The sequence below is a fragment of the Anabrus simplex genome, chromosome X, assembly GCF_040414725.1.
Source record: "Anabrus simplex isolate iqAnaSimp1 chromosome X, ASM4041472v1, whole genome shotgun sequence".
NCBI lineage: Eukaryota > Metazoa > Arthropoda > Insecta > Orthoptera > Tettigoniidae > Anabrus > Anabrus simplex.
The window spans coordinates 135,518,011-135,590,099 of record NC_090279.1 but is presented as its reverse complement, the minus strand read 5'-3'; the positions used below and the strand labels follow the sequence as shown (position 1 = coordinate 135,590,099).

Sequence of the window (72,089 nt, the reverse complement as noted above, 5' to 3'; positions counted from 1 at the left end):
TAAACAAACTCTATGCTGAGAACAAAAAGTCATTTAGAAATGTAACGCTTCTAATTGGTTCAGACAACTTTTATCATTTGATTGATATGATTGAACATATGAAAACATTTCATACAATTTAGTGTTTATGCCTATGGCTGCGTCCTTCCAAATTCTGTGTGAGATAGCCCTAATTCCATCTCTGGTATTATATCATCTGGTATGGCTGGAAAACGTTTGGCATTTTATATTTTGTTCTCAGTCTCATCCTTCCTCTGACATAAGGAGTGAGCAAGAATAGTAACACCATTCTCAGTACAGCCTTTGGTTATAACAATCCTCTGCTGGTAGAAATCCTCCTTAAACAATAGTGAAATTCTGAAAGTAACTGTACTACTGGAAATTAATGAATTTAGATGCTCATTTGTTGGTGACTGTATTTGTAGATGTGTGTTATGAGCATACCTAATATTTCTTATTTTCCACAGGAAAATTTTGAACATGTATCAGAAGTGATAGCTCTGAAAGAAGAAGTAAAATCAGAGTTAACCGAGCCAGAGTCATCGCAGGAAGACTCTCTTGCGGTAATGTATATAATTTGATAATCCATCGTCAGATAATGGAAATGGGTAGAAAATAGCTCAACAGATACCAAGGTTTGATCCATCTTTTTAGTGCACATGATTGATAGTCCTACCGATAATATACTTTTTTATGAGATTGACTGTTTACATATCAAGTTTTCACTTTTCCTTCAAGTTGTTTCACGATCTTGCGTTATCGATTGTGCAGCAGTTAGGATTATTCCAAAGAACTCTACTCTATGTCATTTGGAAGCTGGTATTATTCCTACTAATACTTTTGAATTCGTTAATTAGTTTTGAACACAAAGTAGCTGAAAGGTACATTATTTTGTTACTGTTACAGAATATTTTACTAGTCGTTTCCAAATGAAACACCTTTGTTATCTTATTGATTATATTACTTATTGTTTTCTAAATAATACAGTAATTTATTGATACAAGTTGCAGGTGATATGCTTGTTTACTGTAATTGTTCGCTTGTATACTACACACATTGTAGCCATCTCTTGGCAAGTGAAAAATATTCTTTTTCTCCCTAATGTGGTCTGTGACGGTACTAGTCCAATGTGACTTATAATATTTGTACCGGGAGGTGCACCTCAACCCCGCACATTGAAAAGAAGCACCTTCGGGAACACTATCTATCGAACAAAATTTGAAACCCCTAATGCATAAAGTTGCAACATTGATCAGAAAATGTCACTACTGAATAACTGAGTATGTTATTTTAACATTTCCTAAACTGACTGGATTTTTTTGTTTTGTTTCGGTGTACATCAAAAAGTTTGATTTTTTCTCCATAGATGTCCCCACAAAAAGCTCCGGTCATGTACTCTGGTGCAAGGTGGAATAATTACTGATTTAAAGAAGTTTTGGGTTTATAAGTCTTTTCAACTAAATTTACTTTCATTTATTTTGATACTTCAATGTTTTGCAACACTTCCTTCTCATCTCGCCAGCTTTGAAATCTGGCCAATCACAAAGTTTCTGTATTTATTTTTCAGCCAATTATAAGCTTCTTGTAACTTTTTGAATATCAAATAAAATGAGAGGGTGTGGTCAGATTTTGCCCAGAGCCTTCTCGAACCCTCCCATCGGGTATAAATGCCGCGACTTTTTCTAGTTACCTTGTCTTATTCTCGTCAAATTTCTGAGTGTGTGTTAAGACAGGAGGCCTAATTCTTTGGCAGGCAGAACGTCAGCCCAGGTAATGGCCACCAGTTTTCTATATCTGTAGCTATCTCCTTAAACTCACAGGAGGGGAAGCTTCTAATGTTTAACTATGTAACCATCTGTTTTCAAAAATGTAAGCTTTCATTCTGCTAATGTAAAATTTCATACAGTCTTAAACTGTAAATTGGGGATAGAGAGTGTGTTACCCTCTCGAATTCCCCTTCAGTTTATCTTGAGGTGACTACGATCTTGTAACCTTTTTCTTCTGTAAATCACTCATTAACTTCTCTTTCGAGTCACCTCAGTTGTGTGGAATTAGCCACTGCATCATCGGGCCACAAGCCCAAGTAGGGTTTCAAAAGTTGGTTTTCAAGGAGTGCAAGTTTACGACTGCATACATTTTGAGTTTGGACCAGTAATATAACCTGTTGTTCTCTTCCATGAAGGCCCAGTAGTATGGGTACAATATACCGCTGTGTAAAGGAATTGTAGGTTGTGCCTAGAGATGCCAGAACTTGTATAGTTTTTTGTAATGTTTCCTTAAGTAGGCTGTAAGGAATTGGGAGCACAGCATCCTTGGCTGAATTTAAAGAGCATGTAAACTCTTGTCTGATATTGGTGCAATTTTCAGTCGGGCCTTTGGAAGGCCGTATGTGTAATGTTTGGAGCAAGGTGCTCTGGAACTGTGTCTTGGGAGATATCTCTCGTTATCTAACCAAACGCAACATTTGTGGTATTGTAAACTTGTAAATTGGAGCTGGAAGCTCGAAACTTTTAATTTCCAACCCTTGGATTTCTATTCTTGTTTGCTATTTTGTACCTGATATTTTTTCCTTGACCTAGTGAAGAATTTTGTTAAATTTGAGATCTGAAAAGAAATATAACCCTTGTTTTAAAGTTTAAATTAATCTTTGATATCGTAGATAGACTCATTAATGCTGACACCTTTCACCTCTCTGCGTTCCACAGATAATCTCGGAACAATATTACTTAAACATGCAATGAATAAAAAAGCCATTAAAGAGTTATCTTGCCTTTCTGTTTTATACATCGTAAGGGATAGTGTTTGTGAATAGACCTTGTAAGTTCACCATTACTCACCTGAACATTCGTTACATGAATAATTCATCATTACCAGGATGCACATTTGATCACTGTCATCGTCCACTTCATAGCATGCGTGTCATCTTCTTTTACTATGACTATGTTGCTATGGGGTATTTCATTGCCCATTTATTGAGATATTCATTTCACCATCCAGGAGTTCTGGGTTAGCTGCTGAAAATATAGCCATGTGGGCAAGGTTGTGATGAGGGAGGAAGTATAATCATGACCAGAGAGTGTAGTAATTGGCTCTCCTATAAGGAAAGGGGATGTAGTTAGGTAAGAAGTGTCAAAAGGTTCATCATTTAGCTTTGGTGAGTGGATGTATGTGTTTCAAGAATGGTACATTCTTTGTTGGTGATGCGATAAGAACCCATCCCTTGTCTGGGGCGTTAAATCAGACTCATGACAGCTGCTTCCTAGATTCCACCAAAGTGTGGTATTGCAGGAGGGATGAAATGCCACATCAGTCCCATGCCTGCAGTTGTGCGAAGAGTTGGTTTTCTGAGGGTTATTTTGCAGGAAGGCCTTGATTTCTTAGCTGCTCCGTGGAAGTTTGTGCCATTATTGCTGTAAATGCTTAGAGGTTGACCTCTATGAGAACTAAGTTGATAAAGTGCGGAGAGAAATGTTGTTGTGGTGAGATCGTGTATCATGTCTAAGTAGAGAGCCTTATTAGCTAGCAGTCTGGTCTTGTTCGATTTCACACAATTTTTTTATTAGATTTGGGCCAGCATAGTCTGTTCTAGTTTTAAGGAATGGGTATGTCGGGGTTAAAGGCACCATTTGTGTATTTCTCATTAATTATTCCTCTATGTAACACTTTGCATAGAGTAATCAGGATCCTAATTTTTATCCCCCCAGGCGTGAGATCACGGCTGATGATGCGTATGCAATGGGCGAAACATAAATTAGTATGACACGAGGTAACACCTGAGATGTGTATGAGTGTAGCTTCTTTCTGTTCCCCTTTCTGAAGTGATCCTAAACTTGTCTCTCAGAGTGTTGAGTGCCAGGATGAAGTAGTCCAAGGTATACTGCCATCATAATTATATTTGTGAGGTGATACATAATTTCTAATGTTTCCAGTCCGCTAGTATTGGAGTATTGTGCAGTCATCCACTGACAAGAAGATGGCCTTCTTGATCTATGATTGGATAGATAGTCTTTATATGAGTTGTTAGTTTCCTGCACAACATTAATATAATATTTGTGTAAAGGGTTCAACTCCGATACAAACAGTGGACTTTAATTTCACTCCATGGGTTGTTTACAACAATCTCAGATAATAATATGTTACAAATCTCATGACTGGTCCATATTGAATTGTACATTAATTCAACGAGGTTACAAAAGTTTATTGAAATCCTCGTATTCAATACACATTGGGTTCTTAAAATTAAGAATTTCATCTTGTCATACTAATTTAAGGGGACATGTTTCGCCCACTGCATGTGCATCATCAGCCGTGATCTCATGCCTAAGGGATTAAAATCACGATCCTGATTACTCTAGTCAAAGTGTTACATAGAGGACCATGTGTTATAAAAAGGAGGAAACTTATTCCCATGCCTGCAGTTGTGTGAAGAGTTGGTTTTCTGAAGGTTGTTTTACAGAAAGGTCTTGATTTCTTTAGCTACTCTGAAGAAGTTTGTGCCATTATCACTGTAAATGTTCAGCCTACAGCCAACAGCGCATAAGCTCAATGCTCTGCCCATCTCCTCTCCCCCGCCACACCCCCTTCCCTCAATACCACACAGATACAATACAAGAAGTGCAAGTGTCATTTGTTCTGACGCTACAAAGGCAACTAGTTCATACCAGAAAGGTTGACGGTGTAGGTAAATGTATACACAGTGTTTTTCACAAAATTTAACCATTTTTTCTCTGATCTTAAATATTGTTCTACCCTCCTCTCATTACTGATTCTTCATTACACATCCCTCAGTAGTCCATTTGAACATTGAAGCTGTAGCCAACTTCAAGCATGAGCGTCTCCACTTGACTAATTCGACAAAAGGAGGTTACCACATCAACTAGTAAAAACATACATAGCAACACACGATCATGAACCTTTCGTCACTTCAATGAAAATAAAAAGTGAGTGGCCTCCCCATGCAAATATGGGTTTGATGCTGCTTGTTGTTTAAAGGGGCCTAACAACGAAGGTCATTGGCCCAAATAAGGGTTTAACAGGGTGTCCACCTGCATGGAAAACCGCAAATCAGGGAATGTCAGAGAATTCGATTAATAGCGGGAAAACCAGGAAATGTAAGGGAATTCAGAAAATATCTGGAAATTAGTTCTTCGGCCAGATAAAATGGACGTACCTTATTTTTCCCTTAATAGAAGCACATTTTTTAATTTTTATAACAGTAATCTTGGGTAGGCTTATGTCTTTTATGCCAGGAATAAATTGTAAAGGAAACTGAATAAACATTCAAACAAAACCAAGTGTGATATTGAATGTGAAATAACCAATAGCTTCAGTAGCTATATGGGTAGCCAATAGCGCTCTGATCGGTCGATCCAATTTTCAATGTTTTGATTTGCTTACTATTGTATATTCTGTGTTGTTGCTGAATGGAGAGGCCTATATTGCATTTTCAGCTTTCTAATAGCTTAAATATATGGCTTCCACAGCGAAATATGCACATAGACAATGGATGACTCTGTTTGTTTACTATGTAATGACGTGTGCGATAGTCACTACCTCGTAAAATGTAAAAAGAGACAAAAAACACTGACTGAATGCAGGTAAGTGTGAAAATCACTTGAACTTAATACTCATTCAAGTGCTCATTGCTATTGCGATTATTATTATTATTATTATTATTATTATTATTATTATTATTATTATTATTATTATTATTATTATTATTATTATTATTATTATTACAATTATTACAATTATTAAATGTGCAGATGTAGGTAAATCTTGTGTAAATGCGTAATGCATCGTGACACCATTTGGGCCGCACCATGTTGAGTTTCTAACCTATCTGATGAAATGGTTCGTCACGGACGTGGGTGAGTGAGGCTCCTCAGTAATCAAGTGATTTGAAGGTGTTATACAGCAGTGGAAGTGATAAAAACTTGCAGCAGTGTTACGTTTGTATTTATGAATCGTACCAACACATTTTGTCGGTATTGTTCTTTTTCTTCCAAATTTGCATTGTAAACCAAATGGGCCGCTAAAACAACAGACTTAGAAGCCCAGCCACTACGAATGATGCCAACGTAGACCACCTCATGAAGTGCACGCTGGACGACTTTATTAACTCGGACAGCTTCCTTAAAAAAATTGTGCAGGCCATTTTGACCTGCATAACAGAAATGGTTATAAGAGAACTTGAAAAAAGTTTAATATTTAATGTTGCATTTTCAGAGTTAACTGAAAATCTTGATGAAAAGGAGGTGGAAATCCACAAAATGAAGGAGGATATGGACTCCAAGTGTTATTCATTGGAGCAATACAGCAGGAGGAATAATGTAAGATTTTCGGCATCCCAGAATGTTTGAACAAAAACTGAGGTGAACTAGTGCTCAGCGTGTGCAAAGCAGTAGGTGCATATGTTATACTTAATGATATTGATAGGTGTCACAGACTATGTCCTTGATCACCATGGAAAACAAGACCTATCCTATTCAAATTTGTGTCTTATCACTCATGGCAGAATGTCTTCACTAGGAAAAGGAAACTGAAAGGCTCATCCACAACAATCTGTGAAGATCTTACAGCTACCAGAATGTCCATCATGACGACAGCAATCCAGTGTTTTGGTCTTAGAAACACTTGGACTGACTCAGGAGACATCATAATCAAGAAGGCTGACGGGATGAAATCAAAAGTGTGCCAGTTAAAGGAACTTCCTATGGCATAAGCTTCTCTTGCAGTGCTATTTGATCACTTGACTATGTGAGTCCAAACCCATCGTTTACCGTAAGTCACAGCTGGGGAGCTAGCTTTTTTATTTTTTCAAGTAAATTTGTCTATCTATCTATCTATCCATTTACTGTATTTATCTATCTGTCTAAATATCTATTCACTTAATCTGTCTTCTCATCCTACCACCTGTCGATCTACATACTCTTTAATAAAATTTTCCTAACTCGTTCTCTTTTAAGTCAGGCCTCCATATTACGTGTACATAGCTCTAACGTCAACACTACGTATAGAAAGCTCCTACTTGAGTATTCTGTGTGCCTAATCTGCTGTTGCACATTATCACTATTATTATTACTGACAATTTAATTACCTAAAATATGTTAATTGCTGACCATTATTAGGGTGTAGTCACATGCTGTGTTTTAGTTTCATTTCCGCAATTGGCAATGCATACCACAAACAGCCATAATCCCTCTGACCATAGCAATATTTTCCCTTGCCACACTTCCGCTTCCCCACCTATCTCATCAACCTGTCTATCTGCTAGTCCATTCACCCTAATCTCCCCCTCCTTGAAGTTACAACTCACACTGTCCAGTCAGCCCTAAATAGACATAAAAGCACACTTCACTTATGTCACCTTAGTGCCAAGAGTTTAGTTTCTCAACTCATATAGATGAACTAAATATGTCATAGAAAGAAAGAGATCCACCTAATCAATACTAATTTATTAAAATTTTCTACTACAACAGGACCTATTTCGACTCTTCACACGTCATCCTCAGCTGTCATGTACATTCACATTATAATACATTTTTTTAATAGTTGTGCCTTGCCCATAAACATTTCATATTTGACATTAGGTAATATGTTTCAGAATGAATAATACTGTTTCTTATGTCTAAGTTTAGAAAACTATTATATATTAAAAAGTTACCACTTTTTGAACACATTAAAAGGATCACAACGTATGATAAAACTTTGCTATGTACATATGACCTTGAATTATATCATTAACGTTCAAGTTTTACGAGTAAAACGAGTTCCTAGAATGACTTTGTCATATTGTGTTGTTTTTAGTCTTAAGGTCTATATTACTTAATTTGACAAGGTATAAGCCTAATATAAAGTATATTATAAAAGCATATGCAGCTACATTTAAGCACATTTTATAGACCTTAAGACTAAAAATACAGCAGGCACAATTTACCAGTCGGTGTTGCGCAGAGATATCGATGTGGACCTTTCTTCAGAACATACTAATGCACATGTCCTATGAATATAGACTTCCTATCTCTAGTCTTTCAAGGTGTTCTGGATTTTATGGACGTGAGTGTATTTCAGTCATTCACAAAATTTACCAACATCATTAAGTAGATCAAAAGCGATAAGAATCTGCAACAGCAGATGTAATTGAAAATATTATTTCAAGAATGGAGTCCCTCTGGAAATGAAATTAATATTTAAAAAATTACTTAAAATTTTATGGTTGAAGTTGATTTATTCCTGGCTGGCAACGTCTCATGATTGGTCCGTTTACCACCCTTTATGGTTTGGTGGGATCTTCCCTTTAAGTTAGACATTCCGGAAGAAATATCCCTTGCAAGGTGCACCATGATGAAAGTAAAGATTCCTCTTGCAAGCAGCATGATGATTCCCCTTGTTCCTTGTCTTGCAGGCTTCTCGTAACAGTAGGCTTCCTCTCTCTCTCTCTATCTCTTACATAAACACACACACACACACTCTCTCTCTCTCTCTCTCTCACACACACACACTCTCTCTTTCTCACACACACACACACACACACACAAACACACACACTCTCTCTCTCTCTCTCTCTCTCTTTGTAACTGAAGCGGCACATTGATATGTGTTCCAACCATGCCTATTTAAATGTCAGTCGACACTTAACTTGTGGGTTCAGATGATTTATGCATACCACACGTGTTCTGGAATTAATATAGTCGTGGTTATGTCTTGTAGAAGACGAAATAAAGTGTTCCCTTTATGAGACATCACGACTAATAAACGTCTCTTGGAGAAGAATATCTTGTAGAATTGTAGTGGGAAAGCGAAGTGAAGTTGTGCTCTAAAGTAGAGCAGTATGAAATCAGCAGTGTAGGAGCTGAGTAAGTTGAGCGTCGATTACACACTGCTTTTATCAGTTCTTGGCCTAGAAAGTGTGATTAGTTGGAAACCAATCATAATTTTATTCACGTCTTCTTAAAGTATCTTGGTTCAAAACTGTTCTTGTGAAGAGTTCTGAAAACTTGCCGGGCGGTGTTAGCCTTGAAAATGTTAACTGTTCATATCTACCTCCTGACCAATAAAAGAAACTTTTAAAACCTACATGGCACTAGGCTGCATACACAAGGGCTAATCCCATACTAAAGAGGTGACTTGTATAAGAAGACTTTATTGCATAAGAAAGGAAGAAACGGTTGTGAAAACAAAGTCACCTCAAAACAATAGGAGTGGGAGCTCGAGAGGGTTTAGCATTCTCTATCCCAATTTATAGTTAAACAGACGAAGTTTTACCAAGTGTCTATTACATTTTAAAGATAGTTTACATGAGGAAAGTTTCGAACCTGCCCCGAGGGTTAAACTGCTGAGCTAGCGAGAAATTAAGTTATTAAATGGCCGTTACCTTATGGATGAACTGCTGCCCGAAGAAAGAGGCGCTTCCCGCCCCCTGCTACATAATCACACTAGGAGAGATGTTACTGAAGTGGCCCAGTAGGTTGGGTATTTATTACCCCTGTTCTTGGTATGCCTTGAGGGCAGTTTGAAGTATTGTTTGTTGGGGCCTTTGATAGGCTTGAACCTTGAGAGCGGGTTTGCTCTTTCTTAAAGTTGGATTTCTGTGTGCCTCGAGGAGTCTCAGCATGGTAAGCGGAAGCAAGTGCTCCTTGGCATGATTGGGGTTTTCTGCCCCTTTGTTTGAACTTGGTACATAGGTAAAGTTGGGCTCATAGCTCAAGGTTCATGAGTGTCGGGCTCGAAGCCCAAATTTTGTAACCAACTAAAATTGTACTTTCTTAATTTGTTGATCTGCTACTTGGTACCTGTTATAGTCTGTTATTTGTTTATCTGGAAAAGAAAATGTAACCTTTGTTAAAGTTTTAAATTAACTTTAATTTCGTAAGTTGAGACCTATTCCCTCCCGCACCTTCTTTCACCTCTAACTACCACGGATAACTCCGTAACAAGTTAACAACGGCCATGCAGCAATGAGCCTAAAGGCGAATTTCTCCAGTGTTATCAGATCCTGGCCTTCACCACAGCTGTTGTAAATGACCCACTGGCCGAATTAAATTAGGCTTTTGCAGCAATCTCAATTTTAACTCCAGTTATGCCATCTTTGGTTACAATATGTTGTAGGTGAAAGATTTCTTTCCACAGTATACACTGCTTTATAAATGATGCAGAAGTATTAAAAGTGTATTATTTCGATATATTGATGCGGAATTAGTAAAATTGGTTTGTAGAAATCTTGTGTGTGGTGTGAAAACTGCATTTTCAGTATAAAGTGTTGTGTAGAACTTTAAGGTGAAACTATCTGTAGACTTGTACAGTGCTTATGTAGTGTCATTCTGCATTATTAACAGTTAACTTCTCTGAGATGCCCAGCTATCTTTTAGCTGTTAATGTTAATACTATAATTGGTTTTACAGTAAAATAATGATAATCATTACATTTAATATTTCTTAATTGATATTTCACCCATGTGTCATTGAAATGTGTTTGATCCAACCCTGTCTCCTCACTTTTGGAGATAAATTGACCTGTGAGTATTTCTCTATGCCCAGATACCTTTGATCCATGATTCCCGTTTACAGCATATACCCTGTAATTGATTAGTATTTTCGTACACTTCTCTTCCAAATATTCCATGCGATAATTCTGGATGTCGGTTTATCTTCACATATATGTGTACTTTGTTTCTTAACATGGATAGATCTGTGTTGATGTAGGACAGTCAAAGTTCATAGAACTATTGTGATAAACCTTTTTTTGATTGATGTCTCTTTTTCTTTGTCCCTCAGTGAGAGACGTTGCTTGTTGTATCGTGTGGTACCAAATGTTCACATTGTTAAGAAATGTTAGTTGAAGTGAATTGTTTTACTGTAACTGAAGTGCTGTTAGGTTCAACTTGCATTAGCTTGATCACCTCAAGAATCATGTCTTTGGCTGTTCTTCTGTGTAAGGTCCTTTCATGGGGTTACTTCGGAATGCGTTGCAAGAATATAAGCATAAATATGGAAGCATTGTCTAACGTAATTACAATGCCGATAAGCTTGATAAGTCTCTTAAAGGGATTCTTGGTGAAGGGCATACAGAGAAGCTGCGAAGAAGTAAGGGCCACCTCGATCCTAGATCCGAAGAGCATACGTAGGCAGCCCATCTTGACTTCAAGGGAGGAAGGCATGCTCTGCATAGAATTTTGGGAATCTACTTTACTACTTTTGGACATGTATATGAAAACTTATGTCCAAATGTGCATGTACATCTGGGGAACTGTGAAAGCTGAATTTCTAAAATAAAAACTTACTTTTTAACGTATTGTTTGAAATTACATAATAATATACTCTCACAGTAAGTATAGGTAGAGAAGGAATTCAAGCAATTGCTTCCTTGTTGTACTGAATAACTGGGGCCACAATTGCTTCCTTCTCATTCCTCGCCATTTTTAGCTCATCATCGCCATATGACCTATCTGTGTCGGTGTGAAAGAGAAATGGTAGAAACCATCAAATAAACAATATGCCGTAGGTTATGTTCAATTAACCTTCATTAATATGGCTTAAATTTATGATTATTGTTACGGAGTTTTCCGTGGTAGTTAGAGGTGAAAGAAGGTGCGGGTGTGAAAGGGTCTCAAACTACGAAATTAAAGTTAATGTAAAATTTAACAAGGTTATATTTTCTTTTCAAGATTAAGTAATAACAAATAGAACAGGTACTTAGTAGCCGAAAACACAATGTGAAATGTACAATTACAGAGATTACAGAATTTGGGCTCCGAGAGCCAAACACACGATTCTTGGGCTAGAAGCCCAACCTTACGATATACAAAATTCAACAAAAGTGGCAGAAGACCCCAATCATGCCCTGGAGCACTAGCTCCTCTTTACACAGACAAGCCTCCTCGAGGCATACAAAAATCAAGTTCCAAAAAGAGCAATCTGCTCTCAAAATTTAAGTCAATCAAAGGCCACACCAAACTCGACCTTCAAGCTGTCCTCTGAGGACCTAAACACAGGGGTAAAAGACCCAACCTACTGAGGCCTATTAAGAGAGAAAAGAACAATAACATGGCCTCTAAAATACCAAGTTGAGAGGAGGTGAACTGCACTCCTAATACATTTTGTTTAAAACCTACTTTGGCTCTAGGCCGTTAATGCAAGGGCTAATCCCATACTAAAGAGGTGACTTATGAAAGGACCAAATTTACATTACGTTAAGGAAGAATTGGTTGTGAAAAAATAAGTTCACCTCAAAACCATATGAGTGGGATCTCGAGAGGGTTAAGCACTCCCTATCCCAATATGTAGCTTTAAAAGAGAATAGATGTAAAGAGTAGTTACATTTTAGGAAAAGGTTACATGGTGGAAACTCTTCGAACCCGCCCCGAGAGTTAAACTGCCGACCTAGCAAGAAAAGAAGTTATTAAGAGGCCATTACCTGGTGTTGAACTGCTGGTGAAGAAAGAGGCGCTTCCCGCCCCCTGCTATGTACTTTACACACGAAAGGATGGAACAGAAGTGGCCCGGAGACCCTAAAATCAGCAGTTTATATACTCTCGCGGAAGGTTCCAGGCGTTAGGGGAATGAGAACACCCTCCCAAAAAACTTTATTGGCTAACCGAGAAAACCCCTACACAAACGGAAGAAGAAACACATAATTGGTGGAAAAATTAATTGAAGAAATTCGGGATTGGCTAAATTCAAAACAAGGGGAAAGAGAGGGGTATACAGCCAACTCAAACAATAACAGAAAGAAATTTAACAAGAAACAAACTTTTGAAATAAAAATTTCTCCAAAAAACACTTCTTTCACTTCGCACTAGGGTGCACCATAGTTGATCTTCCGTAGTGTCCTCTAGAAGAGAAAGTTCACACTTCTTACTACAAGCAAAACAAAAATACGTCGAAAATGACACAGTTCAAAAACTCCAAAATTTCCACGTAGTGACATCTTTTGAGACACTTGAAAATTAACTCATTAGATAAAGTTCGGACTTCCTCCAGTAGAGGAGTTTCACGTGGCGCAAATTTTAAATTAGCGGCGTGGAGGTGTACCGCCCGGTACAATTATAACTGGCCATTGTTCTTTGACTGATAACTACATTCAAACTATTCACGTTTTTGTCTCTTTGATGAATCAAGGAAACTAAATTTTATGTACATAGTCAATGAATATTTACATTCTCATAAGTTCCATAAATTTATACTTTAGGAATATTTGTTGCTTCAGTTAAACTATTGTAGTTAGGATACATCTAAATTGGCTTAGAATTATTGTAGAATAATTATTTTATTAGTAAATATCATTCTTGCTTTATTATTACTTAATCTTTTCATTCTATTGTTCCTGTTAACATGTTGCAGTTTGGATAATGTAAGTCCGGTTTAGAATTGAAGTGTAGCTATGTAATTAGATTTTAAGTTGCTCGCTTTGGAAAGGCCAGAAATCTCATGACATCAAAGATGTCTATGAACTTATCTGCCAGGTTACATCCAGCAGGAATGGAGTTGATTTCATTGTGTGCACAAGCATGCAAGATTGAGTTGCTGAGGTTCAGTGCTATTCCGACAGCCTTATGTGAATTACATTCGACGTTGCATTCTCTCGAACTTGTGTTTTCTATGTCACAATCTGGCTGTGACGACCTGGATAGGGAAGAGCATTGGCAGGAACTACGAGGTCATGTTGCAGCGTATCCTGAAGATGAGTTTCCACTTCACTGTGATGACCTTAATGCGCATGATGGTCACTAAGAATTTTTATAGCTGCCGTGGTGGTAATACTTTCGGTACCTGATATGATGATGGAGTATATATTTGAGGTTTCACTTGTGGTGACTGCAGCAAGCAAATTGACCTTATAGTTGTTCAGCACCGTGATCTACGACGAAGAAAGGATGTGAATGTCATATCATCTGACTGTATTCCACCTCTGCTTAAGGTAGGCATAGCGGATTTAAGGACCTCTATGCCCATGAGAACATCAAGTGGTGGAAGCTTAAAGACTAGAAGGAGACCCCAGCAACAACATAAATTTTCCTCTTGTTGATCTTAATGCAATTGACAACATGTAGACACATTCTACAGATCTTTCACTGCAACCGTCACAGTAAACTTGGGTACGATATAACCTAGTTCCTCTTGTATTGAATATCTAACGTTCCTATGGATGATTGCAGTCCAAGAAGAGTTGTAAGATAAGACGAAGGCATACTGTATATAAATCTCAATCGAGACGCACTCACTGTAATGACCTGTGTACAAGGTGTCTGAGAACTATACTGACAGAGAAATCAGGGATGCTCTTCGTGGAATGTTGAGAATGATGGTGCAGTCAGATTCTCAGGGAAATGTTTCCTTTTGAGGAAATTAAAGTGACCTTGTTACTTCCGGTCATACAGTTCAGATTGAGATTTCTTAGCCACAGGTTCCTCAAAGACAATTCTTTCCCTGTATATAAATTGGCTTTCACAAAAGACTCCACAGAACACAGGGAAAGAATTGTCTTTGAGGAACCTGTGGCTAAGAAATCTGTCGCTCAATTGAGATATTGATTAGAGTATGTAGCTGATGAATGAATACTTAGTGTAGTAGCACTCTGTGTATAGAGAAAATGTGCTAAACTTAAAGCTAGTAATTACACAATAGTCGTCCTGACTTGTGTTGCATGCAAGCTCTTGGAATGCATTCTTTCTGATTGTTATACACATTTACGAAATTACCAACAGGCTCGATAGAAGGTAGTTCAGGTTTAGGAAATATTATTCCACTGAAGCTCATCTTGTGGATTCCAACATGATATAGCAGATATATTAGATTCAGTAAGTCAAATGTATCACGATTGACATATCTAAGGATTTTCTTAAGGTAGATCTCGGGAAACTACTGACCAAAAATTAGTGCGTTTGGGATAGATAAAACAATGGCTAAATGGGTGACTATAAAGATATGGCCAAATTATTAAACATTAAAAATTTGAGAATTGAACACATGAGATGTTACCAATTTTTAACTTCATGACATTAGTACTTGGTATGCACCCCCTTAGCTTTCATGAGCAACTTGATTAGACTGGGCATACCCTCAAACAGTATTTTACACTGACACTTTAAATCGTCATCATGACACCACATCTGACCGAGCTTCTCAATCAAGCCAATTTTTGTCGTTATTTTTCCTTGGACTTTTCTTTGCTATCGGCTAAGGATAATCTATGGGGTTCGTGTCTGGACTGTTTCTAGGCTGTGTGGCAAGGAGGCCCATCTTGCATAAAAATAAATTCACTTTGGCCAAACTACTCTTGCACCTGAGCTACCAAACGGGTTCTTAATACTATACTGTTCACGTCTGATAGTTCCTTCTACAATATATAATCGTCCACGGCCGTACCAAGAAAACACACTCCAGACCATCACTGAAGTTGGATGCCTCACTCAATCTGGATGGAATGCTTCTCCTTATCTTCTGACATATTGACTTGTCTCTTCTTCGACAGGAAATACCAATTTGTCACTAAAGCAAACCTGAAATAAATAAAACAAATAAGCCTAGCATTAAATGCAATAAGCTGTAAGGTTTAAAAGAAGAATTTCATACATTTACTGTGCTGTACGGTTACATCACTTAGATTGGTTTATAATGGAATAATGAATGATAATTTAGGAATTACAGTAATTGTCATGGACTTGCCTGTTTCCATTCATCAGATGACCAATTCTAGAGAGTCTAGGGACACTGGAACCTCTTTGCAGCCATAGCAGGGGTAAACTTCGCTTTGCCTTGAGGTCATCTTGCTTTCATTCCAGCATTAAACAGCTCTCACCTCAGAGTCCTGGCTAATACAAATGACCCATACTCTTCTAATTCCTTACGTAAATCCAAACTAGTAACCTTGCGGTTGTTTACTGACAAATTAATCAGTTTTGCTTCCTCCTTGGGTTGGTTTCTTCTTTTGCCCACAGTTTCCAACATGTTGTTGACATTTTGTCTTGGGCCAATGACCTTCGATGTTAGGCCCCTTAAAACAACAATCATCATCATCATCATCATCATCACATTTCGTCTCCCGTTATCTTCACATTTTAAAATTCTACCTACAGATTGCTGTGGTATTTGCAATCTAGAATCTATTTCTTGTTGTGAATGACGTTTCTCAAGAAGTAGCTCTCTGACAGTGCCTTTCTTGGCGAAAGGTCTCTTCGTCTTCCCATAACCTCAAAATTTGACAGTTCTCTAGAACCACTCTTAAGAAATACAACTGAACTCCTGAATAGTATCAATAATACATGTAATTTACAGAATGCACAGTCTTAACAATAGGTCACTTTATTTACTTCCAAACAGCAACAATATGCAGTTAATAAAGATAAACAACAGAACATGCCCACTAACACAAATGACGCAAAACCATGTGAATAATGAAATTACATTGTGGTTCTCACTGTAGCCACTGTATGAAAAAATACAATAGTGTGGACCAGGATATCCCAAGTGGAAACTTTGCCTCCAAACAAGTTCAAGGATTAGGCTATAAAGGTCGGTAGTTTACACAAATGTAGAAATATACCTTTTACCATTAAAATTTGGCCACGTCTGGCGTATTTCTACAAAATAGAACTCAGAGCGTAAGAGTAAGTGAAGCTTTATTTGATCCTGTAACAATTATGGGATTGGGTCCCACAGGGCATTATTATGAGACCTTTATTTTCTGATATATATAAACAATATGAATAATGAACTGAAATAAGTGATGAGGCTCTTTGTAATAAATAAGTTTCAGGATTATGAGTAACTGAAAAAGACCTTGACAATATTGTAAGATGGACATCGGGCAATGCTATATTTGTAAACGTGGTGAAAAGTCAGTTTCTTTGTTTCACAAATAGAAAGAGTCCTCTCCGGTTTTATTATTGTATTGATGGGTGAAATTTCTTCATGGGGATCTCTGTAAGTACCTAGCTATTCATAATAAGGATATAGCTTCATTATGGTAATCATTGCTGCCTCTGTGGATCAGCGGTAGAGTGTCGGCCTCCGGATCCCAAGATAGCGGGTTCAAACCCGGCAGAGGTAGTCGGATTTTTGAAGGGCGGAAAAAAGTCCATTCGACACTCCATGCCGTACGATGTCGGCATGTAAAAGATCTCTGGTGACACATTTGGTGTTTACCCGACAAAATTCATTAAATCTCAGCCATAGACGCCCAAGAGAGTTTCGGTTTACTCGGTCTGCCACCTAGTGGGGGCCTAGAGTAAAACGGAACGTCGAAATTGACGAGCAGACAGCCAGATGGCGTCAAATTGAAATGTCTGCACACGGTAGCTGAGGCCATACGATTAAATAAATAAATGGTAATCATTTAAACATATTGAAAATAAAATTTACAGATCTCTTAATATGATTATGAGTTTTTTGAGGGGTTGTAAAGGTGAGGGCATATAAATCTCCAGCAAAGCCACAATGAGAGTGTGAGACCATCGCCAGTATTACTTGAGCAGAGAACAGGAAATGATCCACAGAAATAGCTCCTTTTCTTGCAGGTGATTTCTAACAAAAGAGTTGTGTTAGAGAGATGTTGCAAAGTTTCAGCTGGGGAGACTTGGAGAAAGGAGACAAGTTGTTTGATTAAGCAGTATATTCTGAGATGTCATTGGAGAGATGTCTTGGAATGACATTAGTTGATGAATACATTTAAATCATGTTCTTTTAGTCTAGGAAAGTTGCAACATGAAGATAAGTTTGAATTCAAGGGGACAAATTTTGGCAAATGTTCACTTAGAGGAAGATGATTTAGTGATTGAAATAATTTGTTTCATATATTTCCACAAACTTTTTCTATTTAAACAACCAACAGCCCTAATTGCTGTGGTTTGATTGATTCATTGATTGATTCATTCATTGATTGGGACATTAACTGATTTATGCTTTTGGTCTTAATGTGATGTACAGAGGGGGATGATGGATATTTCTATGCTTCTGATATAAGCATTGTCCACTTGTTGGGAAAGTGGTGGGAGTACTGTGGGATTATGTGATATTACATTGAAGTGTTTTTGGAAAGAAAGTATATAGGAATATGGAAATGAACAATGAGGTGACAAGTCAAGTCATATGTAGGAAGATGGGAACAGGGGAGTATGAATATAAGACGATGAAGAAAATGGCTAATCATTGTGGAATTAGGGATCAACAGAAGGAGAAACAGAAGCAAGGAATGGTATTGGGCAATGATTTGGAGATACTGCTTACTATTATTTATTTTCCTAAAATTGTACATGTTCACATACACGTATGTGTACATATACTCTGCTGAATATTCACAAATATGTGGGTGATTTTAAATTTACAAATTTGCAATGTTCCTCCCTTTCTATGCTACTGTGTCTACTGCTGTCCAACGTGTGTTCCTTGTCATGTTCTTATATCTCATCAATTGTTTGAAAAGCATTGGCAAAAGGGACTCAGGTTAAAACACAGCAGGTCATTGTGCACGTTAGGTTCCAAAAAGGGTAAAAAATAAAATAAATAAGTAAATGCAATGTAAATTTTAACCTAATAGAATTTGTATAGTATTATTATTTGAAGTAGTTGCACAAGTGGTATGTGTGTTGACTACGTTTGTGAAACAGAAAATATTATGAGTAAGAGTTTGTAAATTCTATACATTTACTAAGGATGAGCTCTTTGCTTAATAGAAAAAAAATAGCAAAAATTGTATAATACTGTTTTTAGGAAATTGTCTTCTTCTGTGTTCTTTTAAAATTTAGTGCTTGATAATAATGTATTTTTGGGATTTTCATTTGATTGTTCCTATCCATTATATATTTTTTAAATGGGAGATAAATTAATTATACTCTTCTTGTGCCACTATGAAATTTATTTTCTCAGCTGTTTCTATTTTAGGCCTGTGTATTTTTATTTCCTTAATTCTTTATTCTACTTTCCTTATTTCTTACTGACAGCCTTCCGAAGATACTAAGGAGGAAATATTCATAGAGGAACAAACTGATGATCAGCTGTTGCCATACATCAAAGAAGAAACAAAGTACGTATACTATAAGTCCTATACAATATGGAATATGTTGTACCTATTGACTGTTGTGTTCAGTAGTGGTTGGTTTATCTCCAAAAGTGGCCATTTTCATCAGTTCAATCCTGTCTCTACAAGGTTACATTTAAACACTAATATCTGAAAATTCTATTGGTTAAAATTATCTAAAATATTCAGGAACTTTAAGATCATTTTTAATGTTCCATCATGTACTCGTAGTTTTATTCAATATATATCTACAAAAAGAATCTCTGGTAAAGCTAGATATTTTTGAAGTGTATTTGTTTACAATACCTTTAAGCAACCATGAAAAAGTGTTCTTTCTTTCACTTTCTCTGCATCATTTGTTCATCACATTCGTATCATCTGAAATGCTATATGAAACTATTGCTTCCAGATATTCTGAGTAATATTTTTATACGTTCATGCCAACAGTGACACACAGAAAAAGCAATATTTGTAGATTAAAAATTAAATCTACAAATTCGAAATTGTTAAGTTTTATGTACTTTGTAAACAATAAATATTTAAAACTAACATAATCAGTTTCATTAATCAATATAATGATGACTGAGTTCAATAATGTGATGACTCGAAGAATGTCATTTTGAAATTATTTGGTTAGATTCCTTTTCTCTGATCATTTCTGTTCTCTTATGTGTTAAGTCAGATTCCTCCATTTGTGGACGCCAAAGCAGATAATGTGTTGTAGAAATGAAACTTTGAGGTCAGTTATGCTACATCTTCGGTATCATAGTTTTCAAATAAAACTTGTGCATTGTTGTAAGCATTAAAAAATTGTGCTATTGAATTTATGTTCATTCCAGTGATGTGGTCACACTTTCTATTTCATTTTAGTGTTCATTGTCAGTCAGGTGCTTCTAGTGTGTTGATTGCAAACATACTTACACAATTAGTATTAACTAATAAAATGGACAGGTACAAGTGGAGTTTTCAATTTGTACAGGTTGCCTAAAACAATTCAGAATTCTTCAAGTAAGTGAATTTATTATCTCATAAAAGTAGATAAATAGGCGGTACATTATAGCTTCACGTCCGTAGGTTTACCCTCAAAGTGCCCTACTCGTGACCCCCGGGTGGTGCTAAGAAAGCAATAACTGTGGCTGCTGGACCTATCTTTTTAAAGATCCTCCAGCAATGGCAGAAGTATTTCATGGAAATGGCTCTTCTCAGAGCTACCAGACAAGACACATCGGACCTTTCATCCATGTTTTCGAGCTTAACGTAGAAAGCATCAGCAGAGCAAAATGTGACTACCTGTCCTAAGTTATCCTGAATAATAATATAGATGTTGTGGGTATACATGAAACCCATACAGCCAATGAAGAAGAGTTTCGGAAAAGGGGCCTCATTAGTGGTTACACAGCTCTTGGTGCAACATATCACAGTGCACATGGTATAGCTACTTATGTTCGTCATAATATCCAAGATGCCTCACTGCTCTTTCAAAACGAAGACGAAGACATCCATTGTGTTGCTGTGCGAGTGGCACATGTTACTATTTTTAACATTTATAAACCCCCAAACGCACAGTGGTCAGGTACCATACTCCCGACTGCTCAACACCCTGCAGTTTATATAGGCGACTTCAACAGACATCACGAACTATGGAAGTACTCGAATGACAATGAATGTGTAAAGAAACTCGTCGAAAAGACAGAAATGAATAATCTCCATCTGATTTTTGACCCAAAAGATCTTGGTACTTTCCAGTCAGCTGCATGAAATAGGGATTTCAATCCTGACTTGTGATTTGTTAGCTGCAATGATGCAGGACAGCCCTTACATACCAGTCGTAAAGTGTTAAGACTTTTTCCCCACAGTCAACATGGCCCCATTGTAGTGGACATTGGCATCAAAATTCCTGTTGTACGGTCAATACCACATGCTCGGAGGAAATTCAGAAAAGCAAATTGGTCAACATTTACCACTGAACTGGATAAATGTGTTCGGTGGATTCCTCCCAAGCACAATTAGAAGTGTTTCGTAGATGCAGTTATGATGGCGGCTAAGAAGAGTATGCCATAGAAAAGAATACATCCCTGGTTGGAATGTAGAGACTGATGCACTTTATAACGAATATTGGCATACTGGTGATGAAGACATAGCTGATGAACTTCTTTCCAGCAAGGATACTACCCGGAGAGAACGGTGGATTGAGACAGTGGAGAATATTGACCTAACTCATTCCAGTAGAAGATCTTGGGGGCACCGCAGAAAACTTGGAGGAAGGACACCTTTGGTGAAGCAACAGCCTGGAGTTACTCCGGATGAAGTAGCATCTCACATCGTCACAACTTCCCAAACTCCATCAGATAAGAAACATACCAAATACATACGGCGCCAGCTCCAAACTCTGGAATCAAGAAAAACCACGCACATCAAGGTATTCACAACCGCTTACGGTGCAAGACATCAATGCTGCTCTCAATGACGTTAAACCAAGTACAGCTCCAGATTTTGACGACATTCATCCAGAATTTCGCATTCATTTAGGGAAGAATGCAAGAAGTTGTCTGTTAAGGTTTTTTACCGACCTTCTACAGAACAGACAACTCCCGGCAGAATTCAAACGAACGAAAGTGATTTCCATCTTGAAAAAAGGTAAGCCTGCCAATGACCCAAGCAGTTATAGACCAGTTGCCATTCTTTTTGAGAGGCTATTCCACAACAGAATCAGCGCAACTATTTTTCAGCATATTACAGTTGATCAAGCTGGATTCAGGCCAAATCGCAGCTGCTGCGATCAAGTGCTTTCACTGACATTCCACATGGAAGCAGGTTTCCAGAAACAACTCAAGTCCTCAGCTGTATTCATTGATCTTACAGCAGCATTTGACGCAGTCTGGAGGGAAGGATTAATTTACAAGCTTCTCCGAATTGCACCCCGTAGGACCATCGTGCAGGTTATAAGCAATGTGCTCAATGACAGAAGATTTCAAGTGTGTATGAGTAGAGAAAGGAAGCTCAAAAATGGATTACCTCAGGGATCGGTACTGTCTCCCCTACTGTTCAATATGTATATCTCCGATCTCCCAGAAACATCATCGCAAACATTTTGTTATGCTGATATCATAACACTAGCCACTCAAAATCGATACCTTAGTGTGACAGAAGAAGTGCTACAAAGAGACCTGATTTCACTTGAAACGTACTTCAAGAAATGGCAACTGTGTCCTAACTCTAACAAAACAAAAGTGTCATGTTTTCACCTGAATAATCGCCAAGCTGGCATTAAACTTCACATACGTTTTTGTCACCAAGAACTTCGGCATAGCAGCTCTCCCAAATATTTGTGGATTACACTTGATCGCACACTATCTTACAAACAACATCTTATGAATCTGTCAAAAAAGCTCAAAACACGTAATATTATCCTTCATAAATTGTATGGCTCAAGTTAGTGTTCATCAGCAAAGACTTCATGATCTGCTTTGGGACTGGTTTTCTCGTGTGGTGAGTACTGTGCACCAGTTTGGCTGGATAGCCCATATACAAGACTAATTGGTACTCAACTGAATGTTAGCTTGCGGTTAATATCTGGTACTATCCAGTCCACATCCCTTTATTGGCTCCCAATTCTGTCAGGTATAATGCCACCTGTTTTAAAAAGATCAAATGCTCCCATCCGAGAGTTCAAGAAGATAGAAATGAAGCCTCAACTGCCTGTTTAGGATGATATTCCTGTTCTCAAGGTGACGAGGTTGGAGTCACAACATCCATCTTTGCATGATGCTGTCGCATTGGCTGATGGGAATTTTCACCCTTTAGAAGAATGAAGAAGTCGCTGGAAAGTTGCCATGGACAGTTCCTTACACAACATCTTTTCTGGTGAACATCATCTACCACATAAGATTTGGACCACTCTGAATTGGGTGAGAAGAAATCATGGACGACGCAGGGATGCCCTTTATAAGTGGAAATATATCTCATCACCAGACTGCGACGGTGGTGCATCTCGACAGATGATCCCCATATTGTAAGTGAATGTACACGACGTTCCTACACAGGTAGCATGAGTGACTTTTTGGAACCAACAGAGGAAGCCATATAGAAGATCACTCAACTGGACATTCTGCTATAAAACATGTTTCTTGTCGGTGTACATTTGTAAATGCTATATATTTGTATATATGTATCTAACTGGTTGCCCTATGCTAATAATAATAATAATAGGTAAATAATGTAGTAATATAATATTCTTTCAAAATTGTAATTATTGTCACTGACCTTACGAAGTACCACAAGTGTATGTCCTGTTTTAAAACATTTAATCCAGTAGTGTTTTTGAACTGTAATTGTGACATTGCTAATTAATTTTTTGCTGTCACACCTTTGTTGGTTACTGTGTGAAGTGATCTTTGATAATCCGTGGGAAATGATTGTATGGTCTCGGATTGGTGCTCTTAACCAAGCGCTTGTATCAGCAGGTCATGCGATGGCTAGTCATAGCCTAAGGTTTGACTTCAAACCAGATTTGTGATGGAAGCTACGAATTCTGTATGGTTTATTTGATTTTGTGAGTGGTTAGAGTCTTCTCGGCTCTTATGTGATGCACTGACTTGTTCCTACTGTACTTTCACAACTAGTGGCAAGAAATATCCATGTCGGTCCTCAGAACTACCAAGTACCAGCTCACACTCTCTGTTTCTTTGTAATTCATGTGTAACAGGACACAATAGGCTACGTTAGAGAACAATCTTGTATTATGACCACCAGTAAAAATGTTGCTTATGAATCCTTTTCACACACAAAGTCATATTTCTATTTTTGATGGAGTCTAAATTAGCTTTCTACTTTCTACACATATTTTGTGCAGAGACCAGCAAAGCGACATGCATTTTATATGTCTTCTTTTTTCTTGGCATATATGTCAGAGGACAGTCCATTGTCTACGTAGCTTAGTCCATTTTACATCATAGATTTTAGATGCTTCTGAAGGATTCAGTCGACCGGATCTTATCTGCTACTTCCCACTTTGTTTTATATCTCACCTCAGGCGCTATAGTTTCCTCACTCTCATTTCAGCAGTCTACAAATATCATGGCGCAACTTAAATGACTTCCTTTAAAATTTCTAAACTATTTGCCATGCCAGTTGGGTATTGAATTACATAAGAAAAGATTTTAAGATTCATAAAATTTCCTAATTGCTGACTTGTGGAAATACACGTATTTCTGAGATTACCAATTAGTGATGAGATCACTTTCCATTTGTGGAGACACACATCGTCCTGAGCTAAATAGTGATGAGGCTTACTTCCGTTTGTGTAGAGACACATGGTCCTGAACTAACCACTTAGTTATGTGGCTTCCTTCCAGCTTTAGAGCTTTGAGTGTCACATGGCCCTGAGCTGACCACTTTGTGCCACTCCTCCATGGTCTTCATATTTATAGGCGTGATCGGAGTGAAAATAACAAACTGATTAATATGATCGTCTGCTGTCTATGACGTATGTAAGCAAAAATATGAATTGCAAAATTCTATTCAGGCTAGAATACACTGACGGACTCCCCTCTTGTAGGCACTCGTATAATTTCACCGGATATTCAAACTGCCCTTCCCATTTAACACAGATATACCCATTTTTTATTTTTTGAGTTATAAGTTTATCTTCACAATGCACATATAGGAGTCACTTAAACACGAAATCCAGAAGCGTTCAGACGTTCAAACACTATTTTGTGAAAATAAGTTTTTATAGATATCGGACATAGGCATTAGGGGAGAAAATTTGAACATACAATAAACTAATTTGAATGTTAGGATGTGTAAAATATCCATTTTTGTAACAGAATATTCATCAGTCTGCATCTGTAGGCAGGGTCCGGTGTTGTGGTTCATTGACTCCAGTTAGTTCGGTCTCGGGCCATGTCTGCATGTAGTCTTCCAACTTTCAGGCCGTTGTGCACTTTATCAGTCTATGCTGTCTGGTTCGTCCCTAGCGCCTCTTTTCACCGACTTTCTGTGTAATACTCTGACTTTCCCAATGTATCGTCCTGTACACGCAACACATGACCAAACCAGCGCACACGCCTTTCCCCAATTTTCTTCTGGATCGCTGCAATGCCAAAACGTTTTCTAATAACATCATTTGTAATGTGATCTAGCCTAATTATGCCAGCCTTCCACCTAAGCAACTTCGTATCCATGATGCTTAGTTGGCGTTCTACCTCTAGAGCTGATCAGCATTCGTTGCCGTAGAAAACGACAGGATGGATATCGATAGGACAGATATCAGTTCGGTAGAACTTAGTTTAGAGATGGTCCTTCGTCCAAAGTTCGGAAGGTCGCCTGTTGTCATTCTCCACTTCAGTCAGGCTGTGTATATCCTTAAGTTGACTTCATCAGTAAGTCGGCCATAATCATAGATTGTGGATGCAATATACTTAAATATCTCTACTCGTGCAATATCTTCAACGTCAACATGCATGGTTCCAACTTCTCGACGATGTAATGCAATGTATTCTGTCTTTTTCTTGTTGGGGCGCGGGGCTTATTGCGCTAGTCGATTGTTCCAGTTTTCTGTTTGACGCTGCAGGTCTAGCTTATTCTCTTCAGCTAAATGATATCATTTGCTTAGAGAAGTGTCCATGGTATTGGACTGCGCAGGTTTGTGGTAATTATGTCCATCACAAGAATAAGCTGCAGTGGTGATAAGCCTGGGCCTTGATGGACTCCTACAGTTATGCGGAAGTCATCAGACGCTCCTGCGGCAGCTTGAACACAACTCATTTGTTCTTTGTAGAGCAATTATACCCTCTCAGCAAGGTGCTCTGGAATGCCATGTACTTGTTTGGCTGACTGATTAGGTCATGAAGTCCCCGATGGAAGGGCTTCTAAGGGTCCAGAAATTTGTGATGAAGCCTCTTATTCTTTTCACAGTGTTTCTCAAGTAATAGTCCGGCAGCATGGGTTTCTCCTATTGCGCCACAATTTTACACAAATCCAGCTTGGCTTGTTGTATGTTTGTCTAAATCGCTAATCCTTTTGTCGAAGATTTGTTCTAAGTCTCTCATTGCGAGGCTCAGAAGTATGTTCGGGCCGTGATTAGAAAAATTGGCAGGGCTTCCCTTATTTCTGAATTGATAATCCGTCGCTTGCTTTAGCCACACTGCTGCATCCCCCCATTGAGAGAAACAAAACTCTGCTGGAAGATAATCGGGACAGATGGCTTTCCCTGGTTTCATTTCCTTCAGCATAGTCTGGACTTTAGTGAAGTTATTTTGCTACGTTGGACCTTCAACAGCGGAGGTGATTAGGATTAGTAGATGCGGAACTTTCATGATTCAAATGTTGTCAAAATAGTTCCACCAGTGTACTCGCGCTTCCCGCCTGTCCAGTAGCAAATCGTCTGTACCTCATTGATGCCGTAAAAACGTTGGACTTCTGACGTTTTGCGATGGCTCGATTGGACTAGCCGTTAAAAATTCCGCTCGAATTCGCGCATGTCATGTTTCACATATAGACCTGGCTACCGGTTTGATTTTGTTACGGCAAATACCTCCTTCATTTTACGAGTGGCTGCCTTGTAGGCATTCCAACGAGCAAGAAACTCGTGGTACAGCTGCTTCTTCAACCGTACTGCATATTTAACATCTTCATTCCTTGGCCATATATCATGTTTAATCCTTCGTTGTCGTCGCCCTGACTTAATTGTTCCAGGAATAGAGCGAAAGGCGTCTTTCAGTTTAGTCCGGCTCACTTCAACTATGGTGATTTGTGGCTCTGTAACTTTTACAACGACGTTAGTCTCCTTCTTCAGGGGCAACCATTTGATCCCAATTTGTCTATTTCCTGTGAAGTATTGGGCTCTTGGTGACTTTATCCACAGCTTAGATGACTGGTCGTTGTTGCATCGCAAGGATTTAATAAGGGACAACTGTTATCTCTAGAACATCTTCGAGATTTCACCCTCTCACAAGGATGTAGTCAATGCGAATTGGATGGGAGCCACTGTAGTACAGAGTAGATGAATATCACTCTTTTTGAACCGTGTGTTTGCGATGATCAGTTTCTGCATAATCACGAATTTGTTGGGCATCGTCGTTCTTTTCTCCATATCCATGAACGCCATGGACTGTTTGTTCTTCTTTCCTCGGTCCGACACGTCCATTCAGATCAGCGGCAGCGATAAGATAGTCAGCGGTCTTCTTGTCAGGCAGTGCCCAGAACGCATCTTTGGTTTCCATGCGCACGTCAGTTTGTGGAGCGTTGCGCTGAATAATTGGAATTTCCTTCTCTCCCCAATGCGGACGAGTTACATCAAGCGATTGTCAAACTCTTTCACCTCGGAAACTGAACCGTCAAATTTAGCTGATATGACGATGTCAACACCATGAGCTGTTCTTCGGTTTATGTTGTACACCAGTTAGTAACCACACCTCTTTTCACATGACTTTTCTCCATTCCATCTTTTTTCCGCACCTCTCAGATGCCTACAAGCCTTCTCTCAAGTGCAGTGGCGTATTCGCTACTTCACCCAGGCATAATTCAATGATGGGATACATAATGGGGGTACTAGCATGGTTAGCCGTCACAGCCCGTGCGACGGTAAACCTAGCATACTTTTCATGCTGACTGGGCACTGCCAATGCGCGTCCCTTCCAGGGGCTGCACTAAGCTTGGCTCCGATACCATGAGACATATTTCTGTAATGATGTAACGGCATTATTTTACGGCCGGCTTGTCTTGAAGCATTTAAGTGCTCATGACGGAAGGTAGTAACGCAGCTGCGGACATGGAGAACAGATGCCTTTTGCAGCCACTCTTCTAGAGAAGAAACGCTACCCTCTTTTCTGCATTAACTTCCAGAAATTTAGTGTACCTCTTCCGCCATCTGGTCCCTAGTGAACGTCTCCATCTCCGCCAAAGTTGCCATTAAAAACTTTGTACATGTTTGGTACGCGAGAGCTTTTATATTTTGCTCAAGTTCATCGGCAGGCTAGCGGGGAACCCGTACCCGTCACCTGGGAAGCGCCACGTGTTACAGCAATATAGCTGGTTGGTGTAGAATATTTATCAATGCAAAATGAAACATTATTTTACTGAAAACTAATTGTGAACCTGATAAATTACTTGTCACAGGAATCAAGTATTCACGTAAAGAAGAAGGGTTACAGACTTTTGCACCTTTGCTTGGTGTGATATGCCACAGAACGCATGACATACCATCCAGTGTCGTATTTTCTGCCCCCTGTTGTCTAGTGGTGTCAACATCAATATCTTGTTTGATGATCAAGAGATTTAGTCTGTCATCTCTGGAATCAATGTCCCCCTTTCATTTGTCCACTTATTTTTTCCAAAGAGTGCAGTAACAATACATGGTCGAGCCACCCATTACTTTGCTTGTGAAACAGTCATGCATTCGACTGGGCCATGCGAATTCAGATCATACAGCATGAATTGGAATGTACCAGTCCATGTTACGATATATTTTAGCATGCGTGATCGATTTTCCCATGTCGCTGTTGTAAGCGGATCTCACCTTTAACCAAGAAATTTGCATTTCCCGCCCTTCTTCCGTAGAATACGTAGAACTACTCTGTGGTGGGGAGAATTGGATGCTATCCAACTATGTTATGAATCCACTAAAAATAATCACGTTGCCCGTGATCTTTTGAAATAAATAGAGTAATAATTCTTCTTTTACATAGCAGCAACCACCACGGTGCAATTCAACGTCTTTTCATCTCTAATTTTGGCACAAGCCTTGATTTTCATGCTGCTTCTATCCGTATTGTTAAAGTAATACTTGTAAGAATATTCAAGTGCATGATAGGTTGCGTTTGGTTTCAAAATTGGGATATTAGGACATTGTAATAAAACGCTACCACCAATGCCAAATGTCGGCAAACGTTCTCAACTTTATTAATGTCTACAGCACAGACATTCTCTCAAACAACCTCAAGAACAAGGTCCTTTACAAAAATTATTACTTCCCTGCAACAAAGCGCAGAGTGCTTCAACAAGATCAAAACTCCAAAGCATATGCCGTTCTTTATGTAGGAGGACAGACTACGGATTTCGATAGAATAATATGTGCTGGATTAAAGAGCTTGTATGAGTATTTACCCTTTTAGGCTGGACCACTTCTCATGCTTTCTTAAAATGAGGTTGTAATAACTCGTACATTTCTAAACCGTGACTGGTTTCTTGCGCCTGATATCGTGATTAAGAAAAGACGCAATATATTCTCGTAACAAGTGAGAGCTTTTGAAATTTAACCTCAGGTGATGTTTACTCTTAGGAATCTAATGTTTATGAGTAACGAGCTCTCTGCACTGGATATCAGTGATTGGAATGTCCAGTAGCAAATCCCCTGTGTGAGAGTTGTAGTGTATTTGGCTGCTGAACTATTGGTCACATGGTTCTAATTTGTCACTGTAGATCGAGACCCGTGGTGAGCCATAGAGATCATCAACCTCCGGAAGGCGGATCATCTAGTTTTAGGTGTAGTGTGTGCAGTGAAGTCCTGGCTAGGAAGTTGAACCTCTTGCGACATCTGAAGACACACAAGGAAGATCGACCCTTCAAGTGTGCTCACTGCGGAAAGGTGTTATGTAGCCGAAGCAGCTTGTCGAATCACCTCAGGATCCACCCGCTCCAAGTGTGCGGATTTTCTGATAATTGCTTTACAAAGAGGAAAATGCTGACTGGGGACACGCGATTGCATATAGGTGGGATTATAAACGATTGCTCAGTATCTCATTCAAATTTCAGGAAAAGGCCGGACGTTATGCGGTCTCGCACGGGCGAGAACCGATACTGCTGCAACGTCTGTGGAAAATCAATCAGCTGGAAAAAACTAGCAGGTCACATGGGTATTCACACAGGCAACAAGCCTCACTTTTGCACTGTATGTTGCAAATCATTTGTCAAGAACAGCAGTTTATCTTATCACAAGCTGACTCAAACAGGAGAGAAGCCAAACAAATGCATTGTCTGTAGAAATTCATTCACGCAGAATGGCAGTCTAACCGGTCAAATGTGGACCCATGCAGGCGAGAAGCTATACAGACGCAATATCTGTGGCAAATCATTCATTAAGAGAGGTAAACTAACCGAACATATGCGGACCCATACAGGCGAGAAGCCTTACAGTTGCAATGTCTGTGGAAAATCATTCACAACGAAAGGCTGTCTGACCGTTCATTTGCGTACCCATACAGGCGAGAAGCCTTACAGCTGCAATGTCTGTAGCAAATCATTCTCACAGAAAGGCAGTCTGACAGCTCATATGTGTACCCATACAGGCGAAAGGCCTTACAGCTGCAATGTTTGTGGTAAATCATTCATAAAGAGAAGTAAACTAACCGCACATATGCGAACCCACACAGGCGAGAAGCCCTACAGATGCAATGCTTGTGGCAAATCATTCACACAGAAAGGTAAACTAACCGAACATATGCGGACCCATACAGGCGAGAAGCCATACAGCTGCAATGTATGTGGTAAATCATTCACAACGAAAGGCAGTGTGACTGTTCATATGTTTACCCATACAGGCGAGAAGTTATACAACTGCAATGTCTGTGGCAAATCATTCGTAAAGAGAGGTCAACTAACCGAACATATGCGGACCCATACAGGCGAGAAGCCTTACAGCTGCAATATCTGTGGGAAATCATACGCAACGAAAGGCAGTCTGACTGTTCATATGTGTACCCATACAGGCGAGAAGGTAAACAGCTGCAATGTCTGTGGCAAATCATTCGTAAAGAGAGGTCAACTAACCGACCATATGCGGACCCATACAGGCGAGAAGCCTTACAGCTGCAATACCTGTGGCAAATCATACGCAACGAAAGGCAGTCTGACCGATCATATGCGTGCCCATACACGCGTAAAGCCAAACAGATGCGATGTCTGTGACAAATCATTCACAAAGAAAGGCAATCTAACCGATCATTTGCGGACCCATACAGGCGAGAAGCCTTACACCTGCAATGTCTGTGGTAAATCATTCATACAGAAAGGCATTCTAACCGGTCATATGCGGACCCATACAGGCGAGAAGCCTTACACCTGCAATGTCTGTGGTAAATCATTCATACAGAAAGGCATTCTAACCGGTCATATGCGGACCCATACAGGCGAGAAGCCATAGAGATGCAATATCTGTGACAAATTATTCACAAAGAAATGCAATCTGACCGATCACATGCGGACCCATACTGGCGAGAAGTCTTACAGGTGCAATGTCTGTGGCAAATCATTCACATGGGAAGGCAGTCTGACTGATCATATGCGGACCCATAGAGACGAGAAGGCAAACAGCTGCATTGTCTGTGGCAAATCATTCATACAGAAAGGCAATCTGACCGATCATATGCGGACACATACTGGCGACAAGCCATAGAGTTGCAATGTCTATGACGAATCATTCATAAAGAAAGGCAAACTAACCGAACGTATGCGGAACCATACAGGCGAGTAATAAAGAGATGCAAACTAATCGAACAAATGTGGACCCATACAGGCGAGATGTCTTACATTGCAATGTCTGTGGCAAATCATTCACAAGGAAAGGCAGTCTGACCGATCACATGCGGACCCTTACAGGCGAGAAGGCAAACAGCTGCAATGTCTGTGGCAAATCATTCATACAGAAATGCTTTCTATCCGGTCGTAAGGGGACCCATACAGGCGGGAAGCCATACAGCTACAATGTCTGTGGCAAATCATTCATAAAGAGAGGCAAACTTACCGACCATATGCGGAGACATACAGACGAGAAGCCATACAGCTGTAATGTCTGTGGCAAATCATTCATAAAGAGAGGTAAACTAACCGAACATATGCGGACCCATACAGGCGAGAAGCCTTACAGCTGCAATGTCTGTAGCAAATTATTCGCACAGAAAAACAGTCTGAACGTTCATATGTGTACCCATACAGGCGAAAAGCCTTACAAATGCAATGCTTGTGGCAAATCATTCATACAGAAAGGTAAACTAACCGAACATATCGTGACCCATACAGGCGAGAAGGTATACAGCTGCAATATCTGTGGTAAATCATACGCAACGAAAGGCAGTCTGACCGATCATATGCTTACCCATACAGGCGAGAAGCTTTACCGCTGCAATGTCTGTGGCAAATCATTCATACAGAAAGGCAATCTGACCGATCATATGCGTGCCCATACATGCGTAAAGCCAAACAGATGCAATGTCTGTGGCTAATCATTCACAACGAAAGGCAGTCTGACCGATCATATGCTTACCCAAACAGGCGTGAAGCCAAACAGGGGCAATTTCTGTGACTAATCATTCACAAAGAAAGGCAATCTGACCGATCATATGCTTACCCATACAGTCGAGAAGCTTTACCGCTGCAATGTCTGTGGCAAATCATTCATACAGAAAGGCAATCTGACCGATCATATGCGGACCCATACTGGCGAAAAGCCATACAGGTGCAATATCTATGACGAATCATTCATAAAGAAAGGCAAACTAACCGTACGTATGCGGAGCCATACAGGCGAGTCATAAAGAGAGGCAAACTAATCGGACATATGCGGACCCATACGAGCGAGAAGTCTTACAGGTGCAATGTCTGTGGCAAATCATTCACAAGGAAAGGCAGTCTGACCGATCATATGCGGACCCATACAGGCGAGAAGGCAAACAGCTACAATGTCTGTGGCAAATCATTCATACAGAAACGCTTTCTATCCGGTCATATGGGGACCCATACAGGCGGGAAGCCTTACAGCTACAATGTCTGTGGCAAATCATTCATAAAGAGAGGCAAACTTACCGAACATTTGCGGAGACATACAGGCGAGTCATAAAGAGAGGCAAACTAACCGAACATATGCGGACCCATACAGGCGAGAAGCCTTTCAGGTGCAATGTGTGAGGCAAACCATTCACAAGGAAAGGCAGTCTGACCGATCAAATGCGGACCCATACAGGGGAGAAGCCAAACAACTGCATTGTCTGTGGCAAATCATTCACAAAGAAAGGCAGTCTGACCTAACTGTTCATATGCGGACACACACAGAAGAGAAGTCATACTGTTACAAAGTTTATTCCAGTGAAGCAAAATTTGTAGGATTCCAGCAAGATATAGCAGATATCCTCTATTCAGGAGGTCAGTTGGACTGTATCGCGACTGACCTGTCCAAGGCATTTGATAGGGTAGATCATGGGAGACTACTGGCAAAAATGAGTGCAATTGGACTAGATAAAGGAGTGACTGAATGCGTGGCTCTGTTTTTAGAAAATAGAACTCAGAGAATTATAGTAGGTGAAGCTTTATCTGGCCCTGTAAAAATTAAGAGGGGAATTCCTCAAGGCAGTATTATTGGACCTTTATGTTTTCTTATATATATCAATGATATGTGTAAAGAAGTGGAATCAGAGATAAGGCTTTTCGCAGATGTTATTCTGTACAGAGTAATAAATAAGTTATAAGAATGTGAGCAACTGCAAAATGATCTCTATAATGTTGTCGGGTTGTTGCATTTTCAGATTAAAGTTCGCAAATGAGCTTTTTTCATTCAGTAATGGCTACTATACCCCACCCATATCCAATCCCTCCTTCAACGATAACGCCCCTTCCTCCCCATCATCAATAACCGAACCACCGCCGTCTCAATCTATATATGTAGGATTGAGACGGCAGTGAACCTTTCTGCCGAACTTTACCGCCACCACTACCACGTGAAAGGGTTTGACAGCAGCATAGGTCCTACCGTTCCGAGGGCCCGGCTCAGACTGAATAATTTTGCCCTCCACCCGCGTGGGCGCGCCATTGTACATCACGTCACTCACCCTAAGCCCACGTGACGAATACGGCAGCTCATATTGGTAGAAACATCTCCCGATTGCTATTGGTCGATTTGAGTTTGACAACTAGGACCACGTGAGACGACTTTTTTTTTGACGTTTGAGACAATTAGCTTTACTTTGATTTGCATGCGTATATCTGTTATCTTCGTTTGCGTGTTTGAAGAAAAAGTACAAGATATTTGAGGTAAGCATCCTTACTGTTCTTGTTTTACTAATCTCCTGAGGCCAGAACATGAAAACATACCACACCAAGGCAAATGAATTTCGGATAATTTGAAACATAAGTGCGGCCAGTATCCAGTATTCGGGAGATAGGTTCGAACCCCACTATCGGCAGCCCGGAAAATGGTTTTCTGTTGTTTCCCATTTTGCACACCAGGCAAATGCTGGGGCTGTACCTTAATTAAGGCCACGGCTGCTTCCTTCCCATTCCTAGGCCATTCCTGTCCCATCATCGTCATAAGACCTATCTGTGTCGGTGCAACGTAAAGCAACTAGCCTTATCATAGTTGTCCCCCTGTGGGTCGGGGCAGTATAATAACAGCCACAGCATCCTCTGCCTGCTGTAAGAGACGACTAAAAGGGGTCCCATGTGGGCTCTGTACTTGGGAGCTTGGGTAGGCGACCACGGATCCCTTAATTGATTTTTGGCACTGCTTCCGCTTACTTGTGCCAGGCTCCCCACTTTCATCTATCCTATCTGATCTACCTCGATCACGACCTGTTCTTTTCTGCCCCCGATTGTATTATGTATGGAGGCCTAGGGAGTCTTATTTTCCTCAAAGGGCATGGTCCTACTTAGCTGATACCATCATTTGTCCTAGTGTCAGCCCCCTTCCATTTCTTCTCTCCGATTACTAATATATATAGGGGATGGTTGCCTAGTTGTACTTTCTCTTAAAACAATGAACTAGATTTTAGGCCCTTTTAATCAACAGGCATCATCATCTTAAGCAAGGAGATTTGTGGTGAGGGCAAGATGTTTGGTGGCCATGACATATACTAGGAACTGTCCCATCATTCGCCTTACTGCAGGCGAAAGGAAAAACCAATCTCAGGACAGCCAGTGGTAGGGGAACAGCCCGTTTCTGTGTCCCAAATGCAGAGGTGTAGAAACATGGTGGAACCATAGCCACCCCTCCTCAGCTTGGTTGGCCGGTTGGAGTGCATGCTGTTAGACCACGGATCAGCCTACTCTGCAACCACCAACATAGATTTCTGCCTTCGATATACAGTAGGTACAAATGGCACTGTCTGAAGTGAGTTTCCACTGTCTTCAACTGGCATTTCGTCTAGGTCACAGCAAAGTCCCTTGCACACCGTAATGTTGTGGAAGTAGCAGCATATTGTTCATAATACTGTACTAAATTAGCAAGCAATTCCTTGGACATAGCTCTTAATAGGTGGAGCTATGTTGTGACTTGGCATGGGAATGTTTTGTGCCTTATCAGCTGCCATATTATTGTATGTAGATCCTGATGCTACATATTTCTGTAAATTTATTAGAACTCCTCTCCTGCGGATGGACTGAAAGGAAGCATTATTTGTACCTCCTGTATGTTGTAAGAGCGAGCAATCACAGAATCTTTAAGCTCTCTCTTCTCTTTTAAACCCTCAAATATATTCATGATTCCATCCTTTTAAATGTAGCAGAACATTTTTTATATATCCTACAGTCACATAAAATAGAACATTTTTACTGTAAATAGTGTAGATCAATGAATACAAGGGATGCATACAATTTTGTAGCTTGACATTGTTTATCATCTAAATGCAGATGACTGATTGAATAATATGTTGTGTTTTGGTGCAGTATGTAGGAACAGAGTATGTGCTATCATGTCTTGGTTTCTTCAAACACTACTCTGCCAGAGATTTGCCATCCTCTAGTAGACGCAAAAGAAGTACAAATCTCAATATTTTTCAGTGTGTGGCCCAAGGTGCCTCTTTTGACAGACTGAAAGATGTATCATATAGTAAGTTCCTTGGGAAAATACAAATGGTGTTGCTGAAAACTTTTGCAATGTCAGTGCAACGTTAAACTGCAATAAGAGAGAAAAGTATTATGTTGTACCTTGTCAGTTCCAGTCTTTCTTTCATAAATGAATGATCTTGTCAGTTTCAGCATTCTACATATTTTTAACATTTAATATTTTTAATTTTCTTAAATTTTATTTCTACTTAAGGATTAAAACTGTGTACGCATATAACTGGCATACTTTTTGAAAACTCCTGGCCTTTGTGTCACAAGTGCCGGCAAATCTGTTCCTCGTGTGTTGCAGCAATATAACGTAACTTACATTACCTATCAAAATTTTTTGGAGTGAAGAATTTTTCTGAAGGGCTACACAGGCGAAGAATTGCGGATATTAGTTTCAGAAAGAAATTACAATATGTAGTGCATAATTTTTATTATTGTGTTGCTGTGTTATTTACCTATGTTTGCAATTTAATAGTGGCGCTGTGAATGTTGAGTTGTTCTTTACACTGTAGGCTGCGACATAAGGTAGTAGGGTTCGAAATTTTGAAAAGTTTCCGTTTAGGATATCATATGTAGAATTCTTGTTATGGTTATCAGTGTTGTTATGGAGATTCTTCTGCATAATATCAGTCATAGAAAACTTGAGGTCCAATAGGTATGATCACAATATTAACAGTCATGTAAAATTTTGAGTCTTTTTGGTATGTTCATAATATTGACGATCATGTAAAATTTCAAGCATAATGCTTAGTCTGTTGACAGATAACCTAAGTAGCAATGACTGCAATAAGGTAATATATTTCTCTGGGCTATGTTTCAGTGTAAAATCATTGGAAGTAATCAAGAACCCCAGTATCTTCTAACTACTTCAGTTGCAGTGTGAAATGGACCTGCAAGTAAAAATCGAAGAGGAACCAGCCTGGCTTGAAAGAACAACAAATGCATCACTTGTGAGTCTCATGGCAAATAACTTTATAGAGGTCAGAATTTAACCCTTAGTAGCTGAATAAGTTTGGCAGGGGCATAATTTACTATGTGCTTCCCCAATATTAACCCCAGCAGTCGCCATTTGCTATATGGGCATCTAGGAAAAGTATGTCTCCCCTTTGTTTCTATGTCTGGGAGTATGTGATAATGTGCTACGCAAGGCAGCCAACTCTTAGGAAGTACAAACAACAGTATTTATATACATCTATAGGTCCAACTAGTGACAGAAACTTTGTTCGTGGGGCAAGGAAAGGGCTTCTGGTGGCACATGCCCCCAGATTATGGTCGCCAAGTGGACAATTGGCCTCTAGCATTTACTAGGGAGATGGCAGTGCATGCTATGTGTGATAGTTGCAAAAAGCTGAATTAAAGTTGTGGACTTGATAGTGAAGGAACCTTGGTTAGGTCCAGCTACCAATGAAGTTGTGACAGGCAGCGTTTCAAGATCGAGGCATCAGGACATTTCATGAGCTAAGTACCCATCAAATGACTGTTTATTGTTTATTGATTACTTCTGGCTTTTATTGAAATGGATTTCTGCTACATAATCACACTAGGAGAGATGTTACTGAAGTGGCCCAGTAGGTTGGGTATTTATTACCCCAGTTCTTGGTATGCCTTGAGGGCAGTTTGAAGTATTGTTTGTTGGGGCCTTTGATAGGCTTGAACCTTGAGAGCGGGTTTGCTCTTTCTTAAAGTTGGATTTCTGTGTGCCTCGAGGAGTCTCAACATGGTAAGCGGGAGCAAGTGCTCCTTGGCATGATTGGGGTTTTCTGCCCCTTTGTTTGAACTTGGTACATAGGTAAAGTTGGGCTCATAGCTCAAGGTTCATGAGTGTCGGGCTCGAAGCCCAAATTTTGTAACCAACTAAAATTGTACTTTCTTAATTTGTTGATCTGCTACTTGGTACCTGTTATAGTCTGTTATTTGTTTATCTGGAAAAGAAAATGTAACCTTTGTTAAAGTTTTAAATTAACTTTAATTTCGTAAGTTGAGACCTATTCCCTCCCGCACCTTCTTTCACCTCTAACTACCACGGATAACTCCGTAACAAGTTAACAACGGCCATGCAGCAATGAGCCTAAAGGCGAATTTCTCCAGTGTTATCAGATCCTGGCCTTCACCACAGCTGTTGTAAATGACCCACTGGCCGAATTAAATTAGGCTTTTGCAGCAATCTCAATTTTAACTCCAGTTATGCCATCTTCGGTTACAATATGTTGTAGGTGAAAGATTTCTTTCCACAGTATACACTGCTTTATAAATGATGCAGAAGTATTAAAAGTGTATTATTTCGATATATTGATGCGGAATTAGTAAAATTGGTTTGTAGAAATCCTGTGTGTGGTGTGAAAACTGCATTTTCAGTATAAAGTGTTGTGTAGAACTTTAAGGTGAAACTATCTGTAGACTTGTACAGTGCTTATGTAGTGTCATTCTGCATTATTAACAGTTAACTTCTCTGAGATGCCCAGCTATCTTTTAGCTGTTAATGTTAATACTATAATTGGTTTTACAGTAAAATAATGATAATCATTACATTTAATATTTCTTAATTGATATTTCACCCATGTGTCATTGAAATGTGTTTGATCCAACCCTGTCTCCTCACTTTTGGAGATAAATTGACCTGTGAGTATTTCTCTATGCCCAGATACCTTTGATCCATGATTCCCGTTTACAGCATATACCCTGTAATTGATTAGTATTTTCGTACACTTCTCTTCCAAATATTCCATGCGATAATTCTGGATGTCGGTTTATCTTCACATATATGTGTACTTTGTTTCTTAACATGGATAGATCTGTGTTGATGTAGGACAGTCAAAGTTCATAGAACTATTGTGATAAACCTTTTTTTGATTGATGTCTCTTTTTCTTTGTCCCTCAGTGAGAGACGTTGCTTGTTGTATCGTGTGGTACCAAATGTTCACATTGTTAAGAAATGTTAGTTGAAGTGAATTGTTTTACTGTAACTGAAGTGCTGTTAGGTTCAACTTGCATTAGCTTGATCACCTCAAGAATCATGTCTTTGGCTGTTCTTCTGTGTAAGGTCCTTTCATGGGGTTACTTCGGAATGCGTTGCAAGAATATAAGCATAAATATGGAAGCATTGTCTAACGTAATTACAATGCCGATAAGCTTGATAAGTCTCTTAAAGGGATTCTTGGTGAAGGGCATACAGAGAAGCTGCGAAGAAGTAAGGGCCACCTCGATCCTAGATCCGAAGAGCATACGTAGGCAGCCCATCTTGACTTCAAGGGAGGAAGGCATGCTCTGCATAGAATTTTGGGAATCTACTTTACTACTTTTGGACATGTATATGAAAATTTATGTCCAAATGTGCATGTACATCTGGGGAACTGTGAAAGCTGAATTTCTAAAATAAAAACTTACTTTTTAACGTATTGTTTGAAATTACATAATAATATACTCTCACAGTAAGTATAGGTAGAGAAGGAATTCAAGCAATTGCTTCCTTGTTGTACTGAATAACTGGGGCCACAATTGCTTCCTTCTCATTCCTCGCCATTTTTAGCTCATCATCGCCATATGACCTATCTGTGTCGGTGTGAAAGAGAAATGGTAGAAACCATCAAATAAACAATATGCCGTAGGTTATGTTCAATTAACCTTCATTAATATGGCTTAAATTTATGATTATTGTTACGGAGTTTTCCGTGGTAGTTAGAGGTGAAAGAAGGTGCGGGTGTGAAAGGGTCTCAAACTACGAAATTAAAGTTAATGTAAAATTTAACAAGGTTATATTTTCTTTTCAAGATTAAGTAATAACAAATAGAACAGGTACTTAGTAGCCGAAAACACAATTTGAAATGTACAATTACAGAGATTACAGAATTTGGGCTCCGAGAGCCAAACACACGATTCTTGGGCTAGAAGCCCAACCTTACGATATACAAAATTCAACAAAAGTGGCAGAAGACCCCAATCATGCCCTGGAGCACTAGCTCCTCTTTACACAGACAAGCCTCCTCGAGGCATACAAAAATCAAGTTCCAAAAAGAGCAATCTGCTCTCAAAATTTAAGTCAATCAAAGGCCACACCAAACTCGACCTTCAAGCTGTCCTCTGAGGACCTAAACACAGGGGTAAAAGACCCAACCTACTGAGGCCTATTAAGAGAGAAAAGAACAATAACATGGCCTCTAAAATACCAAGTTGAGAGGAGGTGAACTGCACTCCTAATACATTTTGTTTAAAACCTACTTTGGCTCTAGGCCGTTAATGCAAGGGCTAATCCCATACTAAAGAGGTGACTTATGAAAGGACCAAATTTACATTACGTTAAGGAAGAATTGGTTGTGAAAAAATAAGTTCACCTCAAAACCATATGAGTGGGATCTCGAGAGGGTTAAGCACTCCCTATCCCAATATGTAGCTTTAAAAGAGAATAGATGTAAAGAGTAGTTACATTTTAGGAAAAGGTTACATGGTGGAAACTCTTCGAACCCGCCCCGAGAGTTAAACTGCCGACCTAGCAAGAAAAGAAGTTATTAAGAGGCCATTACCTGGTTTTGAACTGCTGGTGAAGAAAGAGGCGCTTCCCGCCCCCTGCTATGTACTTTACACACGAAAGGATGGAACAGAAGTGGCCCGGAGACCCTAAAATCAGCAGTTTATATACTCTCGCGGAAGGTTCCAGGCGTTAGGGGAATGAGAACACCCTCCCAAAAAACTTTATTGGCTAACCGAGAAAACCCCTACACAAACGGAAGAAGAAACACATAATTGGTGGAAAAATTAATTGAAGAAATTCGGGATTGGCTAAATTCAAAACAAGGGGAAAGAGAGGGGTATACAGCCAACTCAAACAATAACAGAAAGAAATTTAACAAGAAACAAACTTTTGAAATAAAAATTTCTCCAAAAAACACTTCTTTCACTTCGCACTAGGGTGCACCATAGTTGATCTTCCGTAGTGTCCTCTAGAAGAGAAAGTTCACACTTCTTACTACAAGCAAAACAAAAATACGTCGAAAATGACACAGTTCAAAAACTCCAAAATATCCACGTAGTGACATCTTTTGAGACACTTGAAAATTAACTCATTAGATAAAGTTCGGACTTCCTCCAGTAGAGGAGTTTCACGTGGCGCAAATTTTAAATTAGCGGCGTGGAGGTGTACCGCCCGGTACAATTATAACTGGCCATTGTTCTTTGACTGATAACTACATTCAAACTATTCACGTTTTTGTCTCTTTGATGAATCAAGGAAACTAAATTTTATGTACATAGTCAATGAATATTTACATTCTCATAAGTTCCATAAATTTATACTTTAGGAATATTTGTTGCTTCAGTTAAACTATTGTAGTTAGGATACATCTAAATTGGCTTAGAATTATTGTAGAATAATTATTTTATTAGTAAATATCATTCTTGCTTTATTATTACTTAATCTTTTCATTCTATTGTTCCTGTTAACATGTTGCAGTTTGGATAATGTAAGTCCGGTTTAGAATTGAAGTGTAGCTATGTAATTAGATTTTAAGTTGCTCGCTTTGGAAAGGCCAGAAATCTCATGACATCAAAGATGTCTATGAACTTATCTGCCAGGTTACATCCAGCAGGAATGGAGTTGATTTCATTGTGTGCACAAGCATGCAAGATTGAGTTGCTGAGGTTCAGTGCTATTCCGACAGCCTTATGTGAATTACATTCGACGTTGCATTCTCTCGAACTTGTGTTTTCTATGTCACAATCTGGCTGTGACGACCTGGATAGGGAAGAGCATTGGCAGGAACTACGAGGTCATGTTGCAGCGTATCCTGAAGATGAGTTTCCACTTCACTGTGATGACCTTAATGCGCATGATGGTCACTAAGAATTTTTATAGCTGCCGTGGTGGTAATACTTTCGGTACCTGATATGATGATGGAGTATATATTTGAGGTTTCACTTGTGGTGACTGCAGCAAGCAAATTGACCTTATAGTTGTTCAGCACCGTGATCTACGACGAAGAAAGGATGTGAATGTCGTATCATCTGACTGTATTCCACCTCTGCTTAAGGTAGGCATAGCGGATTTAAGGACCTCTATGCCCATGAGAACATCAAGTGGTGGAAGCTTAAAGACTAGAAGGAGACCCCAGCAACAACATACATTTTCCTCTTGTTGATCTTAATGCAATTGACAACATGTAGACACATTCTACAGATCTTTCACTGCAACCGTCACAGTAAACTTGGGTACGATATAACCTAGTTCCTCTTGTATTGAATATCTAACGTTCCTATGGATGATTGCAGTCCAAGAAGAGTTGTAAGATAAGACGAAGGCATACTGTATATAAATCTCAATCGAGACGCACTCACTGTAATGACCTGTGTACAAGGTGTCTGAGAACTATACTGACAGAGAAATCAGGGATGCTCTTCGTGGAATGTTGAGAATGATGGTGCAGTCAGATTCTCAGGGAAATGTTTCCTTTTGAGGAAATTAAAGTGACCTTGTTACTTCCGGTCATACAGTTCAGATTGAGATTTCTTAGCCACAGGTTCCTCAAAGACAATTCTTTCCCTGTATATAAATTGGCTTTCACAAAAGACTCCACAGAACACAGGGAAAGAATTGTCTTTGAGGAACCTGTGGCTAAGAAATCTGTCGCTCAATTGAGATATTGATTAGAGTATGTAGCTGATGAATGAATACTTAGTGTAGTAGCACTCTGTGTATAGAGAAAATGTGCTAAACTTAAAGCTAGTAATTACACAATAGTCGTTCTGACTTGTGTTGCATGCAAGCTCTTGGAATGCATTCTTTCTGATTGTTATACACATTTACGAAATTACCAACAGGCTCGATAGAAGGTAGTTCAGGTTTAGGAAATATTATTCCACTGAAGCTCATCTTGTGGATTCCAACATGATATAGCAGATATATTAGATTCAGTAAGTCAAATGTATCACGATTGACATATCTAAGGATTTTCTTAAGGTAGATCTCGGGAAACTACTGACCAAAAATTAGTGCGTTTGGGATAGATAAAACAATGGCTAAATGGGTGACTATAAAGATATGGCCAAATTATTAAACATTAAAAATTTGAGAATTGAACACATGAGATGTTACCAATTTTTAACTTCATGACATTAGTACTTGGTATGCACCCCCTTAGCTTTCATGAGCAACTTGATTAGACTGGGCATACCCTCAAACAGTATTTTACACTGACACTTTAAATCGTCATCATGACACCACATCTGACCGAGCTTCTCAATCAAGCCAATTTTTGTCGTTATTTTTCCTTGGACTTTTCTTTGCTATCGGCTAAGGATAATCTATGGGGTTCGTGTCTGGACTGTTTCTAGGCTGTGTGGCAAGGAGGCCCATCTTGCATAAAAATAAATTCACTTTGGCCAAACTACTCTTGCACCTGAGCTACCAAACGGGTTCTTAATACTATACTGTTCACGTCTGATAGTTCCTTCTACAATATATAATCGTCCACGGCCGTACCAAGAAAACACACTCCAGACCATCACTGAAGTTGGATGCCTCACTCAATCTGGATGGAATGCTTCTCCTTATCTTCTGACATATTGACTTGTCTCTTCTTCGACAGGAAATACCAATTTGTCACTAAAGCAAACCTGAAATAAATAAAACAAATAAGCCTAGCATTAAATGCAATAAGCTGTAAGGTTTAAAAGAAGAATTTCATACATTTACTGTGCTGTACGGTTACATCACTTAGATTGGTTTATAATGGAATAATGAATGATAATTTAGGAATTACAGTAATTGTCATGGACTTGCCTGTTTCCATTCATCAGATGACCAATTCTAGAGAGTCTAGGGACACTGGAACCTCTTTGCAGCCATAGCAGGGGTAAACTTCGCTTTGCCTTGAGGTCATCTTGCTTTCATTCCAGCATTAAACAGCTCTCGCCTCAGAGTCCTGGCTAATACAAATGACCCATACTCTTCTAATTCCTTACGTAAATCCAAACTAGTAACCTTGCGGTTGTTTACTGACAAATTAATCAGTTTTGCTTCCTCCTTGGGTTGGTTTCTTCTTTTGCCCACAGTTTCCAACATGTTGTTGACATTTTGTCTTGGGCCAATGACCTTCGATGTTAGGCCCCTTAAAACAACAATCATCATCATCATCATCATCATCACATTTCGTCTCCCGTTATCTTCACATTTTAAAATTCTACCTACAGATTGCTGTGGTATTTGCAATCTAGAATCTATTTCTTGTTGTGAATGACGTTTCTCAAGAAGTAGCTCTCTGACAGTGCCTTTCTTGGCGAAAGGTCTCTTCGTCTTCCCATAACCTCAAAATTTGACAGTTCTCTAGAACCACTCTTAAGAAATACAACTGAACTCCTGAACAGTATCAATAATACATGTAATTTACAGAATGTACAGTCTTAACAATAGGTCACTTTATTTACTTCCAAACAGCAACAATATGCAGTTAATAAAGATAAACAACAGAACATGCCCACTAACACAAATGACGCAAAACCATGTGAATAATGAAATTACATTGTGGTTCTCACTGTAGCCACTGTATGAAAAAATACAATAGTGTGGACCAGGATATCCCAAGTGGAAACTTTGCCTCCAAACAAGTTCAAGGATTAGGCTATAAAGGTCGGTAGTTTACACAAATGTAGAAATATACCTTTTACCATTAAAATTTGGCCACGTCTGGCGTATTTCTACAAAATAGAACTCAGAGCGTAAGAGTAAGTGAAGCTTTATTTGATCCTGTAACAATTATGGGATTGGGTCCCACAGGGCATTATTATGAGACCTTTATTTTCTGATATATATAAACAATATGAATAATGAACTGAAATAAGTGATGAGGCTCTTTGTAATAAATAAGTTTCAGGATTATGAGTAACTGAAAAAGACCTTGACAATATTGTAAGATGGACATCGGGCAATGCTATATTTGTAAACGTGGTGAAAAGTCAGTTTCTTTGTTTCACAAATAGAAAGAGTCCTCTCCGGTTTTATTATTGTATTGATGGGTGAAATTTCTTCATGGGGATCTCTGTAAGTACCTAGCTATTCATAATAAGGATATAGCTTCATTATGGTAATCATTTAAACATATTGAAAATAAAATTTACAGATCTCTTAATATGATTATGAGTTTTTTGAGGGGTTGTAAAGGTGAGGGCATATAAATCTCCAGCAAAGCCACAATGAGAGTGTGAGACCATCGCCAGTATTACTTGAGCAGAGAACAGGAAATGATCCACAGAAATAGCTCCTTTTCTTGCAGGTGATTTCTAACAAAAGAGTTGTGTTAGAGAGATGTTGCAAAGTTTCAGCTGGGGAGACTTGGAGAAAGGAGACAAGTTGTTTGATTAAGCAGTATATTCTGAGATGTCATTGGAGAGATGTCTTGGAATGACATTAGTTGATGAATACATTTAAATCATGTTCTTTTAGTCTAGGAAAGTTGCAACATGAAGATAAGTTTGAATTCAAGGGGACAAATTTTGGCAAATGTTCACTTAGAGGAAGATGATTTAGTGATTGAAATAATTTGTTTCATATATTTCCACAAACTTTTTCTATTTAAACAACCAACAGCCCTAATTGCTGTGGTTTGATTGATTCATTGATTGATTCATTCATTGATTGGGACATTAACTGATTTATGCTTTTGGTCTTAATGTGATGTACAGAGGGGGATGATGGATATTTCTATGCTTCTGATATAAGCATTGTCCACTTGTTGGGAAAGTGGTGGGAGTACTGTGGGATTATGTGATATTACATTGAAGTGTTTTTGGAAAGAAAGTATATAGGAATATGGAAATGAACAATGAGGTGACAAGTCAAGTCATATGTAGGAAGATGGGAACAGGGGAGTATGAATATAAGACGATGAAGAAAATGGCTAATCATTGTGGAATTAGGGATCAACAGAAGGAGAAACAGAAGCAAGGAATGGTATTGGGCAATGATTTGGAGATACTGCTTACTATTATTTATTTTCCTAAAATTGTACATGTTCACATACACGTATGTGTACATATACTCTGCTGAATATTCACAAATATGTGGGTGATTTTAAATTTACAAATTTGCAATGTTCCTCCCTTTCTATGCTACTGTGTCTACTGCTGTCCAACGTGTGTTCCTTGTCATGTTCTTATATCTCATCAATTGTTTGAAAAGCATTGGCAAAAGGGACTCAGGTTAAAACACAGCAGGTCATTGTGCACGTTAGGTTCCAAAAAGGGTAAAAAATAAAATAAATAAGTAAATGCAATGTAAATTTTAACCTAATAGAATTTGTATAGTATTATTATTTGAAGTAGTTGCACAAGTGGTATGTGTGTTGACTATGTTTGTGAAACAGAAAATATTATGAGTAAGAGTTTGTAAATTCTATACATTTACTAAGGATGAGCTCTTTGCTTAATAGAAAAAAAATAGCAAAAATTGTATAATACTGTTTTTAGGAAATTGTCTTCTTCTGTGTTCTTTTAAAATTTAGTGCTTGATAATAATGTATTTTTGGGATTTTCATTTGATTGTTCCTATCCATTATATATTTTTTAAATGGGAGATAAATTAATTATACTCTTCTTGTGCCACTATGAAATTTATTTTCTCAGCTGTTTCTATTTTAGGCCTGTGTATTTTTATTTCCTTAATTCTTTATTCTACTTTCCTTATTTCTTACTGACAGCCTTCCGAAGATACTAAGGAGGAAATATTCATAGAGGAACAAACTGATGATCAGCTGTTGCCATACATCAAAGAAGAAACAAAGTACGTATACTATAAGTCCTATACAATATGGAATATGTTGTACCTATTGACTGTTGTGTTCAGTAGTGGTTGGTTTATCTCCAAAAGTGGCCATTTTCATCAGTTCAATCCTGTCTCTACAAGGTTACATTTAAACACTAATATCTGAAAATTCTATTGGTTAAAATTATCTAAAATATTCAGGAACTTTAAGATCATTTTTAATGTTCCATCATGTACTCGTAGTTTTATTCAATATATATCTACAAAAAGAATCTCTGGTAAAGCTAGATATTTTTGAAGTGTATTTGTTTACAATACCTTTAAGCAACCATGAAAAAGTGTTCTTTCTTTCACTTTCTCTGCATCATTTGTTCATCACATTCGTATCATCTGAAATGCTATATGAAACTATTGCTTCCAGATATTCTGAGTAATATTTTTATACGTTCATGCCAACAGTGACACACAGAAAAAGCAATATTTGTAGATTAAAAATTAAATCTACAAATTCGAAATTGTTAAGTTTTATGTACTTTGTAAACAATAAATATTTAAAACTAACATAATCAGTTTCATTAATCAATATAATGATGACTGAGTTCAATAATGTGATGACTCGAAGAATGTCATTTTGAAATTATTTGGTTAGATTCCTTTTCTCTGATCATTTCTGTTCTCTTATGTGTTAAGTCAGATTCCTCCATTTGTGGACGCCAAAGCAGATAATGTGTTGTAGAAATGAAACTTTGAGGTCAGTTATGCTACATCTTCGGTATCATAGTTTTCAAATAAAACTTGTGCATTGTTGTAAGCATTAAAAAATTGTGCTATTGAATTTATGTTCATTCCAGTGATGTGGTCACACTTTCTATTTCATTTTAGTGTTCATTGTCAGTCAGGTGCTTCTAGTGTGTTGATTGCAAACATACTTACACAATTAGTATTAACTAATAAAATGGACAGGTACAAGTGGAGTTTTCAATTTGTACAGGTTGCCTAAAACAATTCAGAATTCTTCAAGTAAGTGAATTTATTATCTCATAAAAGTAGATAAATAGGCGGTACATTATAGCTTCACGTCCGTAGGTTTACCCTCAAAGTGCCCTACTCGTGACCCCCGGGTGGTGCTAAGAAAGCAATAACTGTGGCTGCTGGACCTATCTTTTTAAAGATCCTCCAGCAATGGCAGAAGTATTTCATGGAAATGGCTCTTCTCAGAGCTACCAGACAAGACACATCGGACCTTTCATCCATGTTTTCGAGCTTAACGTAGAAAGCATCAGCAGAGCAAAATGTGACTACCTGTCCTAAGTTATCCTGAATAATAATATAGATGTTGTGGGTATACATGAAACCCATACAGCCAATGAAGAAGAGTTTCGGAAAAGGGGCCTCATTAGTGGTTACACAGCTCTTGGTGCAACATATCACAGTGCACATGGTATAGCTACTTATGTTCGTCATAATATCCAAGATGCCTCACTGCTCTTTCAAAACGAAGACGAAGACATCCATTGTGTTGCTGTGCGAGTGGCACATGTTACTATTTTTAACATTTATAAACCCCCAAACGCACAGTGGTCAGGTACCATACTCCCGACTGCTCAACACCCTGCAGTTTATATAGGCGACTTCAACAGACATCACGAACTATGGAAGTACTCGAATGACAATGAATGTGTAAAGAAACTCGTCGAAAAGACAGAAATGAATAATCTCCATCTGATTTTTGACCCAAAAGATCTTGGTACTTTCCAGTCAGCTGCATGAAATAGGGATTTCAATCCTGACTTGTGATTTGTTAGCTGCAATGATGCAGGACAGCCCTTACATACCAGTCGTAAAGTGTTAAGACTTTTTCCCCACAGTCAACATGGCCCCATTGTAGTGGACATTGGCATCAAAATTCCTGTTGTACGGTCAATACCACATGCTCGGAGGAAATTCAGAAAAGCAAATTGGTCAACATTTACCACTGAACTGGATAAATGTGTTCGGTGGATTCCTCCCAAGCACAATTAGAAGTGTTTCGTAGATGCAGTTATGATGGCGGCTAAGAAGAGTATGCCATAGAAAAGAATACATCCCTGGTTGGAATGTAGAGACTGATGCACTTTATAACGAATATTGGCATACTGGTGATGAAGACATAGCTGATGAACTTCTTTCCAGCAAGGATACTACCCGGAGAGAACGGTGGATTGAGACAGTGGAGAATATTGACCTAACTCATTCCAGTAGAAGATCTTGGGGGCACCGCAGAAAACTTGGAGGAAGGACACCTTTGGTGAAGCAACAGCCTGGAGTTACTCCGGATGAAGTAGCATCTCACATCGTCACAACTTCCCAAACTCCATCAGATAAGAAACATACCAAATACATACGGCGCCAGCTCCAAACTCTGGAATCAAGAAAAACCACGCACATCAAGGTATTCACAACCGCTTACGGTGCAAGACATCAATGCTGCTCTCAATGACGTTAAACCAAGTACAGTTCCAGATTTTGACGACATTCATCCAGAATTTCGCATTCATTTAGGGAAGAATGCAAGAAGTTGTCTGTTAAGGTTTTTTACCGACCTTCTACAGAACAGACAACTCCCGGCAGAATTCAAACGAACGAAAGTGATTTCCATCTTGAAAAAAGGTAAGCCTGCCAATGACCCAAGCAGTTATAGACCAGTTGCCATTCTTTTTGAGAGGCTATTCCACAACAGAATCAGCGCAACTATTTTTCAGCATATTACAGTTGATCAAGCTGGATTCAGGCCAAATCGCAGCTGCTGCGATCAAGTGCTTTCACTGACATTCCACATGGAAGCAGGTTTCCAGAAACAACTCAAGTCCTCAGCTGTATTCATTGATCTTACAGCAGCATTTGACGCAGTCTGGAGGGAAGGATTAATTTACAAGCTTCTCCGAATTGCACCCCGTAGGACCATCGTGCAGGTTATAAGCAATGTGCTCAATGACAGAAGATTTCAAGTGTGTATGAGTAGAGAAAGGAAGCTCAAAAATGGATTACCTCAGGGATCGGTACTGTCTCCCCTACTGTTCAATATGTATATCTCCGATCTCCCAGAAACATCATCGCAAACATTTTGTTATGCTGATATCATAACACTAGCCACTCAAAATCGATACCTTAGTGTGACAGAAGAAGTGCTACAAAGAGACCTGATTTCACTTGAAACGTACTTCAAGAAATGGCAACTGTGTCCTAACTCTAACAAAACAAAAGTGTCATGTTTTCACCTGAATAATCGCCAAGCTGGCATTAAACTTCACATACGTTTTTGTCACCAAGAACTTCGGCATAGCAGCTCTCCCAAATATTTGTGGATTACACTTGATCGCACACTATCTTACAAACAACATCTTATGAATCTGTCAAAAAAGCTCAAAACACGTAATATTATCCTTCATAAATTGTATGGCTCAAGTTAGTGTTCATCAGCAAAGACTTCATGATCTGCTTTGGGACTGGTTTTCTCGTGTGGTGAGTACTGTGCACCAGTTTGGCTGGATAGCCCATATACAAGACTAATTGGTACTCAACTGAATGTTAGCTTGCGGTTAATATCTGGTACTATCCAGTCCACATCCCTTTATTGGCTCCCAATTCTGTCAGGTATAATGCCACCTGTTTTAAAAAGATCAAATGCTCCCATCCGAGAGTTCAAGAAGATAGAAATGAAGCCTCAACTGCCTGTTTAGGATGATATTCCTGTTCTCAAGGTGACGAGGTTGGAGTCACAACATCCATCTTTGCATGATGCTGTCGCATTGGCTGATGGGAATTTTCACCCTTTAGAAGAATGAAGAAGTCGCTGGAAAGTTGCCATGGACAGTTCCTTACACAACATCTTTTCTGGTGAACATCATCTACCACATAAGATTTGGACCACTCTGAATTGGGTGAGAAGAAATCATGGACGACGCAGGGATGCCCTTTATAAGTGGAAATATATCTCATCACCAGACTGCGACGGTGGTGCATCTCGACAGATGATCCCCATATTGTAAGTGAATGTACACGACGTTCCTACACAGGTAGCATGAGTGACTTTTTGGAACCAACAGAGGAAGCCATATAGAAGATCACTCAACTGGACATTCTGCTATAAAACATGTTTCTTGTCGGTGTACATTTGTAAATGCTATATATTTGTATATATGTATCTAACTGGTTGCCCTATGCTAATAATAATAATAATAGGTAAATAATGTAGTAATATAATATTCTTTCAAAATTGTAATTATTGTCACTGACCTTACGAAGTACCACAAGTGTATGTCCTGTTTTAAAACATTTAATCCAGTAGTGTTTTTGAACTGTAATTGTGACATTGCTAATTAATTTTTTGCTGTCACACCTTTGTTGGTTACTGTGTGAAGTGATCTTTGATAATCCGTGGGAAATGATTGTATGGTCTCGGATTGGTGCTCTTAACCAAGCGCTTGTATCAGCAGGTCATGCGATGGCTAGTCATAGCCTAAGGTTTGACTTCAAACCAGATTTGTGATGGAAGCTACGAATTCTGTATGGTTTATTTGATTTTGTGAGTGGTTAGAGTCTTCTCGGCTCTTATGTGATGCACTGACTTGTTCCTACTGTACTTTCACAACTAGTGGCAAGAAATATCCATGTCGGTCCTCAGAACTACCAAGTACCAGCTCACACTCTCTGTTTCTTTGTAATTCATGTGTAACAGGACACAATAGGCTACGTTAGAGAACAATCTTGTATTATGACCACCAGTAAAAATGTTGCTTATGAATCCTTTTCACACACAAAGTCATATTTCTATTTTTGATGGAGTCTAAATTAGCTTTCTACTTTCTACACATATTTTGTGCAGAGACCAGCAAAGCGACATGCATTTTATATGTCTTCTTTTTTCTTGGCATATATGTCAGAGGACAGTCCATTGTCTACGTAGCTTAGTCCATTTTACATCATAGATTTTAGATGCTTCTGAAGGATTCAGTCGACCGGATCTTATCTGCTACTTCCCACTTTGTTTTATATCTCACCTCAGGCGCTATAGTTTCCTCACTCTCATTTCAGCAGTCTACAAATATCATGGCGCAACTTAAATGACTTCCTTTAAAATTTCTAAACTATTTGCCATGCCAGTTGGGTATTGAATTACATAAGAAAAGATTTTAAGATTCATAAAATTTCCTAATTGCTGACTTGTGGAAATACACGTATTTCTGAGATTACCAATTAGTGATGAGATCACTTTCCATTTGTGGAGACACACATCGTCCTGAGCTAAATAGTGATGAGGCTTACTTCCGTTTGTGTAGAGACACATGGTCCTGAACTAACCACTTAGTTATGTGGCTTCCTTCCAGCTTTAGAGCTTTGAGTGTCACATGGCCCTGAGCTGACCACTTTGTGCCACTCCTCCATGGTCTTCATATTTATAGGCGTGATCGGAGTGAAAATAACAAACTGATTAATATGATCGTCTGCTGTCTATGACGTATGTAAGCAAAAATATGAATTGCAAAATTCTATTCAGGCTAGAATACACTGACGGACTCCCCTCTTGTAGGCACTCGTATAATTTCACCGGATATTCAAACTGCCCTTCCCATTTAACACAGATATACCCATTTTTTATTTTTTGAGTTATAAGTTTATCTTCACAATGCATTTATAGGAATCACTTAAACACGAAATCCAGAAGCGTTCAGACGTTCAAACACTATTTTGTGAAAATAAGTTTTTATAGATATCGGACATAGGCATTAGGGGAGAAAATTTGAACATACAATAAACTAATTTGAATGTTAGGATGTGTAAAATATCCATTTTTGTAACAGAATATTCATCAGTCTGCATCTGTAGGCAGGGTCCGGTGTTGTGGTTCATTGACTCCAGTTAGTTCGGTCTCGGGCCATGTCTGCATGTAGTCTTCCAACTTTCAGGCCGTTGTGCACTTTATCAGTCTATGCTGTCTGGTTCGTCCCTAGCGCCTCTTTTCACCGACTTTCTGTGTAATACTCTGACTTTCCCAATGTATCGTCCTGTACACGCAACACATGACCAAACCAGCGCACACGCCTTTCCCCAATTTTCTTCTGGATCGCTGCAATGCCAAAACGTTTTCTAATAACATCATTTGTAATGTGATCTAGCCTAATTATGCCAGCCTTCCACCTAAGCAACTTCGTATCCATGATGCTTAGTTGGCGTTCTACCTCTAGAGCTGATCAGCATTCGTTGCCGTAGAAAACGACAGGATGGATATCGATAGGACAGATATCAGTTCGGTAGAACTTAGTTTAGAGATGGTCCTTCGTCCAAAGTTCGGAAGGTCGCCTGTTGTCATTCTCCACTTCAGTCAGGCTGTGTATATCCTTAAGTTGACTTCATCAGTAAGTCGGCCATAATCATAGATTGTGGATGCAATATACTTAAATATCTCTACTCGTGCAATATCTTCAACGTCAACATGCATGGTTCCAACTTCTCGACGATGTAATGCAATGTATTCTGTCTTTTTCTTGTTGGGGCGCGGGGCTTATTGCGCTAGTCGATTGTTCCAGTTTTCTGTTTGACGCTGCAGGTCTAGCTTATTCTCTTCAGCTAAATGATATCATTTGCTTAGAGAAGTGTCCATGGTATTGGACTGCGCAGGTTTGTGGTAATTATGTCCATCACAAGAATAAGCTGCAGTGGTGATAAGCCTGGGCCTTGATGGACTCCTACAGTTATGCGGAAGTCATCAGACGCTCCTGCGGCAGCTTGAACACAACTCATTTGTTCTTTGTAGAGCAATTATACCCTCTCAGCAAGGTGCTCTGGAATGCCATGTACTTGTTGGGCTGACTGATTAGGTCATGAAGTCCCCGATGGAAGGGCTTCTAAGGGTCCAGAAATTTGTGATGAAGCCTCTTATTCTTTTCACAGTGTTTCTCAAGTAATAGTCCGGCAGCATGGGTTTCTCCTATTGCGCCACAATTTTACACAAATCCAGCTTGGCTTGTTGTATGTTTGTCTAAATCGCTAATCCTTTTGTCGAAGATTTGTTCTAAGTCTCTCATTGCGAGGCTCAGAAGTATGTTCGGGCCGTGATTAGAAAAATTGGCAGGGCTTCCCTTATTTCTGAATTGATAATCCGTCGCTTGCTTTAGCCACACTGCTGCATCCCCCCATTGAGAGAAACAAAACTCTGCTGGAAGATAATCGGGACAGATGGCTTTCCCTGGTTTCATTTCCTTCAGCATAGTCTGGACTTTAGTGAAGTTATTTTGCTACGTTGGACCTTCAACAGCGGAGGTGATTAGGATTAGTAGATGCGGAACTTTCATGATTCAAATGTTGTCAAAATAGTTCCACCAGTGTACTCGCGCTTCCCGCCTGTCCAGTAGCAAATCGTCTGTACCTCATTGATGCCGTAAAAACGTTGGACTTCTGACGTTTTGCGATGGCTCGATTGGACTAGCCGTTAAAAATTCCGCTCGAATTCGCGCATGTCATGTTTCACATATAGACCTGGCTACCGGTTTGATTTTGTTACGGCAAATACCTCCTTCATTTTACGAGTGGCTGCCTTGTAGGCATTCCAACGAGCAAGAAACTCGTGGTACAGCTGCTTCTTCAACCGTACTGCATATTTAACATCTTCATTCCTTGGCCATATATCATGTTTAATCCTTCGTTGTCGTCGCCCTGACTTAATTGTTCCAGGAATAGAGCGAAAGGCGTCTTTCAGTTTAGTCCGGCTCACTTCAACTATGGTGATTTGTGGCTCTGTAACTTTTACAACGACGTTAGTCTCCTTCTTCAGGGGCAACCATTTGATCCCAATTTGTCTATTTCCTGTGAAGTATTGGGCTCTTGGTGACTTTATCCACAGCTTAGATGATTGGTCGTTGTTGCATCGCAAGGATTTAATAAGGGACAACTGTTATCTCTAGAACATCTTCGAGATTTCACCCTCTCACAAGGATGTAGTCAATGCGAATTGGATGGGAGCCACTGTAGTACAGAGTAGATGAATATCACTCTTTTTGAACCGTGTGTTTGCGATGATCAGTTTCTGCATAATCACGAATTTGTTGGGCATCGTCGTTCTTTTCTCCATATCCATGAACGCCATGGACTGTTTGTTCTTCTTTCCTCGGTCCGACACGTCCATTCAGATCAGCGGCAGCGATAAGATAGTCAGCGGTCTTCTTGTCAGGCAGTGCCCAGAACGCACCTTTGGTTTCCATGCGCACGTCAGTTTGTGGAGCGTTGCGCTGAATAATTGGAATTTCCTTCTCTCCCCAATGCGGACGAGTTACATCAAGCGATTGTCAAACTCTTTCACCTCGGAAACTGAACCGTCAAATTTAGCTGATATGACGATGTCAACACCATGAGCTGTTCTTCGGTTTATGTTGTACACCAGTTAGTAACCACACCTCTTTTCACATGACTTTTCTCCATTCCATCTTTTTTCCGCACCTCTCAGATGCCTACAAGCCTTCTCTCAAGTGCAGTGGCGTATTCGCTACTTCACCCAGGCATAATTCAATGATGGGATACATAATGGGGGTACTAGCATGGTTAGCCGTCACAGCCCGTGCGACGGTAAACCTAGCATACTTTTCATGCTGACTGGGCACTGCCAATGCGCGTCCCTTCCAGGGGCTGCACTAAGCTTGGCTCCGATACCATGAGACATATTTCTGTAATGATGTAACGGCATTATTTTACGGCCGGCTTGTCTTGAAGCATTTAAGTGCTCATGACGGAAGGTAGTAACGCAGCTGCGGACATGGAGAACAGATGCCTTTTGCAGCCACTCTTCTAGAGAAGAAACGCTACCCTCTTTTCTGCATTAACTTCCAGAAATTTAGTGTACCTCTTCCGCCATCTGGTCCCTAGTGAACGTCTCCATCTCCGCCAAAGTTGCCATTAAAAACTTTGTACATGTTTGGTACGCGAGAGCTTTTATATTTTGCTCAAGTTCATCGGCAGGCTAGCGGGGAACCCGTACCCGTCACCTGGGAAGCGCCACGTGTTACAGCAATATAGCTGGTTGGTGTAGAATATTTATCAATGCAAAATGAAACATTATTTTACTGAAAACTAATTGTGAACCTGATAAATTACTTGTCACAGGAATCAAGTATTCACGTAAAGAAGAAGGGTTACAGACTTTTGCACCTTTGCTTGGTGTGATATGCCACAGAACGCATGACATACCATCCAGTGTCGTATTTTCTGCCCCCTGTTGTCTAGTGGTGTCAACATCAATATCTTGTTTGATGATCAAGAGATTTAGTCTGTCATCTCTGGAATCAATGTCCCCCTTTCATTTGTCCACTTATTTTTTCCAAAGAGTGCAGTAACAATACATGGTCGAGCCACCCATTACTTTGCTTGTGAGCCAGTCATGCATTCGACTGGGCCATGCGAATTCAGATCATACAGCATGAATTGGAATGTACCAGTCCATGTTACGATATATTTTAGCATGCGTGATCGATTTTCCCATGTCGCTGTTGTAAGCGGATCTCACCTTTAACCAAGAAATTTGCATTTCCCGCCCTTCTTCCGTAGAATACGTAGAACTACTCTGTGGTGGGGAGAATTGGATGCTATCCAACTATGTTATGAATCCACTAAAAATAATCACGTTGCCCGTGATCTTTTGAAATAAATAGAGTAATAATTCTTCTTTTACATAGCAGCAACCACCACGGTGCAATTCAACGTCTTTTCATCTCTAATTTTGGCACAAGCCTTGATTTTCATGCTGCTTCTATCCGTATTGTTAAAGTAATACTTGTAAGAATATTCAAGTGCATGATAGGTTGCGTTTGGTTTCAAAATTGGGATATTAGGACATTGTAATAAAACGCTACCACCAATGCCAAATGTCGGCAAACGTTCTCAACTTTATTAATGTCTACAGCACAGACATTCTCTCAAACAACCTCAAGAACAAGGTCCTTTACAAAAATTATTACTTCCCTGCAACAAAGCGCAGAGTGCTTCAACAAGATCAAAACTCCAAAGCATATGCCGTTCTTTATGTAGGAGGACAGACTACGGATTTCGATAGAATAATATGTGCTGGATTAAAGAGCTTGTATGAGTATTTACCCTTTTAGGCTGGACCACTTCTCATGCTTTCTTAAAATGAGGTTGTAATAACTCGTACATTTCTAAACCGTGACAGGTTTCTTGCGCCTGATATCGTGATTAAGAAAAGACGCAATATATTCTCGTAACAAGTGAGAGCTTTTGAAATTTAACCTCAGGTGATGTTTACTCTTAGGAATCTAATGTTTATGAGTAACGAGCTCTCTGCACTGGATATCAGTGATTGGAATGTCCAGTAGCAAATCCCCTGTGTGAGAGTTGTAGTGTATTTGGCTGCTGAACTATTGGTCACATGGTTTTAATTTGTCACTGTAGATCGAGACCCGTGGTGAGCCATAGAGATCATCAACCTCCGGAAGGCGGATCATCTAGTTTTAGGTGTAGTGTGTGCAGTGAAGTCCTGGCTAGGAAGTTGAACCTCTTGCGACATCTGAAGACACACAAGGAAGATCGACCCTTCAAGTGTGCTCACTGCGGAAAGGTGTTATGTAGCCGAAGCAGCTTGTCGAATCACCTCAGGATCCACCCGCTCCAAGTGTGCGGATTTTCTGATAATTGCTTTACAAAGAGGAAAATGCTGACTGGGGACACGCGATTGCATAAAGGTGGGATTATAAACGATTGCTCAGTATCTCATTCAAATTTCAGGAAAAGGCCGGACGTTATGCGGTCTCGCACGGGCGAGAACCGATACTGCTGCAACGTCTGTGGAAAATCAATCAGCTGGAAAAAACTAGCAGGTCACATGGGTATTCACACAGGCAACAAGCCTCACTTTTGCACTGTATGTTGCAAATCATTTGTCAAGAACAGCAGTTTATCTTATCACAAGCTGACTCAAACAGGAGAGAAGCCAAACAAATGCATTGTCTGTAGAAATTCATTCACGCAGAATGGCAGTCTAACCGGTCAAATGTGGACCCATGCAGGCGAGAAGCTATACAGACGCAATATCTGTGGCAAATCATTCATTAAGAGAGGTAAACTAACCGAACATATGCGGACCCATACAGGCGAGAAGCCTTACAGTTGCAATGTCTGTGGAAAATCATTCACAACGAAAGGCTGTCTGACCGTTCATTTGCGTACCCATACAGGCGAGAAGCCTTACAGCTGCAATGTCTGTAGCAAATCATTCTCACAGAAAGGCAGTCTGACAGCTCATATGTTTACCCATACAGGCGAAAGGCCTTACAGCTGCAATGTTTGTGGTAAATCATTCATAAAGAGAAGTAAACTAACCGCACATATGCGAACCCACACAGGCGAGAAGCCCTACAGATGCAATGCTTGTGGCAAATCATTCATACAGAAAGGTAAACTAACCGAACATATGCGGACCCATACAGGCGAGAAGCCATACAGCTGCAATGTATGTGGTAAATCATTCACAACGAAAGGCAGTGTGACTGTTCATATGTTTACCCATACAGGCGAGAAGTTATACAACTGCAATGTCTGTGGCAAATCATTCGTAAAGAGAGGTCAACTAACCGACCATATGCGGACCAATACAGGCGAGAAGCCTTACAGCTGCAATATCTGTGGGAAATCATACGCAACGAAAGGCAGTCTGACTGTTCATATGTGTACCCATACAGGCGAGAAGGTAAACAGCTGCAATGTCTGTGGCAAATCATTCGTAAAGAGAGGTCAACTAACCGACCATATGCGGACCCATACAGGCGAGAAGCCTTACAGCTGCAATATCTGTGGCAAATCATACGCAACGAAAGGCAGTCTGACCGATCATATGCGTGCCCATACACGCGTAAAGCCAAACAGATGCGATGTCTGTGACAAATCATTCACAAAGAAAGGCAATCTAACCGATCATTTGTGGACCCATACAGGCGAGAAGCCTTACACCTGCAATGTCTGTGGTAAATCATTCATACAGAAAGGCATTCTAACCGGTCATATGCAGACCCATACAGGCGAGAAGCCTTACACCTGCAATGTCTGTGGTAAATCATTCATACAGAAAGGCATTCTAACCGGTCATATGCGGACCCATACAGGCGAGAAGCCATAGAGATGCAATATCTGTGACAAATTATTCACAAAGGAATGCAATCTGACCGATCACATGCGGACCCATACTGGCGAGAAGTCTTACAGTTGCAATGTCTGTGGCAAATCATTCACATGGGAAGGCAGTCTGACTGATCATATGCGGACCCATAGAGACGAGAAGGCAAACAGCTGCATTGTCTGTGGCAAATCATTCATACAGAAAGGCAATCTGACCGATCATATGCGGACACATACTGGCGACAAGCCATAGAGTTGCAATGTCTATGACGAATCATTCATAAAGAAAGGCAAACTAACCGAACGTATGCGGAACCATACAGGCGAGTAATAAAGAGATGCAAACTAATCGAACAAATGTGGACCCATACAGGCGAGATGTCTTACATTGCAATGTCTGTGGCAAATCATTCACAAGGAAAGGCAGTCTGACCGATCACATGCGGACCCTTACAGGCGAGAAGGCAAACAGCTGCAATGTCTGTGGCAAATCATTCATACAGAAATGCTTTCTATCCGGTCGTAAGGGGACCCATACAGGCGGGAAGCCATACAGCTACAATGTCTGTGGCAAATCATTCATAAAGAGAGGCAAACTTACCGACCATATGCGGAGACATACAGACGAGAAGCCATACAGCTGTAATGTCTGTGGCAAATCATTCATAAAGAGAGGTAAACTAACCGAACATATGCGGACCCATACAGGCGAGAAGCCTTACAGCTGCAATGTCTGTAGCAAATTATTCGCACAGAAAAACAGTCTGAACGTTCATATGTGTACCCATACAGGCGAAAAGCCTTACAAATGCAATGCTTGTGGCAAATCATTCATACAGAAAGGTAAACTAACCGAACATATCGTGACCCATACAGGCGAGAAGGTATACAGCTGCAATATCTGTGGTAAATCATACGCAACGAAAGGCAGTCTGACCGATCATATGCTTACCCATACAGGCGAGAAGCTTTACCGCTGCAATGTCTGTGGCAAATCATTCATACAGAAAGGCAATCTGACCGATCATATGCGTGCCCATACCTGCGTAAAGCCAAACAGATGCAATGTCTGTGGCTAATCATTCACAACGAAAGGCAGTCTGACCGATCATATGCTTACCCAGACAGGCGTGAAGCCAAACAGGGGCAATTTCTGTGACTAATCATTCACAAAGAAAGGCAATCTGACCGATCATATGCTTACCCATACAGTCGAGAAGCTTTACCGCTGCAATGTCTGTGGCAAATCATTCATACAGAAAGGCAATCTGACCGATCATATGCGGACCCATACTGGCGAAAAGCCATACAGGTGCAATATCTATGACGAATCATTCATAAAGAAAGGCAAACTAACCGTACGTATGCGGAGCCATACAGGCGAGTCATAAAGAGAGGCAAACTAATCGGACATATGCGGACCCATACGAGCGAGAAGTCTTACAGGTGCAATGTCTGTGGCAAATCATTCACAAGGAAAGGCAGTCTGACCGATCATATGCGGACCCATACAGGCGAGAAGGCAAACAGCTACAATGTCTGTGGCAAATCATTCATACAGAAACGCTTTCTATCCGGTCATATGGGGACCCATACAGGCGGGAAGCCATACAGCTACAATGTCTGTGGCAAATCATTCATAAAGAGAGGCAAACTTACCGAACATTTGCGGAGACATACAGGCGAGTCATAAAGAGAGGCAAACTAACCGAACATATGCGGACCCATACAGGCGAGCAGCCTTTCAGGTGCAATGTGTGTGGCAAACCATTCACAAGGAAAGGCAGTCTGACCGATCAAATGCGGACCCATACAGGGGAGAAGCCAAACAACTGCATTGTCTGTGGCAAATCATTCACAAAGAAAGGCAGTCTGACCTAACTGTTCATATGCGGACACACACAGAAGAGAAGTCATACTGTTACAAAGTTTATTCCAGTGAAGCAAAATTTGTAGGATTCCAGCAAGATATAGCAGATATCCTCTATTCAGGAGGTCAATTGGACTGTATCGCGACTGACCTGTCCAAGGCATTTGATAGGGTAGATCATGGGAGACTACTGGCAAAAATGAGTGCAATTGGACTAGATAAAGGAGTGACTGAATGCGTGGCTCTGTTTTTAGAAAACAGAACTCAGAGAATTATAGTAGGTGAAGCTTTATCTGGCCCTGTAAAAATTAAGAGGGGAATTCCTCAAGGCAGTATTATTGGACCTTTATGTTTTCTTATATATATCAATGATATGTGTAAAGAAGTGGAATCAGAGATAAGGCTTTTCGCAGATGTTATTCTGTACAGAGTAATAAATAAGTTATAAGATTGTGAGCAACTGCAAAATGATCTCTATAATGTTGTCGGGTTGTTGCATTTTCAGATTAAAGTTCGCAAATGAGCTTTTTTCATTCAGTAATGGCTACTATACCCCACCCATATCCAATCCCTCCTTCAACGATAACGCCCCTTCCTCCCCATCATCAATAACCGAACCACCGCCGTCTCAATCTATATATGTAGGATTGAGACGGCAGTGAACCTTTCTGCCGAACTTTACCGCCACCACTACCACGTGAAAGGGTTTGACAGCAGCATAGGTCCTACCGTTCCGAGGGCCCGGCTCAGACTGAATAATTTTGCCCTCCACCCGCGTGGGCGCGCCATTGTACATCACGTCACTCACCCTAAGCCCACGTGACGAATACGGCAGCTCATATTGGTAGAAACATCTCCCGATTGCTATTGGTCGATTTGAGTTTGACAACTAGGACCACGTGAGACGACTATGTTTTTGACGTTTGTGACAATTAGCTTTACTTTGATTTGCATGCGTATATCTGTTATCTTCGTTTGCGTGTTTGAAGAAAAAGTACAAGATATTTGAGGTAAGCATCCTTACTGTTCTTGTTTTACTAATCTCCTGAGGCCAGAACATGAAAACATACCACACCAAGGCAAATGAATTTCGGATAATTTGAAACATAAGTGCGGCCAGTATCCAGTATTCGGGAGATAGGTTCGAACCCCACTATCGGCAGCCCGGAAAATGGTTTTCTGTGGTTTCCCATTTTGCACACCAGGCAAATGCTGGGGCTGTACCTTAATTAAGGCCACGGCTGCTTCCTTCCCATTCCTAGGCCATTCCTGTCCCATCATCGTCATAAGACCTATCTGTGTCGGTGCAACGTAAAGCAACTAGCCTTATCATAGTTGTCCCCCTGTGGGTCGGGGCAGTATAATAACAGCCACAGCATCCTCTGCCTGCTGTAAGAGACGACTAAAAGGGGTCCCATGTGGGCTCTGTACTTGGGAGCTTGGGTAGGCGACCACGGATCCCTTAATTGATTTTTGGCACTGCTTCCGCTTACTTGTGCCAGGCTCCCCACTTTCATCTATCCTATCTGATCTACCTCGATCACGACCTGTTCTTTTCTGCCCCCGATTGTATTATGTATGGAGGCCTAGGGAGTCTTATTTTCCTCAAAGGGCATGGTCCTACTTAGCTGATACCATCATTTGTCCTAGTGTCAGCCCCCTTCCATTTCTTCTCTCCGATTACTAATATATATATAGGGGATGGTTGCCTAGTTGTACTTTCTCTTAAAACAATGAACTAGATTTTAGGCCCTTTTAATCAACAGGCATCATCATCTTAAGCAAGGAGATTTGTGGTGAGGGCAAGATGTTTGGTGGCCATGACATATACTAGGAACTGTCCCATCATTCGCCTTACTGCAGGCGAAAGGAAAAACCAATCTCAGGACAGCCAGTGGTAGGGGAACAGCCCGTTTCTGTGTCCCAAATGCAGAGGTGTAGAAACATGGTGGAACCATAGCCACCCCTCCTCAGCTTGGTTGGCCGGTTGGAGTGCATGCTGTTAGACCACAGATCAGCCTACTCTGCAACCACCAACATAGATTTCTGCCTTCGATATACAGTAGGTACAAATGGCACTGTCTGAAGTGAGTTTCCACTGTCTTCAACTGGCATTTCGTCTAGGTCACAGCAAAGTCCCTTGCACACCGTAATGTTGTGGAAGTAGCAGCATATTGTTCATAATACTGTACTAAATTAGCAAGCAATTCCTTGGACATAGCTCTTAATAGGTGGAGCTATGTTGTGACTTGGCATGGGAATGTTTTGTGCCTTATCAGCTGCCATATTATTGTATGTAGATCCTGATGCTACATATTTCTGTAAATTTATTAGAACTCCTCTCCTGCGGATGGACTGAAAGGAAGCATTATTTGTACCTCCTGTATGTTGTAAGAGCGAGCAATCACAGAATCTTTAAGCTCTCTCTTGTCTTTTAAACCCTCAAATATATTCATGATTCCATCCTTTTAAATGTAGCAGAACATTTTTTATATATCCTACAGTCACATAAAATAGAACATTTTTACTGTAAATAGTGTAGATCAATGAATACAAGGGATGCATACAATTTTGTAGCTTGACATTGTTTATCATCTAAATGCAGATGACTGATTGAATAATATGTTGTGTTTTGTTGCAGTATGTAGGAACAGAGTATGTGCTATCATGTCTTGGTTTCTTCAAACACTACTCTGCCAGAGATTTGCCATCCTCTAGTAGACGAAAAAGAAGTACAAATCTCAATATTTTTCAGTGTGTGGCCCAAGGTGCCTCTTTTGACAGACTGAAAGATGTATCATATAGTAAGTTCCTTGGGAAAATACAAATGGTGTTGCTGAAAACTTTTGCAATGTCAGTGCAACGTTAAACTGCAATAAGAGAGAAAAGTATTATGTTGTACCTTGTCAGTTCCAGTCTTTCTTTCATAAATGAATGATCTTGTCAGTTTCAGCATTCTACATATTTTTAACATTTAATATTTTTAATTTTCTTAAATTTTATTTCTACTTAAGAATTAAAACTGTGTACGCATATAACTGGCATACTTTTTGAAAACTCCTGGCCTTTGTGTCACAAGTGCCGGCAAATCTGTTCCTCGTGTGTTGCAGCAATATAACGTAACTTACATTACCTATCAAAATTTTTTGGAGTGAAGAATTTTTCTGAAGGGCTACACAGGCGAAGAATTGCGGATATTAGTTTCAGAAAGAAATTACAATATGTAGTGCATAATTTTTATTATTGTGTTGCTGTGTTATTTACCTATGTTTGCAATTTAATAGTGGCGCTGTGAATGTTGAGTTGTTCTTTACACTGTAGGCTGCGACATAAGGTAGTAGGGTTCGAAATTTTGAAAAGTTTCCGTTTAGGATATCATATGTAGAATTCTTGTTATGGTTATCAGTGTTGTTATGGAGATTCTTCTGCATAATATCAGTCATAGAAAACTTGAGGTCCAATAGGTATGATCACAATATTAACAGTCATGTAAAATTTTGAGTCTTTTTGGTATGTTCATAATATTGACGATCATGTAAAATTTCAAGCATAATGCTTAGTCTGTTGACAGATAACCTAAGTAGCAATGACTGCAATAAGGTAATATATTTCTCTGGGCTATGTTTCAGTGTAAAATCATTGGAAGTAATCAAGAACCCCAGTATCTTCTAACTACTTCAGTTGCAGTGTGAAATGGACCTGCAAGTAAAAATCGAAGAGGAACCAGCCTGGCTTGAAAGAACAACAAATGCATCACTTGTGAGTCTCATGGCAAATAACTTTATAGAGGTCAGAATTTAACCCTTAGTAGCTGAATAAGTTTGGCAGGGGCATAATTTACTATGTGCTTCCCCAATATTAACCCCAGCAGTCGCCATTTGCTATATGGGCATCTAGGAAAAGTATGTCTCCCCTTTGTTTCTATGTCTGGGAGTATGTGATAATGTGCTACGCAAGGCAGCCAACTCTTAGGAAGTACAAACAACAGTATTTATATACATCTATAGGTCCAACTAGTGACAGAAACTTTGTTCGTGGGGCAAGGAAAGGGCTTCTGGTGGCACATGCCCCCAGATTATGGTCGCCAAGTGGACAATTGGCCTCTAGCATTTACTAGGGAGATGGCAGTGCATGCTATGTGTGATAGTTGCAAAAAGCTGAATTAAAGTTGTGGACTTGATAGTGAAGGAACCTTGGTTAGGTCCAGCTACCAATGAAGTTGTGACAGGCAGCGTTTCAAGATCGAGGCATCAGGACATTTCATGAGCTAAGTACCCATCAAATGACTGTTTATTGTTTATTGATTACTTCTGGCTTTTATTGAAATGGATTTCTGCTACATAATCACACTAGGAGAGATGTTACTGAAGTGGCCCAGTAGGTTGGGTATTTATTACCCCAGTTCTTGGTATGCCTTGAGGGCAGTTTGAAGTATTGTTTGTTGGGGCCTTTGATAGGCTTGAACCTTGAGAGCGGGTTTGCTCTTTCTTAAAGTTGGATTTCTGTGTGCCTCGAGGAGTCTCAACATGGTAAGCGGGAGCAAGTGCTCCTTGGCATGATTGGGGTTTTCTGCCCCTTTGTTTGAACTTGGTACATAGGTAAAGTTGGGCTCATAGCTCAAGGTTCATGAGTGTCGGGCTCGAAGCCCAAATTTTGTAACCAACTAAAATTGTACTTTCTTAATTTGTTGATCTGCTACTTGGTACCTGTTATAGTCTGTTATTTGTTTATCTGGAAAAGAAAATGTAACCTTTGTTAAAGTTTTAAATTAACTTTAATTTCGTAAGTTGAGACCTATTCCCTCCCGCACCTTCTTTCACCTCTAACTACCACGGATAACTCCGTAACAAGTTAACAACGGCCATGCAGCAATGAGCCTAAAGGCGAATTTCTCCAGTGTTATCAGATCCTGGCCTTCACCACAGCTGTTGTAAATGACCCACTGGCCGAATTAAATTAGGCTTTTGCAGCAATCTCAATTTTAACTCCAGTTATGCCATCTTCGGTTACAATATGTTGTAGGTGAAAGATTTCTTTCCACAGTATACACTGCTTTATAAATGATGCAGAAGTATTAAAAGTGTATTATTTCGATATATTGATGCGGAATTAGTAAAATTGGTTTGTAGAAATCCTGTGTGTGGTGTGAAAACTGCATTTTCAGTATAAAGTGTTGTGTAGAACTTTAAGGTGAAACTATCTGTAGACTTGTACAGTGCTTATGTAGTGTCATTCTGCATTATTAACAGTTAACTTCTCTGAGATGCCCAGCTATCTTTTAGCTGTTAATGTTAATACTATAATTGGTTTTACAGTAAAATAATGATAATCATTACATTTAATATTTCTTAATTGATATTTCACCCATGTGTCATTGAAATGTGTTTGATCCAACCCTGTCTCCTCACTTTTGGAGATAAATTGACCTGTGAGTATTTCTCTATGCCCAGATACCTTTGATCCATGATTCCCGTTTACAGCATATACCCTGTAATTGATTAGTATTTTCGTACACTTCTCTTCCAAATATTCCATGCGATAATTCTGGATGTCGGTTTATCTTCACATATATGTGTACTTTGTTTCTTAACATGGATAGATCTGTGTTGATGTAGGACAGTCAAAGTTCATAGAACTATTGTGATAAACCTTTTTTTGATTGATGTCTCTTTTTCTTTGTCCCTCAGTGAGAGACGTTGCTTGTTGTATCGTGTGGTACCAAATGTTCACATTGTTAAGAAATGTTAGTTGAAGTGAATTGTTTTACTGTAACTGAAGTGCTGTTAGGTTCAACTTGCATTAGCTTGATCACCTCAAGAATCATGTCTTTGGCTGTTCTTCTGTGTAAGGTCCTTTCATGGGGTTACTTCGGAATGCGTTGCAAGAATATAAGCATAAATATGGAAGCATTGTCTAACGTAATTACAATGCCGATAAGCTTGATAAGTCTCTTAAAGGGATTCTTGGTGAAGGGCATACAGAGAAGCTGCGAAGAAGTAAGGGCCACCTCGATCCTAGATCCGAAGAGCATACGTAGGCAGCCCATCTTGACTTCAAGGGAGGAAGGCATGCTCTGCATAGAATTTTGGGAATCTACTTTACTACTTTTGGACATGTATATGAAAACTTATGTCCAAATGTGCATGTACATCTGGGGAACTGTGAAAGCTGAATTTCTAAAATAAAAACTTACTTTTTAACGTATTGTTTGAAATTACATAATAATATACTCTCACAGTAAGTATAGGTAGAGAAGGAATTCAAGCAATTTCTTCCTTGTTGTACTGAATAACTGGGGCCACAATTGCTTCCTTCTCATTCCTCGCCATTTTTAGCTCATCATCGCCATATGACCTATCTGTGTCGGTGTGAAAGAGAAATGGTAGAAACCATCAAATAAACAATATGCCGTAGGTTATGTTCAATTAACCTTCATTAATATGGCTTAAATTTATGATTATTGTTACGGAGTTTTCCGTGGTAGTTAGAGGTGAAAGAAGGTGCGGGTGTGAAAGGGTCTCAAACTACGAAATTAAAGTTAATGTAAAATTTAACAAGGTTATATTTTCTTTTCAAGATTAAGTAATAACAAATAGAACAGGTACTTAGTAGCCGAAAACACAATTTGAAATGTACAATTACAGAGATTACAGAATTTGGGCTCCGAGAGCCAAACACACGATTCTTGGGCTAGAAGCCCAACCTTACGATATACAAAATTCAACAAAAGTGGCAGAAGACCCCAATCATGCCCTGGAGCACTAGCTCCTCTTTACACAGACAAGCCTCCTCGAGGCATACAAAAATCAAGTTCCAAAAAGAGCAATCTGCTCTCAAAATTTAAGTCAATCAAAGGCCACACCAAACTCGACCTTCAAGCTGTCCTCTGAGGACCTAAACACAGGGGTAAAAGACCCAACCTACTGAGGCCTATTAAGAGAGAAAAGAACAATAACATGGCCTCTAAAATACCAAGTTGAGAGGAGGTGAACTGCACTCCTAATACATTTTGTTTAAAACCTACTTTGGCTCTAGGCCGTTAATGCAAGGGCTAATCCCATACTAAAGATGTGACTTATGAAAGGACCAAATTTACATTACGTTAAGGAAGAATTGGTTGTGAAAAAATAAGTTCACCTCAAAACCATATGAGTGGGATCTCGAGAGGGTTAAGCACTCCCTATCCCAATATGTAGCTTTAAAAGAGAATAGATGTAAAGAGTAGTTACATTTTAGGAAAAGGTTACATGGTGGAAACTCTTCGAACCCGCCCCGAGAGTTAAACTGCCGACCTAGCAAGAAAAGAAGTTATTAAGAGGCCATTACCTGGTGTTGAACTGCTGGTGAAGAAAGAGGCGCTTCCCGCCCCCTGCTATGTACTTTACACACGAAAGGATGGAACAGAAGTGGCCCGGAGACCCTAAAATCAGCAGTTTATATACTCTCGCGGAAGGTTCCAGGCGTTAGGGGAATGAGAACACCCTCCCAAAAAACTTTATTGGCTAACCGAGAAAACCCCTACACAAACGGAAGAAGAAACACATAATTGGTGGAAAAATTAATTGAAGAAATTCGGGATTGGCTAAATTCAAAACAAGGGGAAAGAGAGGGGTATACAGCCAACTCAAACAATAACAGAAAGAAATTTAACAAGAAACAAACTTTTGAAATAAAAATTTCTCCAAAAAACACTTCTTTCACTTCGCACTAGGGTGCACCATAGTTGATCTTCCGTAGTGTCCTCTAGAAGAGAAAGTTCACACTTCTTACTACAAGCAAAACAAAAATACGTCGAAAATGACACAGTTCAAAAACTCCAAAATTTCCACGTAGTGACATCTTTTGAGACACTTGAAAATTAACTCATTAGATAAAGTTCGGACTTCCTCCAGTAGAGGAGTTTCACGTGGCGCAAATTTTAAATTAGCGGCGTGGAGGTGTACCGCCCGGTACAATTATAACTGGCCATTGTTCTTTGACTGATAACTACATTCAAACTATTCACGTTTTTGTCTCTTTGATGAATCAAGGAAACTAAATTTTATGTACATAGTCAATGAATATTTACATTCTCATAAGTTCCATAAATTTATACTTTAGGAATATTTGTTGCTTCAGTTAAACTATTGTAGTTAGGATACATCTAAATTGGCTTAGAATTATTGTAGAATAATTATTTTATTAGTAAATATCATTCTTGCTTTATTATTACTTAATCTTTTCATTCTATTGTTCCTGTTAACATGTTGCAGTTTGGATAATGTAAGTCCGGTTTAGAATTGAAGTGTAGCTATGTAATTAGATTTTAAGTTGCTCGCTTTGGAAAGGCCAGAAATCTCATGACATCAAAGATGTCTATGAACTTATCTGCCAGGTTACATCCAGCAGGAATGGAGTTGATTTCATTGTGTGCACAAGCATGCAAGATTGAGTTGCTGAGGTTCAGTGCTATTCCGACAGCCTTATGTGAATTACATTCGACGTTGCATTCTCTCGAACTTGTGTTTTCTATGTCACAATCTGGCTGTGACGACCTGGATAGGGAAGAGCATTGGCAGGAACTACGAGGTCATGTTGCAGCGTATCCTGAAGATGAGTTTCCACTTCACTGTGATGACCTTAATGCGCATGATGGTCACTAAGAATTTTTATAGCTGCCGTGGTGGTAATACTTTCGGTACCTGATATGATGATGGAGTATATATTTGAGGTTTCACTTGTGGTGACTGCAGCAAGCAAATTGACCTTATAGTTGTTCAGCACCGTGATCTACGACGAAGAAAGGATGTGAATGTCGTATCATCTGACTGTATTCCACCTCTGCTTAAGGTAGGCATAGCGGATTTAAGGACCTCTATGCCCATGAGAACATCAAGTGGTGGAAGCTTAAAGACTAGAAGGAGACCCCAGCAACAACATAAATTTTCCTCTTGTTGATCTTAATGCAATTGACAACATGTAGACACATTCTACAGATCTTTCACTGCAACCGTCACAGTAAACTTGGGTACGATATAACCTAGTTCCTCTTGTATTGAATATCTAACGTTCCTATGGATGATTGCAGTCCAAGAAGAGTTGTAAGATAAGACGAAGGCATACTGTATATAAATCTCAATCGAGACGCACTCACTGTAATGACCTGTGTACAAGGTGTCTGAGAACTATACTGACAGAGAAATCAGGGATGCTCTTCGTGGAATGTTGAGAATGATGGTGCAGTCAGATTCTCAGGGAAATGTTTCCTTTTGAGGAAATTAAAGTGACCTTGTTACTTCCGGTCATACAGTTCAGATTGAGATTTCTTAGCCACAGGTTCCTCAAAGACAATTCTTTCCCTGTATATAAATTGGCTTTCACAAAAGACTCCACAGAACACAGGGAAAGAATTGTCTTTGAGGAACCTGTGGCTAAGAAATCTGTCGCTCAATTGAGATATTGATTAGAGTATGTAGCTGATGAATGAATACTTAGTGTAGTAGCACTCTGTGTATAGAGAAAATGTGCTAAACTTAAAGCTAGTAATTACACAATAGTCGTCCTGACTTGTGTTGCATGCAAGCTCTTGGAATGCATTCTTTCTGATTGTTATACACATTTACGAAATTACCAACAGGCTCGATAGAAGGTAGTTCAGGTTTAGGAAATATTATTCCACTGAAGCTCATCTTGTGGATTCCAACATGATATAGCAGATATATTAGATTCAGTAAGTCAAATGTATCACGATTGACATATCTAAGGATTTTCTTAAGGTAGATCTCGGGAAACTACTGACCAAAAATTAGTGCGTTTGGGATAGATAAAACAATGGCTAAATGGGTGACTATAAAGATATGGCCAAATTATTAAACATTAAAAATTTGAGAATTGAACACATGAGATGTTACCAATTTTTAACTTCATGACATTAGTACTTGGTATGCACCCCCTTAGCTTTCATGAGCAACTTGATTAGACTGGGCATACCCTCAAACAGTATTTTACACTGACACTTTAAATCGTCATCATGACACCACATCTGACCGAGCTTCTCAATCAAGCCAATTTTTGTCGTTATTTTTCCTTGGACTTTTCTTTGCTATCGGCTAAGGATAATCTATGGGGTTCGTGTCTGGACTGTTTCTAGGCTGTGTGGCAAGGAGGCCCATCTTGCATAAAAATAAATTCACTTTGGCCAAACTACTCTTGCACCTGAGCTACCAAACGGGTTCTTAATACTATACTGTTCACGTCTGATAGTTCCTTCTACAATATATAATCGTCCACGGCCGTACCAAGAAAACACTCCAGACCATCACTGAAGTTGGATGCCTCACTCAATCTGGATGGAATGCTTCTCCTTATCTTCTGACATATTGACTTGTCTCTTCTTCGACAGGAAATACCAATTTGTCACTAAAGCAAACCTGAAATAAATAAAACAAATAAGCCTAGCATTAAATGCAATAAGCTGTAAGGTTTAAAAGAAGAATTTCATACATTTACTGTGCTGTACGGTTACATCACTTAGATTGGTTTATAATGGAATAATGAATGATAATTTAGGAATTACAGTAATTGTCATGGACTTGCCTGTTTCCATTCATCAGATGACCAATTCTAGAGAGTCTAGGGACACTGGAACCTCTTTGCAGCCATAGCAGGGGTAAACTTCGCTTTGCCTTGAGGTCATCTTGCTTTCATTCCAGCATTAAACAGCTCTCGCCTCAGAGTCCTGGCTAATACAAATGACCCATACTCTTCTAATTCCTTACGTAAATCCAAACTAGTAACCTTGCGGTTGTTTACTGACAAATTAATCAGTTTTGCTTCCTCCTTGGGTTGGTTTCTTCTTTTGCCCACAGTTTCCAACATGTTGTTGACATTTTGTCTTGGGCCAATGACCTTCGATGTTAGGCCCCTTAAAACAACAATCATCATCATCATCATCATCATCACATTTCGTCTCCCGTTATCTTCACATTTTAAAATTCTACCTACAGATTGCTGTGGTATTTGCAATCTAGAATCTATTTCTTGTTGTGAATGACGTTTCTCAAGAAGTAGCTCTCTGACAGTGCCTTTCTTGGCGAAAGGTCTCTTCGTCTTCCCATAACCTCAAAATTTGACAGTTCTCTAGAACCACTCTTAAGAAATACAACTGAACTCCTGAATAGTATCAATAATACATGTAATTTACAGAATGCACAGTCTTAACAATAGGTCACTTTATTTACTTCCAAACAGCAACAATATGCAGTTAATAAAGATAAACAACAGAACATGCCCACTAACACAAATGACGCAAAACCATGTGAATAATGAAATTACATTGTGGTTCTCACTGTAGCCACTGTATGAAAAAATACAATAGTGTGGACCAGGATATCCCAAGTGGAAACTTTGCCTCCAAACAAGTTCAAGGATTAGGCTATAAAGGTCGGTAGTTTACACAAATGTAGAAATATACCTTTTACCATTAAAATTTGGCCACGTCTGGCGTATTTC

At 39.5% G+C, this 72,089-nt stretch overlaps 2 protein-coding genes across 2 annotated transcripts; both read left to right on the top strand.

The window, feature by feature from the left end:
• The first annotated feature begins 30,034 nt into the window (after positions 1–30,034).
• Positions 30,035–41,284, top strand: LOC137503358 (zinc finger protein ZFP2-like). Its single transcript, XM_068230915.1, has 2 exons — positions 30,035–30,730; positions 41,276–41,284. The coding sequence occupies exons 1-2, from the start codon at positions 30,035–30,037 to the stop codon at positions 41,282–41,284; spliced, it is 705 nt and encodes a 234-aa protein (XP_068087016.1).
• A 16,408-nt stretch (positions 41,285–57,692) lies between these two features.
• Positions 57,693–68,860, top strand: LOC137503357 (zinc finger protein 180-like). Its single transcript, XM_068230914.1, has 2 exons — positions 57,693–58,304; positions 68,852–68,860. The coding sequence occupies exons 1-2, from the start codon at positions 57,693–57,695 to the stop codon at positions 68,858–68,860; spliced, it is 621 nt and encodes a 206-aa protein (XP_068087015.1).
• Positions 68,861–72,089: the final 3,229 nt, after the last annotated feature.

Bases quoted from the DNA above. Each gene is read 5' to 3' on its own strand.
- LOC137503358 (XM_068230915.1), top strand. From the start codon at position 30,035: ATGTGGACCCATGCAGGCGAGAAGCTATACAGACGCAATATCTGTGGC.
- LOC137503357 (XM_068230914.1), top strand. From the start codon at position 57,693: ATGCGGACCCATACAGGCGAGAAGCCTTACAGTTGCAATGTCTGTGGA.